The sequence below is a fragment of the Cucumis melo genome, chromosome 11 (assembly GCF_025177605.1).
Source record: "Cucumis melo cultivar AY chromosome 11, USDA_Cmelo_AY_1.0, whole genome shotgun sequence".
NCBI classification, from domain to species: domain Eukaryota; kingdom Viridiplantae; phylum Streptophyta; class Magnoliopsida; order Cucurbitales; family Cucurbitaceae; genus Cucumis; species Cucumis melo.
Genome location: NC_066867.1, coordinates 17,694,126 through 17,766,214, shown reverse-complemented (window position 1 = coordinate 17,766,214; position 72,089 = coordinate 17,694,126). Strand labels below are relative to the sequence as shown.

Genomic DNA, 72,089 nt, shown 5'->3' with positions numbered 1-72,089 from the left:
TGCTTCGAGAGGATATCGTTGATCTTTGAACATGAATGAAATGAAAACGTTTACATTGGTGGCCTATATGATGTAAGTCAATTTCATTCCTTTGCATCTACATTTATGTATCTCCTTTACGAGTTTATATATTTTGTAGGTACTTGTATTCATCTGTTATTGGTTCGAAAGAAAATATGCAGTATGTCTTCGTAGATCCGTCCCTAATCTCTTCTGGAAACACACAAGAATCTCGAATTTGAAACTTGTGTAGTAGATTGATGGTGTCAAAACCAAACCAAGTAGTTCTTGCTCCTTTTAATCCCGGGTAAGTTTAGTTAGGGTATTGGTTGCGTTGACAATAAAATAGTACTTACATTTTTGTATAATTAGGGGTCATTGGGCACTGCTTGCTATAAATGCGTATGAGGATACAGTGTTTTACCTTGACTCGCTAAAAACGACATCAAAAGCAACTACAAGATATGTAACCGACACGTAAGTTTAATCTTTTATATCATGTAGTGTTGTTAATTCTAATGCATGTACAATATTCTAAGATATGTGCAATCTTATCTTGGCAAAACAGAGCAATAGCGATATTTCACTCGCAAAAGAACATTAATAAAAGCAGGAAACAAACTTTATGGCGAACAGTAAAGGCAAGTATAAATATTTAAGTTCAATTGTATTTTGTAGATTACTAGCAATTAAGGCTAGTCCGTTATTCTAATTTATTGTTTTTATAGTATCCACTACAAGTCGGGAGCACTACGTGTGGATACTATGTCATGAAGTATATGAGAGAAATTGATAGGGGAAGCATTGTCATTTCGGATTCGATATGTTATATATCAAACTATTTCTTTTGTACGTATAATAATTTTCATGAATTCTAATTCATTTATTTTGCATGTCTACAAATTGACACACGAAAATCATATTCACAAGCCGAGTTAGATGAGGTGCGGGTTGAGTTGGTAGAGTTTTTGGGTTCGTACATATGATCTAGGACTTATTTGTCATATCTGAAAAAGGAAATTAACTTTATTTTTTGTGGCTGATTTTTTGGAATGTTCATATGGAGGGAAGGGGTTGATTGATATACTTTTGAGACTTTGTAGAGGATTACAGTTTAGGTGAATTGTTGATAGGTGAACTGTTCATATGTAGGGGGTTGCCATTATGAAAGTTTATGTGTGGGGATGATATACTTTTGGGCTAGGTTAGTTAATTAGATGATGTTTAGTTAAATTCATGGAAATCTGTTGAAATTGTTTATATATATATATATATTGGTTTTGTAAATGATATATGAATATGATGCAAAGTTTTGGAAATGATATTGAATGGATGATGTTTAGTTGTCATTTAATGTATATTTGTCGTTTATGTGTAGTTGAATTTTTGGACCAATGAGAGCATAATACAGGAAGAATAATATAAAATAAATTACAATTAAAAAAATGAAAAATTGCTTGACGGTTTTGAAATGTCATTAACAATACATTTCTTGATGGTTTGCAAATGTCATAAATAACAATATTCTTGACGGTTCTAAAATGTCATTAAAAAGCACTCTTGACGGTTCCCAAATGTCATGAAAAAGTGTACTCTTGACGATTATTAAATGTCATGAAAAATGAACTCTTGACGGTTTCTAAATATCATGAAAAATGCACTCTTGACAGTTTTTAAATATCATGAATAATGCACTCTTGACCGTTTTAAAATGTCATGAAAAATGTACTCTTGACGGTTTTAAAATATCCTGAATATTCGTATTCTTGACGGTTTTGGGGCTTCATCATCCCATGCTTGACGGTTCTAAACGGTCATAAAAACGTATTCTCTTGACAGTTCTCAACTGTCATGAAAAATTGAATACTTGACGGTTATAAAATGTCAATGATACCAATTCTTGACACTTTTTAAAACCATCAAGAAAATGGTCTTTCTTGACACTGGATTCAACGACGGTTTTGAAACCGTCAAGAATACTCATTCTTGACAGTTTAAAACCGTCAAGAATACTCATTCTTGACAGTTTAAAACCGTCAAGAGAATCAGTTTTTGTAGTAGTTCACATTCATCTCGAATCATATTCATTCTTTTTCAGTTTGTAGCCATTAGAAATTTTTGGTTTTTTATGTAATATTTTTGGGTACTGTTATTCATGTTGTTGCAGGGGGTTTGAATTTAGTTCTCCTGGTTATCGCTACTTACTAAGTGGAATAGAAGAGAAGTTATTAGGAAAGAAAAAGGTTTCATCAATGCCTGTGATGCTATCATCCCATTAGGTGCGCATAAGGTCTAGGACAACCCTCCCTACAAAACCACATTTTTGTCGGTAGTTGCTTTTCATTTTTTATGTCCATCTTCATCTGATGCCCCATATTAATATAGTCATTTTTTAAATAGGGGTTCATTACTACTTATATCTTTAACATAGCCTCGATTGCAATCACTTGTACTACAAAAAAAGAAAACACTGGGAAGATTTGTGAAAAAAATTTATCTGAGATAAATACAAAACATGTGATTTTCCTTCAATTAGAAACCTCAACAATCTTAGCTTTATTGTCACTAGAATCTCTCCGGTGCTTGTATCTACTTGCTTTTTGTATATTTCAATAACCAAAGGTAGTTTAGATTTTTTTTTTAAATGACATTAGAGATACTTGTGGTGATTTTACAAATTTTAAAGTAGTTTCAGTTTTAATATTGTGTTCTCTTTTATAATATTGATTTGGTTGTACATTTGGCTGAATGTTAAATCAAAAAAATCACAAGCACCAAATAATGTGTAAGAAATTGATAGTTCAAGTTCAACCTTCAGTCAACTTCTTGGAATTGAAGGTATTACACAAAAATTTATCTTACCATGTTTCTTAATTTCTCAATTTGAAAATTTTCAGGCCAAACACCATTATGTGAAGCTAAGAGATCGTACAGATAGCTAAGCAATCGGGTAGAAAACTAAGTGATTGTTGAAGGTTGAAGACTGTGAAGATCCATGAGTGAATGAGAAAGTAAATTTCTGCCAGTGTCCTTGGTGTGAAATTATTTATATTTTCTGATGTTACTGATGTTTTTCTTAATGGAATTCATGAGTGAACGAGAGCCATTTGAAGTAAGCTTCGAAATTAGTTATTGATCCAATTTGGTAATCCTTTTTTGTCGTGCATGTAGCAGTCTTTGATGAATAGGAAATGCTGAAGTTGGATCTTCAGCCATTGCTTTGCTCTTGAGTGATTAGTTGTTTATTTTAAACATTTTTTCTTTTTTGGTCCCTACGCACCTAGAATTTTGAATAATGTGTGAGGTGAAAGGACATTTAGTTGGGCAAATTGCAAATGAATGGTTAATTATTATTGGGTCTGCACTAGACTTGGGGTGGCCGATGGCATAGGTAGTTGGATTTGTGGTTGAGTATGGTGGTTTAGAACTAGAAAAATAGCGTAATTGTTCTTTTGTGTTCATTTATAAAAAAATTTTATCTATTCAATCACGACACCTCATTCCAATTTTATGAAGTTGAGTGCCAAGTCAACATTCCATCAAAATTGCAAGGACAATTATATAAGGCACTCGAATATGTAACTTAACTTTTTGAATAGTAATGTCTAAGTTAGTTTTCTCTTCACATCTTGGTATGAGAAGAGAAGTATTAATTGGTCAAGTGTTTTCTCCTAGTTCAAATTCAAACACAATAATTAAACTTTAAAACATTCTAATTAATTAGAATTCTCAATATTTACATTTGTTTTTTGCCGTAAATGTTTTGCTGTACTTTTTCCCCTCAACATATGATATAGTTTTGCATTCCAATGTTGAAGAAACAAGATATGCAATTTATTAAACTATTTACGATAACCTGTATAAGATCTTTTTTAGGCAGTGGGTCTTGATTCTTGATCTGTTCTTAACTTGTATATATTGTTTTATTGACGATTAACTTTGGTGTCCTTTTTCATTATAGCTCTCTGGTGTAATTTTTTCTAACTTTTAACTTGACAAGGTAAATGTGTGTTTCTAGGTGGATCTTTGTTGATCTGTATAAAATGAGGTGTGTGCTATTATAATGTAGAAAGGAAGTTGCATTACGTTAGCTAGAGGTATTTACAACACCAGATGTGTAAGATTTATGATCGTAAACATAGGGAAGGTTAGCTCTAACCATTGAAATATTTAGTGCATTGAAGTTGCTAGGAAGCCACACTTTTTTTCAAAGTTGCCTTGTTATAATTCTAAAGATTAAATGGTTTATCTTGATATTGTTTGTTGAACGATTGAAGTTCATATCGGGTTGAAAGCTAAGCGATTGTATAGATAGCCAGGCGACTGTTGAAGGTTGAAGATGGAGAAGGTGTTTAAGATTTCTTATTTAAGTCTTGTATTAGGTTTTTTTTTTCATGTACTATTATAGAATGTATATACAAACATAATATTAAGATTTCATTTTGGGTAGATAAATGTAAAAGGCAAATATTATACTTTCTAAAATAATATTAATTTTATTTATTTGTTGGCGTGAGAAAAAAATATTTATCTACACGGACCCAATGTTGGTCTACAAAAAATGGACAATAATGCAACAATTAAATAAAAATAAATTTGTAAAAATGGATCAAAAAACAAGGCTTTAATGTCGATTTTAAATTGACATTATTGGGGATCTATAATGTTGGTTAAAAATCGACATTGTTGGCCTCTTTAATTTCTATATTAAACGAACATCAAAGCCCAGCCGACATTAAAAGACTTCAATAACACTATTAAAGATGTCGGTTTTCAACTGACATAAAAAGGTCTTTAATGTCATTTTTAAATGACATTAAAGTCCAACCGACATTAAAGGCCTTTAATAAAACTAGCAAAGATGTTGGTTGTCAACCAACATTAAATGCCTTTAATGTTAATTTTAAGTTGACATTAAAGGCCAGATTTCTTCTAGTGAACATATATAGCTTCCATTGTGGAATCGGTTGTACGAGTTTGCTTTACACTTCTTTACACTACTTTTTCTTTGTTTAGAGTGAATACTAATCCTGATGTAGACTTTCTAGCATCTTTATTAGTTTGAAAATCAGAATTAGTATATCCAGTAAGGATCAGATCCTTAGTACCATACACAAGCATGTAGTCTTTTGTTCTCCTAAGATATTTTAGAATATTCTTAACGGCTGTCCAATAATCACGTTCAGAATTGGACTGATACCTACTGACCATCCATACTGAGTAGCAAATATCAAGTCTAGTACATAACATTGCATACATCAAACTCCCAATAGTGGAACATAAGAAATGTTTCTCAAATCCTCAACTTCTTGAGGTGTCTTAGGACAATGTTCTTTTGACAAATGAATTCCATATTTGTACGGAAATAGACCCTTTTTGAAATTCTGCATCCTATATCTCAACAACATTTTATCTATATAAGATGATTGAGACATGGCTAGTGTTTTGTTCTTACGGTTCCAAACTATTTGGATTCCGAGAATGTATTGTGCATCTCCCAAATCTTTCATTTGAAATTGTGTATCTAGCTATTTCTTGATATCAGTAAGATAACCTACGTCATTCCCAATGAGTAGAATACCATCTACATATAAACTAAGAATGCTACAATGGAATTGATGACCTTTTTGTAAACACAAGGTTCGTCAACATTTTGTTCAAAGCCATAAGACTTGATCATTATGCCAAATCTTATATTACAGGATCTAGATGTTTGCTTCAAACCATAAATGGATTTCTGAAGCTTACAAACCTTTTGTTCTTTTGACCATGTTCTATAAACCCTTCTAGTCGAGTCATATAGATACTCTCCTCAAGATTTCCATTGAAAAAGCCTGTTTTGACATCCATCTGCCAAATTTCATAATCTAAAAGGCGACAATGGATAAGAGTATTCTAATCGACTTAAGCATGGCAACGGGAGAGAAAGTTTCTTTATAGTCCACTCCCTCTCTTTGGATATAACCCTTTGCCACAAGTCGAGCCTTAAAAGTTTGTACTTTACCATTTGGTTTCATTTTCTTTTGTAGATCAATTTACAACCAATAGATTTTACGTTATTTGGTTGATCTACTAAAGTCCAAACAGAATTGAAGTACATAGACTCTGTTTCGAGGTCCATGGCTTTGATCCATTGGTCACAGTTTACCTCATTCATTGTTTGTTTATAAGTTAATGGATCCTCTACGCCATCATCAGGTATGACGACTTGAGTTTCACTTAAATCCAAGTAATAATCAGGCTAATGAGAAACCCTCCTACTATGTCGAGGCTCTCTCAACTCTTGAGAAAGATGTGTTTGACCAGATTTCCTAGTTTTAACAACTACTTTAGTGGATGAACTAGGTTTATCTGTAGCACTTTTGGAAATCTTATTTAATACTAGTTTACTGCAAGGTTGATGATCTCTAACGTGGTCTTCCTCTAAGAATGTGGCATTTGTTGATACAAATACTTTATTTTCTTGAGGATCGTAAAACATACCACCTCTAGATTCCTTTGGAGAACCTACCAATAGGCATAATTTTGAACAATGTTCCAATTTTTTAGGATTTTGCACCAACACGTGTGTTGGACATCGCCAAATTCTAAAGTGTATAAACTTCCTTTATGCCCTTTTCCATAGCTTATAAGTGTTTCTGAAACACTTTTAGAGAGAACATTATTTAAAATATAGACAGCTGTCTCTAAAGCATACCACCAAAACGAATCTGGAAACTGAGCAAAACTCATCATAGAGCAAACCATGTCCAAGAAGTTTCGGTTTCTTATTTCTGAAACACCATTTTTCTGAGGTGTACTGGATACAGAGAATTGTGACTAGATTCCATATTCTATCAAATAGTCTTGGAATCACATGTTCAAATACTCTCCATCTCGATCTGATCAAAATATCTTTATTGTTTTACCTAATTAATTCTCAACTTCATCCTTATATTCTTTGAATTTTTCAAGAGAATCAAACTTATGATGTACTAGGTAAATATGATCGTACCTCGAATAATCATCAGTGAAACTAATGAAATATTCGTACCATTTTTTTAGCTTTGACGTTCATTGGTCCACAGAGGTCCGAATGTACGAGCTCTAAAGGTATTTTCGGTAAAAGATCTCTTGGTCATTTTTCCTTCAAGAAAAGATTTACAAGGAGGTAAAGAGTTATCTTCTAACTGACTTAGAAGTCCACTTTTAACCAATCTCCCAATCCTATTAAGATTTATGTGACCCAGTCTCAAGTGCCATAAATAGGCATTAGAAGAAACTTTTTGTCTTTTATTATGTGTTTTGGCTGTTCTAAACATTTCAATATTTAAGAAAAAATTTGCTTGTGTTGGTTTTAACTTATATAAGTTGTTTTCAAGTATAGCAAAATACATTTATAGAAAATGAATGTTTCATTAATTTTAAAAGAACCTATAAGACACTATTTGCTCCACTTGCTTCTCCTTACCCATGGTAAGGTTCTGGAATCACTTGAGCTCATTCAGAAGGATTGTCAGATTAAACTCTATCTTGTTCAAAGACGCATTTGTTTGAAATGGTATGAAACTCTACGGAAGAGACTCTAAGATAAAGCTAACTTGATTAGCCTTATTGATGGCACCACTATTTACTTCGGCAGTGTTGAAGTGCATCATCATGTCCAGGACATGTTCTCTAACAGAGGTCCCCTCTTTCATACACTTAGTGTAAATGTATTTGATTGCCTCGTGTTTGAGGGACCATTCTTGTTGCCCAAACATTGTCCTTAATGAATCCATAATCTCTTTAGTCGTGGCTAAGGATTCATGTTTATTTGTCAAAACATTAGACATGCTGGCTATGAATATTTTGGCAACTTCTATTATTGACTCTGCTGCTTTTAATGTGAGGTTCTCTACCAGTGGCAGTGACGACCACAATGGAAAATCAATTCCTGTCTGTGAGCATTGTAAAAAACAATGGCATACCAACGAACAGTGTTGGAAGTTACATGGTGGTACCCTAGAAGGTAAGAAATGTCTACCCAATCACAAATAGAACACAAGGCGATCATATATGAGTGAGTCTGCTGGAACTTCTCAACCACCTAATTCATACGAGAACCAGATTGATCCTAGTCCCTCTACTTTAGGTGTCATTATCCAATCAGGTATACCTCAGTCCTTCGGTATTATTAGTGCTGATGGGAATAACCCCTAGATCTTGAATTTTGGAGCCATAGATCATCTGACCAAGTCCTCTGAACATTTTGTGTCTTATATTCCTTGTACTAGCAATGAAACAATTATAATTGCAGATAGCTCCTTGGCCCCATTGCTAGAAATGGGAAGATTTCTCTTTATAAAGGGCTCTCCTTACAAAATGTTTTGCATGCGCCCAGACTATCTTTTAATTTGCTTTCTATTATCAAGATTACTCATAAGCTAAACTAGCGATATTCTTACCTGATTTTGACTCTTTTCAGGACTTGAGCTCGAGGAAGATAATTGACACTGCCCGTCATAGTAGGGGATTCTACCTCCTTAATGACGATACCTCTTTGAGTAGAATTTCCAAGACTAGTCTTTTATCTTCTTATTTTACTACTTCTGAACAAGACAGTATGTTGTAGTATTTTCGTTTAGGTCATCCTAATTTCCAATATATGAAACATTTATTTCTTCATCTCTTCTCTAAAATTGATGTGTCTACCTTATCTTGTAATGTATGTATTCAGGCCAAACAACATCAGGTTTCTTTTCTATCACAGCCATACACACCAACCCACCCTTTCACTCTAGTTACTAATGATGCTTGAGGACCATTTAAGATAACAACCTCATATGGAAAACAGTTGTTCGTAACCTTTATTGCTGATAATACCCATTCTATCTAGGTCTTTCTTGTCTCTGACAAATCTAAGTTCACCTCTGTCTTCTGAGACTTCTATAACACCATAGAAATGCAGTTTAATACAAAGATTGCTATTTTTTGGAGTGACAATGGTCGAGAGTTCCAAACCACACTCTTAATGAGTTTTTGTCTTCCAAAGGCATTGTCCACCAAAGTTCTTACTCCTACACCCCCCAACAAAATGGAGTAGCTAAGCAAAAAACTGTCATCTTTTAGAAGTCGCTCGTTCTCTTTTGTTGTTTACTTCCTTTCCTTCCTACCTTTGGGACGATGTTGTTCTAACTACAACCCATTTTATTAACCAAATGCTTTCTTGTGTCTTACATCTCCAGACCCCCTTAGAGTGTTTTAAAGAGTTATATCATTTTACTCGCCTCATCTCTGATGTTCCTCTTCAGGTTTTTGGGTGCACAACCTATGTTCATAACCATGGCCCTAATCCATCTAAGTTTACTCCTTGGGCTCAAGCATGTGTTTTTTTTTTGTACCATTTGCATCAACAAGGTCATAAATGCTTTCAGTCATCTTCCCATAAATACTTTGTCTCCATGGATGTTATCTTTCTCGAAGATCGTCCTTTCTTTCCTATTAGCCATCTTTAGAGGAAGAGTGAGAATGAAGAGTCTAACTTTAACTGGGTGATATCCTTAGAGTCTACCAGTCCTACTCTTGTTACCATACTAAGCCGAGATCCTCATTACATAGTTCTACATACAAACCAAGTTCCTTGGAAAATGTACTATAGAATGAATCTTAGAAATGAAATTGGGTCTCCTGCTAATCAGCCAACTCAAGTCTAAGATTCTGAACCTTTACGAGATCAAGGTATGACTAATTCTATTGATTCACATATTGACAGTACAATGAGTGAAAGTGACAGACCCGAGATAATTATTCTTGAAAATATAGGTGAACAGGGTAATGTTGATACTGAGGTTATCTTGGATGAAAGAGTAGTAATGATGAAAATGAGGTCAATGCAAAAATTACTAAAAATGAAATTAAGGATGATCGTTCAGAAAATATCAGTAATTTTGATCCCTCTCTTAATCTACCTATTGCACTAAGGAAGGGTACAAGGTCAAACACTAAGCACTCTATTGCTAACTATGTTCTTATGAGAACTTATCTCCTCAGTTCAAAACCTTCACAGCCAGTTTTACTCTACTGTGATACCAGAAAAATATTGTCTTGAGTGGAAGAATGTTGTCATGGAAGAGATGAGGACCCTTGAAAAGAACAAGACTTATGAGATCTGCGGCCAACCTAAGGAACATAAAACTGTGGGATGCAAATAGGTGTTCTTTCTAAAATACAAGGCAGATGGTATAATTGATAGACATAAGACCAGACTAGTTGTAAAAGGGTTCACTCAAACCTATGGGACTGATTATTCTGAGATTTTTTCTCCTATTGCAAAGTTGAACACAATTAGAGTTCTGTTGTCTGTTGCAGAATAGAGATTGGCCCCTATATCAACTTGATGTTAAGAATGCATTTTTGAATGGGGATCTTAAAGAGGAAGTATATATGTGTCTGCCTCCAAGATATAAAGCTTAATTTTATAATCAGGTATGTAGGTTTTGAAAATCCTTATATGGGTTGAAACAATCACCAAAAGCATGGTTTGAAATTTTTTTCACTTTCATCAAGTCTCAAGGGTACAATCAGGGGCACTCCGATCACACTTTATTCACCAAAGTCTCCAAGGTAGGAAAATTTGCAGTATTGGTTGTCTATGTCGACGACATTGTGCTATCCGAGGATGATACTGCTCAAATCATTCAACTAAAGAAGAAGATGTGGTTTGAGTTTGAAATCAAAGATTTGGAAAATCTAAAATATTTTTGGGGCAATCTTGTAACTTGGAGGAGTAAGAAGTAAAGTGTTATGGCCAAAAACAGTGCTGAGGTCGAATACTGAGCCATGAGTTTGGGAATATTGAGGAATTTTGGCTCTAGAAAGTCCTGTCTGATCTTCATCAGGAATGTGGAACTCCATTGAAGCTCTTTTGTGATAATAAATTCGCTATTAGTATTGCTAACAACTCGGTTCAACATGTAGAACTATATGATCGACATTTCATTAAAGAAAGACTTAACAATAGGAGCATATGCACTCCGTACATCCCTTCGAGCCAACAAGTTGCTGATGTTCTCACTAAGGGGCTTCTCAGACGAAACTTTGACTTTTATGTTAGTGAGTTGGGCCTCATTGATATTTACGTCCCAACTTAAAGGGGAGTGTTAGTTTACGAAAAAATTAATTTATGAAAAGTTTATCAAAAATATTTTTTTTCCTTTTTTTTTTTCTTTTGCCCTTGTGTATTATACTTATTCTCCCTCATTGTACCTTTGTAATTCATTAGAAAATAATAACAAAATATCATGGTTTTTCTCTCAATACTCGAGTTCCCACATAAATCGATGTATGCTCTTTGTCTCTACTTTCAATAGTAACAATAAGAAAAAATCATAATCAAACACAAAAAAAATTGATAACCCAGTTTGGTGCCACAACATCTACATCTTGTAGGTCTTAGACCAATACAAAGTGATCGTATATTGCCTTATGAAATAGTTCATGAGTATAAGATTTTAGTCGTCTGCACTAGTATAAGATTTTAGTCGTCTACACTAACATCTTTTATTCGTTTACACTGACATCATCAAGATATAAAATAATCTTGTACATTATCGATTCAAGTTTTAAAATTTTAACTTCCCTTTGATTTTTCTACTCTAAACCTGTCTCATAAATACCATATAAATACCATAGCAAACTCCCCTTGAATAAGACATAATGTAACAGAGACTATCATGCTTTCCCTAACTTTTACAATCTGTTCTCTTCTTCCTTCTTAAGAACTTTTCAAGATAGAAGCAGCAAGACCTTGTGTATCATTTACTAACCAAATCTCAATCAGCAAAGAACCAATTGCACAATGCAGTGAAAATTAACATAAAAAAAATTACACCACCATAAAACAAACAAACCCATAAACAACCACACAACCAAACCGAGAAAAACCACCAGAATGCAAACAAACCAAAACCACTTATCTTCCGGTTAGTTAGAATAAATAAATACCTAACCAAATAAATAAAAGAAAGGATGCAACAGAGCATAACATATATATTTTTTTTCCATCTTAAGCCTAGACTAAAAGTAATAGTTACTTTGTATAAAGCACTTTAAATAACTTTTCGGGCATCTACAATTCGCACCACTTTCCTACATTTTTACCAAGACAAATTCTCCTTCTCTTATGTAACTTCCATTTCCAGTCACTACAAATTACAATGGACTTCTCCATAAAGTAACTCAAATGGCAGCAACAAGAGAACCATGTACAATTGTGATCTTGATGGCCAATTTCAATTATTGAAGAACTAGAAAGCAGTGACTTCTAGGAATATCTTCCCATTTGAGATCAGAAAACAGTGTTTTGCCTTGTAGCATAACTGTGAGTAGCAAGAGTAGACTTTGGCCTCGAGATTCTTGACGAAACGGTGGGCAACGTGCGCTTAAGCCAGGACTCAGATGGAGATTTCGGTAGAGGTGGAGCAAGGGCAAGTTGTGAAGAAATGGGCAGAGATTTTTTTGGTTGACAAGTGCTTTCGAGATCGATTTTGCTTTGAGTTGTGGCTGATCTTGAGCTTGTCAATGTGATAGAATCCTGGTCATGACCTTTACAATTCCCCTTTACCACTTTGCTATTTAAATGTAACTTTGAAGCTTCTGAACTTGTAAATGAGGCAAAATCCTGAAAAGAGCCATCTGAGCTTTCTTGACTTGACTTTTTATGATGAAGGCTTTCTAAAAATTCTTGATTGCCTGACCTCTCTGATTGATTACTTTGAGAATCAATTGATCTTTCATCTGCCACTTTCTCTTTTGATAATGTAGCCATTGTGTTCGCTTTTGCATCATAATAAGATGAACCTGAATCCATAGACTCCGTACTCGTAGAGCTCAACCTCTTGTTTTCACCTTCAGCATTAGAAGCCAAATGAAGAATCTCTTTACTTTCACTGCTTCTTGTTGACTTATCAGGATTCTCCATCAAGAAATCTGTCGTTCCCTTTGTATCTGCAGAGCTTGAATTTAAACTTTGAGACTTTATACTGCGAACAGAATCTACATGCAAGGTTTTCTCAACGACAAAGGAGCTCAACGAAGATGGTTCATTTGCCAATAATTCACGAAATTTGGTTCTTCCACTTCCATGTGGTTCATTGTGGACTTTGGAGCTCTTAACTCTTTCTAGGTCATTGGGAAAAGCTTTCCCTTCGAAAAGGAGATCTTTGTATTGTTTTTTGAAGTCGTTTGATGTGCTCTTTCTATTTGATTGACATCTACGCACGGTGCTTTCTTCATGTAGCTCAACCATCTGGTTCTTGTCGAGCGCTTTATTCTCATTCTGAAGATTCTATGATTATATAGGACAAACAAAACAACTGAGAAGACATGACATGATAAATATAGAATAAAATAAATAAAACGTATTCTGAAGTACCTTAATGCTGCTGCAAGAACTATCAGTCAAATTATCATTCTTAACTCTTTGAGCTGAAGCAACAGACGAGCCTTGTGTTTTCATCCCGGGAAGCGGGTGTAGAAGGCAAAAGGAGTTTCTCAAGCAAAACCGAGCAAACAAACCACAAGGTTTGGTAGATGAGTATTCAGATTCATCTACATTCATATCACCATCTACACTAATTTCGTCGTAATCATGTGTATTCAGAGGAGCAAAATACGATGGCAACATTGGTGGAAGCGAATTTACTCGGCGCTGCTGCTTTTCCATTTCAACCAATTTCTTTGCTACTCTTTGCTGCTCTCTTTGAAAACTTACCTTTCTAAGAGAAACTTGAGGTGTTTCTGAAGCCAATGCCTTGGCAGCAGGCAAGAATCGTCCCATCATTAAGTCACGAGTTTGCTGATCTTTTGAGAACGTTCCCGTTGATTTAACATCACTGTCATCAAATCCGCTCAAACCAGTTACACTGCAGTTCATAGAAAATGACTCAGATCTAGAAAGGGTATCATTTGCTTCGAGATAGGTCTCGTCTTCGTCCTCTGAATCACTTAGATCCCTCTCAATCCTCTCGCTCAAGGTCTTAAACTTAACCATGTTTTCATGGGAAGGGAAATGGGCAGAATTTGAACTTGTTGAGCCTTGGCTGTTACAATATTCTTGCTTTGAATCTGGAAGCACCCGAGGAGAGTGTTTCGGGGCAGCGGAAGTCGATTTAGAATCTATAGTTCGTGATTTTCTTCCATCTTTAGGCCTTCCTGGGGCATGTTCCCATAAAAAAGGAATATTCCCTGGATTCCTCAATGGACCAGATTTTAATTCTGACTTATAGACAGGAAGAGGCGGGCAGCGATTCTCCGCTCTCACTGTTTCGTTAGCGTTCGACGAAGTTTCCATAGACGAAACCCGCCTCACAGAAAGAAACGGCTGATTAAAATCCAATTGGTTGTTTTCCATCAGATTCTTCAGCCTCATACAAATACGACTGCATTTTATACAAAGGAATGGACAATAAATGACAAATGAAGACTAAGTAAGGAACAACATTATCAAGAGAACAGAAATGGAAAAAACTAATCAAACCAAAAAGAGAAGTGGGAATCACATAGAAAAAGAAGAAGAAATGGCTATATAGTTAGAATCTGAATTACAATATCATTTTCTAAGGAACCAAACAATTTGTTCATTAACAGTATAACATCAAGATAATTGGAATTCAACATAAGCAAAAAAGAAAAAAGGAAAAAGGAAAAAAAAACTCAATAAACCCCAAAAATTGATAGGGTGTATAATCTTGATCAAGCAAGAAACAACAGAAGATACCGATAAAACAGAGGCAGAAGAAGAAAACAAAAAACAAACCTGTGGAATAGGATTGAATCAGAAACGAGCAGAGTAGTCTGTTTGAGAAGAGTTGGGGAAAATATGAGGTGAAAAACAGAGAAGGAAAAGGAATAAAGAGAAGAGAGAAAGGGAGGAATTATGGATAAAGTAGGTTGTACGCCATGAAAGATCAGAATTATAACACAATCCCTCAATCTTGCCTTTAATGAAAAAGGAGGTAAGGCACAAAAGGCAACTTTGCTATGAATTTTCAAAATCGAACTCAACAGAATAAAACAGGGGAGTCGTTCTTTTTCGATGGAAAAAAGACTGTGATTGAGTTCGAACGTTCGTGAACTTATTTTTTTTTTCTTTTTTTTTTTTCTTTTCTGTTTTTGGGGTTTTCTTCAGAGCAGAGATAATGGAAGTATATGTCATTTGAAGAACAGCCGCCCCTTTCATGCAGAGGCAGAGCCGTCATTCTCCTTTTTTTTCTTTTCTTCTTCTTCTTCTTCTTCTTCTTCTTCTTCTTTTTTTTTTTCTTTTTCTTTTTTTCCATTTTCAATTCTTTATTTCATCTGTGGTGGTCACATTCAGCCGAAGCTTTCCTTTATTATTATTTTTCTTTTTATTTTTTCCCCTTTTCTATGAAATTAAGTAAAGAATCCCATTTAATTAGGTGAATTATGTAATGAAGCTACGACAATTTAGCTACTTAGTAAAAGTTAAAGACGTAAGAAACAACAACAATGAATTCAATTTTCATAAAGTGTGGTAGATAATTAATTTTGTGAACATTTTAACTTTAGTCTTTTAGTTCAATTAAATTATAGTTTTATATTTGTAATTATTTAGTAGTGTATAAGAAATTTAAGGGAGAAATAAAACTTCAAATTTAATTAATTATAATTCATTTTATTTTTTAAAATTTTAAAATTGATTAATTAATAGACATTTATATCAAAGAAGTATTGCAAATGACTAACACTACATAAAATATTGGAAAACTTACGTAAATGTAACAAAACACCAAACTATTTACTGAAAAACTTATAACAAAACATCAAACTATTTACGATCCATATAACAAAGTCCTTAAAGTTAGTCATTCCATCTTTATTTTGCTATTCTGTCTTCATCCTACTATTTCCTCTTCCTATTGTGATTTCGTCTTTCTTATTTTCTATTTTTTTTCTACAATTTCTTTCCATCATTTTTTTTTATTTTCCAATTCTTTATTTACGTCATTTAATCTTTTCATCGTTTTTCTTCTTTTCCTCTTCCTTTTTTTCGCTTTTCCATTGTCTTTCTACTTTTCCTCTTCTGTTTTGTTTTTGCTTCGATTTCTTTCCATCATCTTTCTTCTTTTCTTTTTTTTACATCGTCTACAAAAAATAGCAAAATCTAAAAGATCGTGTATAAAGAATCTTGAAAAAATTCATTTAGATTAGGGTAGCCAAATGTAAACTATCGTGTAAAAAAGTAAACAATCGTGTAAAAAAAATAAAAAGATCGTGTACAAAGAACCGTGAAAAAAAAAAATCATTTGGATTGGAGTAGCCAAATGTAAACGGTCATATAAAAAAAAAAGTAAACGATCGTGTAAAGAAATCTAAACGATTGTAGAACAAAAGAATTTAAACAATCGTGTACCAAATTTTGAAAAAAAAAATCATTTAGAGTTTGGTCCCTAAATCTAAACGATGGTGTAACGTAACCAAATTAAACGATCGTGTAACAAAATTAAACGATAAAATTGGAAAGATAAATAAATTGTAGTCATATTTAAATGATCGCATATAAATTATAGTCATATCTAAACGATCGCGTAGAAATTGTAGCCATATCTAAACGATCGCAAGAGCACGTTATTGACTGCGTGGTTGATGGAACATTTTTTATATTTTACATTTTGTCGTTTTTTACATTTTTGAAAAGATCCCTATTTATTATTCATAAAACTTGAAATTTTACTGTCTTTTATAGATATTTTGATTGATTATGTTATAATTAAAAATGCTCATTTATATTAAAATTGAAAATAGATATCTACCAAAAAAAATGTAACTAACCAAACATATAAATTGAATTTAGAAAGAACTTCAAAATTTCAAAAATATTTTAACACTAAGTTAAATTAGAATCAAACTCAAAATTTAAAATTTAAAATTTAATAAAATAAAAATGTCATTTTAAAATTTTGGAACAGAATAAAAGTTTGATCCATAACTCAAAAATTTTTTATTTTATTTTAAATTTATGAAAGAGTTAAGCATATTCAGATCAGAGTATTGAGATAATTAAAGTAGTTAAAAAGTTTTGGGACCATTTGATTATGTACGGGGCACTTCTTATGTTACTTGGACCATTAAAAAATTAATCTTTCATTGTTTTCTAACCATTATTATATCTATGTCACTAACAATTTTTATGACGTTGATGGACTAATAGTAATAAATAAAGACAAAATTCATTAATAGTTAAAATTCTTTATACATCTTTAAAAAAAAATGTTGGATTGTTCCAAAATATAATAAAAAAACCTAAATATTTGTAAAACCTATCAATATTTAGAATCCTATAAACATATATATATATATATATATATATATAGATTAGTAGTATATAAGAATAAGAATTAATGAGACCGATAATGATAGATTTTTATTAGTATAGAATATAAAATTTTATTGATTTATAAATATTACATTCTTTATGTTTAAAATAATTTCCAAAAAGATATTTATAAATAAATAATAATATTTATCATTTATCTAAGAGGTCTTTTCAAAATTATAAAAAACTGCAAAATATTTACAATTTATAAAACAATTCCGAAAATAGAAAAAATTTAGAGGTCCATTATACTGTTAACAATAGTTTGGTATTTTGTTATAAGTAAATTTCTTTTATATAATATCTTTACTTTTTTTTTCTTTTGTTTATTATTAAAAATACAATTAGAAATTAAGAAGTTTGAGGTCCTCCGCTCTTGGAACGAAAGTCCAGAGCGAAAGTCCAAGTCAAATACGATTAAGTTAATTCTGTGTATTTTATAATTATGATTTCAGTGGTATAATGGAAAATTGGTCTATTCATAATAAATTTATAGATATTTTGAAATAAATATCTAAAAATAAAAATTCATCAATTGTCAAATTGATAGGAAAAGAAAAGAAAATGTGATGATTGATGATGTAGTTCGTTCCTCGCTTCGATGCCAATTAAAGGTATAGGGTCAAGATTGTGTTCCACATGGACCTGACAGGTCTTCTACGTCAATACATGTCGATAGAAATTACCGATGCAGCCAAATTTCTTTTTCTTTTATTTTTCAATATGTAGGTATTTCCAAGTTTAATATTTAATTATTAATCATAAAGCAAACCCTTAATTTCTGTAAAATTAATATTAGCTCAAGGCAATGGTTCTTAAAGTAAGAGAAAAATGTACTTGTCTCAAGTAAGTAATGGATTTTAATTTACAAAATCAATTAAAATTATTAAGCCACTTGTTAAGAGTAATAAAGAAGCTTGGATTTGGGATTATTGGCAAGAATATTGTCTAAATATTTTCAAAGTCGCATGTTTAATCTCATTTTTTATTTAATCAACAAATATTCTTACCATTAATCTCTATTGCCTTGTATTATATTTTAGGAAACTTACATACATGTAACAAAATAACAAAGTATTTACTATTCGTATAGCAAAGTCCATAAAATTAGTCATTTTTTTTTTAATATTTCAGATTTGTCTTTCCATCTTTTTCTCTTGCGATTTCTTTCATATTGATTTTTTTCACCGTCTTTCTTCTTTTCTTTTCCTTTTTTTTTTCAATTAATCTTTCTTATTTTTCAATTCTTTTTTACGTCGTTAAATATTTCCATCGTCTTTCTCCTTTTCTTCTTTTTCTTTTTTTGCTGCGATTTCTTTCCCTCGTCTTTTTTTTTTCTTCTGATTTTGTGATTTCTTTCAATATCTTTTCTCCCTTTTCAATTCTTTTTTACATCGTTTAATTTTTTGTCTTTTTTCTTTTTTGATTCTTTTTTACGTCGTTTAATATTTTCATGTCTTTCTTCTCTTTTTTTTTTTTGCTGTGATTTCTTTGCATTACCTTTCTTCTTTTCCTCTTCTTTTTTTACGTCGTTTGAATTTGGATAACCAAATCTAAACGACCGTGTACAAAAAAATAGAAAATCCAAAAAAATGTGTATAGAAAATCTTGAAAAAAATCATTCAGATTGAAGTAGCCAAATGTAAACGATCGTGTAAAAAAATAAATCATCGGTAGACAAATTTAAACGATCGTATAAAAAAAATAAACTAGTAAAATAATTTTAAAAAATCATTTAGCCAAATCTAAACGATCATATAAAAAAATAAACGATCGTGTAGCAAAAGAATTTTAAAAAATTGTTTAGTCAAATCTAAACGATCGTGTTCCAAGATTTAAAAAAAAAATCGGGACCCAAATCTAAACGATTAAATCTAAACGATCGTGTAACCAAATTTACAAAATTAAATGATATAATTGAAAAATAAATTGTAGCCATATCTACACGATCGTGTACCAAACAATAGCCAAATCTAAACAATCGCAAATATATTATGCGCGTTGTTGACGGCGTAGTTGATGGGACATTTTTGGTATTATATACAGGGCCTCTAGGCTTTTTCTATTTTTGGAATTGTTCTATACATTGTAAATACTTTACCGCTTTTTTATATTTGTGAAAAGACCCCTTATATTTTTCGTTTTTACCAAAAGAGAAAAAATACTTATTGCACACTGTATTTTTTAAAAAGAAAATATATCTATTATTTCAAAATTGGCAATATTTTTCTATTTTTTAGCTAAATTTACGTAAATATAACAAAAGTACTAAATATTTACGGCCCGTATGACAAACTAAGAAAAGCCCACGAAGCCCGATTACTTTTTCATAAAGTCCATATTTTTCCTTATTTGTTTTGATTATTGCGGGATGATTTTTCAGTTTTTTCTCTTCTTCTTATTTGTGATTTATTCACTTTAATTCTTTGTGATTTATTCATTTGTTTTTTTAAATTTTTTCCTCTTTAATATTCTTCTTCATCTTGCTTATCTTCGACAGTATCAAGATCGTTGATATTCCACTATCAAGATCATTGTAGTGAGTTTGATTTTGGTAAGAATTCTAAATATCATTTTTGTTTGAATTGTTTAAAAGATTATAAAATTTTATGATAGTTTTTGTTTTGTATGTGCTAAGAATTATAAATTTTGTTTTCGTTTCAATTGTTTAGAAGATTTAAATATTACTGACAGAATTCTATATTTCATTATAAAAATTGTTAGTTTGAAGTTTTTCACGATCACTTAGCAACATCAACACAATCGCTTAGCAACATCAACACGATCGTTTACCTACATCAACATAATCGTTTATCAATATCAACATGATATGTTTACCTACATCAACACGATCGTTTATTACATTCAATACGATCACCAAGGTAAAATGATTGCTTACCTATGTCAACACGATCGTTTAATTTATATTATTACATTCAATACGATCATTTACCGTAATCAAACTATTGTTATCGTTGTCAACACGATCTTTTAATTTATATTATTTCACTGCATGATCATCTATCCTTGCATTGTGTTTATTATTAAAGTTTTTTTACATTTTATTCCTTTATTCAGTGATAGATGTATATCTTTGTCTATCTATTTATTTCTATCACTATTGAATACTTAATTGTATTTTCTTTTTACAGAATACAATGTCTATTCATATAATTGTTTTTTATGGAGGTCAATAGAATGGATGCAATGTCTATGATGATCACTCAATTGCTTGAATTTTGGTAGATGTCTGAATCAGCTTTAATTTTGTTTGGTTTAATATACGAAGAGATTCAATTGGATGGGTTGGTAGAATTATCTATTTTACTTGATTTTGGTAAAAGAAACATTCAAACTGTGGTGTCAATAAAAAAAGACAATGATGTTGCTTGGTATTTAGCTTTTTCTAAAGATGCAAATAAAGATGCAACTAGTAGACATTCATTAGTTGCTCATGTAAGTGTTAATTCTTTGGAAAAGTCTACTTCTAGTAGTGTACATGACAATGTTGAGATGTTCTTGAATATAGGTTCTTATTCTTCTGTTTTAAATGATGAATTTATAAGAGAGATTTCTTATCATGGAAATAATTTGAAGGAAAAAAAATAATTTGAAAGTAAAGAAGTGCTTTCAAAGTGTTTTTGCATAATAGTAGTGAAGAAAACCTTTTAGTTTAGAACTATAATATCGAATTTGAGGTCTCTTGAATTCAGGTGTTTGCAAGAAAGGCGCAAATGGTTATGTTAGCGCATCTCGTTATAAGAAGAGCGAGTTGTGGATGCCACGAAAATATATTTCTGACTATTGACAGTTACTTGATAGATGCTTTTAGGTTCATATGACTACTAATCATTCCATTTCAAAAGTGGTTATTGATAAGGCTAGTACAAATCTTGGAGTTAATATAAGTTATCAAAAAGTTTGGAGGGTAAAAGAACACATAGTAAAGATATTAAAAAGTGACCCAGTTGAATCGTACACGTTGATTCCAAGCTTCTTTGATAAATTGGTTGAATCTAACCCAAGTATGATCAGCTTTCTATATCAAATTTGCATTCATTTCCAGATAGATAGAGATAGACAAATATCAAACATCTTTAGAGATGGATGATATTGGTCATTTCAAGTTTTGCTTTATGGTTTTTGGTGCATCAATTGAGGGGTGGAAATATTGTAGACCTATCATTTATGTTGATGGCACATTTTTGAAGTGTAAGTTTGGTGGCATCCTATTAAAAACCTCATCACAAGATGGTAACAATCAAATCTTCCCTCTTGTATTTTCTATTATAGATTCTTAAAATGATGCATCATGGACATGGTTTTTTTAGAACATACGAGGTAGTTTTTCAAGCGAGATAATTTAGTTATTGTTAGCATCTTAAAAGTGTTTTCTAATGTTGAGTATTGTGTGTGCACAAAACATCTCTCAAGTAACTTGGAATTCCATTTTAAGGATGCACTACTAGTTAAATATTTTTTTTAGTTGTGCTTATGCCTAAACTTGATGAATTTGAGTACCACATGGGATGTATAGAGTCGGTTTGTCGAAATATCAGAAATTATCTTAGTAATGTTGGTTTTAAGAAGTAGTCTCGGGCATATTCACAAAGATGGAGGTACAAAATTATGACATCAAATTGTGCAGAAAGTGTAAACTCAATGTTTAAAGATCTCAGAGAACTACCTGTAAGGCCCTGATTGCATACCCTCTAATGCGATGAAGGCCCTGCAATAAGAGTAATGTGCGAAGAGACTTTTGTTGGTAAAATGCATTGTGTGAGAGACTTATGCAATGTAAAGACCTTTGCAGAGAGAGAGTTATGCGGCAAACAAATAGGCAAGTTGAGCTACTTCACCTAGAGATAGTGATGTGACCTAGATGTCTGTAGGTCGACAATTGATTAGACCCAGCTGTCCAATTCAACTTCAGAATAAGGGGTTGATAAAAGCACGTGGTATTTTGAGATTGAGCCACTTCTCGACGTCGGTTAGAGAAATCATTTCGACATGAAAAAACTCGTTGAAGAAATCTATAAGTAGAGGTCGGGTCATTTGAAGATGTGTTTACCTTGATTATATTAAGAAATAACTGGGGAGGCATCCAAGGATTAGAGATGCGAAACGAGCTCATTTTCGACAAGGATTCTGAGAAGTGTAAGAGAGACTTTGGCCTAGGAAGCTGGGCTAGGAGCTAGTTGACTGTGACTATAAGTGGTTTTCTTATCAATATTTTTTTAAGGAAAATAATTTCTAAAAGATATTTGAACCCTAACATTATTTCTATGGAAACCATGATGATGTGATCCTTTTATTGCCAAATTTTCGAAAATTTGTAAGCTTCCAAGAGAAAGAAAGGTTTGAAAACCATTTCCTCTGAACCTTATACGACGATTGTGTGTGGTAACATGTGACTTGTGATGTATAGTATTGATGAGGTTAGTATTATTTGGAAAATTAAAAATGCTTGTGATATATTAAACAAATAATGAGAATATCTTTGTACCCTATGCGATGTAATGCTCTATTCTTGTTGTGTGATCTAGAATAGAATGCCCTATCCATGTGCTATATGACTTTGAATAGGATGCCTTATACTTGCTGTGTGATCTGGTATGGGATGTGCCTCATTCTTACTGTGTAATCTAGTATGGGACGCCTCATACTTGCTGTGTAATCTAGTATGTGATACCTTTTGCTCGCTGTTTGATTTGGCATTTGAAGACGATTCATGCGTGAGGGAATAGATGGTCTTGTCAAATGCGTTGAGATTTATCCGCTTGACCGTAACTTGGTAAGAGAGTGGTAAACGCTTGAGCCAAGGAGAGGGTACAAAGACATAACTGAATATGAAGGATGAATCTGCAAAAAAAAAAAAAAAAAAACGTTTAGTATGCGAGAGGCATACGAGTGATATATTATACGCATTGTTGATGGTGTGGTTGGCGGGGCATTTTCCATTGTTGTTGTTGATGTTCTTCTTCTTGTTCTTGTTCTTGTTCTTGTTCTTTTTCTTGTTGTTTGAATGGGCATTTTCTGTCAAGTGCCTGCATGTTGCCGCTTTCAAAGTTCGATGAGTCATCGCTGATTGACTACTCCAAATGTCATGCTTCCATCAACCTGAATCGCACGACACAAGTCGAGCCGACTTCGTCTTCTTCATCTCCGTCAAACTATAGATTAGTTTGGAATAAAATTTGGATTTTTCTTATTGAAGGTTCAATTAGAAGAATAGATTTGTGGATGCTTCTATCAAACGTTGAATTGGTTTTAACCTCAAATTTGGGTAAGATAAATTGAAAAAAAAAATTGAATGGGTAAACTTTACTTATGAAATTGGTTTCCCTGTATGCTTAGAATTTGATTTAATTGGGAATTGAGTGTCAACTAAGGATTCGTTAGCTAGTCTTAGGTAAGAGATTCTACTACTGGACATTCGAATTAAAATTGAAGAGTGGTGCATGATATTGATGACTTTATGCATTGTTGGTAGCTAAAATGCATAGGTAGATGTATAGGAGATGTTGGCTGAAAGTGTGTGACGTATATGTATGACTAATTATATGATTATATATTATTGATTGATGTTGCATGCATGTTATGCCTATTAGTTGATTGTTTCATGCTTTTTGGATTGTTAGTGTCTGTTAGCTTTGGTTATTAGGTTGTGTACCCTATTTGTATGGTGTCCCTCCGGATCACTAGTTTTCAACTGATATGACTAATGTGTGTTCTTACGAGATCACCATAATGATATGACTGATGTGTGTTCTTACGGGATCACCAGACTTACATGAGTGATGTGTGGTACGATGGGATCACTAGACTGACTAAATTGATGTGTGTTCCTTCAGGATCACAAGATTGATGTGACTGAGGGTACCTCCTAATAGAAAATTAAATGTTCACCTAGTAGTAGAACCAGTAGTGGGTCCCTTACTGGATATTTTTATACTCGCTCTTTTTTATGTTTAAATTTTTCAGGCAAAGGTAAACGAAATGGCAAGCTGGCGAGCAACAAGAAGGGCCTATGACTTACCATATGGGGACTCTATTGTTTTGCTTTTGTGCTTTACATTTTTTACATGATCTGGTTGTTAAGAATTTTATCATGAACTTAATGATCATTTTATGTTTATTTTCTTTACAACTAGAGAGGGCCTGAACTATGTTTGTATTTTTCTTTGTATTTTACTATTTGACCAAACTTTGGTACCTGTCTTAGAATTTATGTCCTAAAACTCGTAGTTTGTAAATTACATTCAATAACCTGATTATTGAATTATTTATTAGTGAAATAGAACACTATAATCTTGAATCCAATAAACGATGGTTTCGAGGCTATCTGGTAGACTTGAACTTTATGTATAGACATAAATGTGGATCAAGTTCAAGTTCATAGTCTAAACGGTCTATAGTATATGAATAAGGTTGGGCATCTTATTCTCGTAACATATGGATGCAACCTGTTTACAGTTATTACAAACGATATGATGATAAACCATTTATGTACAGATATGAAAGTAGGGGCATCCTATGTAAAGAGTTTTCATAAGACCAAACCATTAAATAGTCACTTTTACGTTATAACATTGTAGACATTTTAAAATTGACTATTTCTTTTAATTTGCCGACTTAGGTAACTTAACCTTAATCCTAAGCTAACTATGAACTCTTGTTCACATGAGATTATCCTTAAATATGTATAAGTGAGGGTAGCTCATCAGCGCTAGCCCAATATACCTACCATTTCAAAGGTAAGGTCGGGTGGATAGGTGAGGACATAGGGTGTAAGATAGAATTCACTCATGATCTTTTTAAAGTTAGTAGATAGGTTGTTCCCTTATGCACTTAATCCAGGTCAAGAACAAGGGGCCCCACCCTCTCATTGGCTCGAGAGAGATTCAGTTTATAGGTTGGACCTTAAACCAGTTTTTCATTAGAGGATCAGTTGTACTTAAGAAACATGAAGTAATATCTAGGGCAAAATGGTAAATTGATCCAATTGAGATTACGAACAACCTGTGAAGGGTTAACTTACTAATCATGGTTATATCAGGTGGACATAAATATATCTCTATTGATGGGAGTGCAAGTACAGGACTTTGGTGGAAGATCCGTTAGTTAACGAATGTTAATTAGCTTGGTCTAAAAGAGTTTAGCCATTTAATCTCGATTCGTTGGATCCCATGATCTATAGGTCTACTAGGTCTCTCTACTAGCTCATTATGGTATTAAAATATCGAACAAGATGATCGAAAGTTTGAAATAGTTCGAATTATTTTCATTAAAAATATTTTATATTATTAATGAGTTTTTGAGAAACAAATGATAGTTAAATAAGATTTAAATATCGAAAAATTCAAATAGATATTCGAATTAATTCAATTGGATTGATAGAGATTTGATTTAATAATATTATTACTAAATATTAATTATTTAGATTGATTAATTTTAAATAATAAAATAATTAGAATTTTGAATTTTTTTTAGAAAATCAATTTTGAAAATCAAATATTTTAAAATTTTAAATTCAAATTCAAATTCAAATTAAATGTGTTTTCTTCGAAGGTGATTTTTTACCTCTTCCACCGATTTATTGCAAATAGTGTGTCAATTCTACGTGAATTGCTTTTGCATAAAATTTTGTATATATACTTTCTTAATTGAGTAATTGCATGAGGTGAACAACAAAATTTTGAAGAAAAATATGAAAAGTTCATTTTTTATTTTTCTCTCAAAATCACATAAAAATTGATCATCAATTTAAACCCAAAAACGCGTTCTAAAGCCAAAAAATAGTAGAGAAGACTCTTTTGGTCGTCTATGGCTTGGAATCAATGAAAACGATCAAGAACCGAATGAGTTTAACCAATTAATTTCATATCGTTGTAGTTTCTGATCTGTAGATCCACTAGGTCCCCTACTAGCGTGTAAAAGGTAATGGGATTTAATTGTATTGGTTGTAATTTGAAATATTCAAATTTACATTGGGAATTAATATAATGTATGGTGATACATTATAATATAAAGTTTATATTTTAATTAAACTTTATTATATAAATTTAATTTTGGATATGGTTTAAAATTAATTTATGAAATAATAAAATATTTAAACGAGTTCAAATATTAATTTAATGTGAATTAGATTGATATGAAAACTATAGATTAAAATTTAATGGGTATATGATATACATTAAAACTTTAGGTAATGAGAGAAATTTATATTTGAATATGATTTAAATTTGGATTAAATTAAATATAACATATTTAATTGAGCAATTAATTAATTGGAGAATTAATTAATAGTTTAGTTTTAATTTGATTTAATTAAAATAAAACTATAGGTTATGTGAGAGATATTCATTTAAATATGATTTAAATGAAATATTAACTAAATATGATTTAAATGAAATATTAATTAAATATGATTTAATTAATTATTTAATTTAATTTAATAAATAAATTATTTAATATTAATATTAATTTAATTATTTATTAAATTAATAGGAAACGTGGGTGGTTTTCCCACTTTTCCATTTCCTCTCAACTTCCCTCTTCTAAAATGGGAGATACTGGTACGTCAGAAGATAGAGCGTTCTAAAGGAAAACTCCAGTAATTCTTTTCAGAAGAAAAATTCTCTTCCAATTTTGGTTCCTACAAACCATGATCTCTGGCTCAGAGAATAGAAAGGTCTCCAAGTGTTGGTGCCCCAATACTAGTGATTGGCAGATACATAGTCGTCAACGAATGTGAGTATTCTGTATTTTCTTTGTATTTTTTTTGTTTTTTTTTTTGAAGCATGCTTAGCCTTATAATCGAAATTAGTTTATGTATAATTTTACCAATGTATTTGGTATTTTTAAGTTCCCAATTAAATTGAGTTTACGATTCTATTAATTTCTGCTCTATTTGGGTTCTTATCTTTTCACGAGGAAGATTCACTAGAAGACAAGAATTGTAGTTGGAGTTGATGTGACTTGACAAAGGTTGCAATCGGGCTAACATGATCAGAAGAATAGAAGTTTTCCGTCCAAAGTAGCCTATAAAATGACTTCATCTCTACCAAGTGAAAAAAATCCGGCCTAAATGGGCCAAACACTAAACAACTCCATTGGAGCCAATGGAAATTACTAGTTCTACCCTCTGCAAAAATTCTTCTCCAATTTGTCTTGTAAGTGAGAGCTTCAAGAGAGATTAGAGAGATTCCACCGTTTTCCTTCCCTTAACTTGTAATATTATTCATTCTCTTTACTTTCCATTTTTATATTTCATTGTAATGTATAGAGTTTCATATTGTACAGTGGCCTAAGGTTTACATTCTTTAATATATTACATGTTTATACCTTTTCAATCCATCATTCATTTACTGTTCATCTATCATAGTATTATAAGTAGTTTAGGCTTGTGATAAGTTCTTGATAAGAAGTTTAACTTATAAAGTTTATCGCATTAGTTGAGCTATAATCACTGCTTGGCTAGCGTCTCATGCCAACTACTTGAGAGAGTAAGTAACAAGGATATAGCTAATGCGCACAAGAAAGATTTTGGAGACAAACTTCACCTCGGCGATTAAACCTCCATCATTTGTAAGCATAATGCACACTAGATAAATCTCACGAGAATTAGAGACATAGTGAGCATCTCGCATGCAACGACCATAACTCGCCTCTTAGAGAGGTTTGGGATATGAATTTAACTCCTATATCCTAACCGTGCAAACTCATACATTGAGACTTTAAATAGAACGAACAATGAATCCCTAAATTAAATATAAATCCTAATAAGCAAGTTTTTGGCATCGTTGCCGAGGAATTGATTTTTCAAAATTATAGATTAAGTTTTACTTTGATTCTGGATAAAACACTCAATTTTGGTGAATCACGCGTTTAGTCGAAGATCACGTGCAGAGGTATGTGGTACCAGAGCAATCTAAGGATGTATAGACTCACCACAGAGATTGAATGCGTCTTTTAGTAATGCCAAGAGGAACCTTAGTTGATGCAATTAAAAGCAAATGAAGCTAAGCACCTCAAACACACGGAGCCAAAATTGTGTAATCCCCTTTTGAGGAGGATTTATCTTAAGACGAAGAATTTAAAGGTCTACATGATATGTTCAGTAAGATACCTTGCCTTAGCTGACTACGCGATGAAAGGACTAAAAAGGATCATTTGAACATTACAATGAGCGATTTTGAGTAGAGTCTTATTGTGGTAAACAATTGTGTACCAAAGATTCATGCAACAAATGATCAAAGACATTCAAGAAGAGACAACATGTTTAGGATGGCTATGTAGAGAATTATGTGATGAGATCACAGTTACCTTTGTCCAAGAACCTGAGCACATGGATGCTTTCGTAACGTATAACTCTCCTTATTTTCATTACAAAACGTATCCAAAAATTTTGTGTATATGATTTTTGTTTACAGTCCTTTTGTAATTATTTCTTTTGTTATTTAGATAGAACTTCTGATAAGTTAGGAAGTGCGAGTTTTATCGCATCAAAATTAGATGATAAAAGTATAGTTCAATGCGATAAGATTACTTAGCAAGATGGGGTTTAAGGAAATTAGATTTGTAAAATGTTTAGGGTTTTGGGAACATCAAACATCAAATTCAAATTTTAAATTAAAAGCAATGATTACACAGTCGCATCAAGAACCCAAACGTCTCTGTCAAAATGCCATGTTGTCATTAAAACGCATGACGATAACCATCGTGATAACTCAACCTTAACCACGGTTAAGCTCGTCTTTAACCCTAATTTCAATTTTTTCATCGCACGAGTTATTTGAAACTTCGAAGCTCTCCATGTCTTTTCCTGTCATCCCTTCCAACAAATCACTTAACTCTTCCTTTCCTCGCCTTTTACATTTCATTTCGTTTCTCCCTTTTTCTTCATCATAATGTCTGGAAAGCAAGCTCTAGCCGGGGCTCTTAAGAAATATCAGTCACTCACACTTAAACCAAGCAAATCCGGTGAAGAAGCCGAAGAGATTCGTTATGGCGATCCTGTGTCATAACAAGGCAAGCATAATCCCATGTTCTAGTCGTGATTTGACGCGTGAGAGTGAGGAAGAAAAGCAACGAGCATTAACGCCGTTGATAATCAATAGAATTAAGTTACAACTATTTGATGATAAAATTGACACTTCGCTCGCATTGGTCTTCGAAGAGACAGTGAGAAAATAAAAGAAAACAAAAGAAAAAGAAGAGAAAGTAATGGCAGAGAAAGAACTAAGAGAAAGAAAAGAAAAAAAAGGAAAAGGCGAGAAGGAAAATAATGCAACGGGAAGAAAAGGGAAAAGAAGAGAAGAAAAAGGAAGAATAAAGAAGAGAAAAGAGAAAGAAGAAAAAAAGCAAAAAGGGGAAGCAAGGTTAGAAAAGGAGGACTTAGAAAGACAACGCAAGAAAGACAAAGAAACCTCCTCCTCACCAATTGCAATAGAGTTTGAGAAGGTTGCCATGAAAGCCCAAGAAAAGAGCGAGAAAGTCAAATTTGGGCTGTTAAAAATAAAGGTCAAGGCATAAGGACTTAAGGCCTTGGTAGAAGAGAAAAAATAAAAGTTGAGGGAGTGGGAAGAGCTCCTCAACAAGGTGGAAAAAGTAGCCCTCTCCGCAGAGAAGAGCAAGGTGAAGAAAAAGACAACTGAAGAATATTGTAAGGTATTTAAAAGAGAAATGGAAGAGGAAGAAGAGGTGGTAGAACCTTTAAAGAAAACAAAGGTGACAATAAAAAGAAAAGTTTTGAAAGACTAAGATGCCACAACACAAGAAAAGAAAAAGGAGAAAAAGGTTCAGCATAAAGAAGAGAGCCAAGACAGTGAGAGAAAAGAAACCCCTACCGTAGAAGACATAAGAAAACAGTTCATGGTAAAGAAGGGCCTCTACCCTTTCAAGGGTTCGTTGCATGAGTTTCTCGTGTCACCTATCTAAGCACTTGGTTGGAGAACTTTCTTCGAAGGGGTGACTGCGATCATGTCAGGCGTAATGAACTTGTTTTATAGGGGTGCATCAGTATTAAGAAGCACTGTGCCAAAATAAAAGAGAAGAAAGTAAGCTTGGACCAAACACAATCAACACATTGTACGAGTTAAAAGAGAACACAATTGGACATGTAATCTTTAAGGAACCATCTGATCGTGACAAGTATGACTCATTGGAAAGGATTACCTGACCTGGAATCAAGTAGGGCATAACGCCAATCGGGAAGTACCAGCTCTTCCCACACAACTTGAACACAATGGCCAGTGTGTGGTTGGTGTTCATCAAGAAGAAAGTCATACCAACATGCCACGACAATACCATCTCTTTGGATAGAATCGTGCTTCTCTATTGTATTATGGAGGAGATCCCGATGGATGAAGGCAAAATTATTTACGAGCATATTACTTGGGTTAAGCATGCTCAAGGAGCGAAGCCCTTCCTACACTTAATGGAATAGCTTTGAATCAAGGAACGTCTAGAATTAGAGAAGTCCCCTCAAATTGTGGTAAAGGATGGAATGTGTAACATGTCAACCCTTCTCTGCATAATTGATGTTCAGAAAAACAAGGTGACTACCAAATAGAATAGAATATTCAAGTATTACATCACAAGTCCACACCGACCAACGGTCTCCCATAGGTATGTATAGTTTCTTTCTTTATGTATAGTTTCTTTCTTTCTTTTTTTAGTTTTCACCTCCATATCTTTAATTTTTATTCAAATTTTTTTCTTAGTTTCACTTCCCAATTTGTTTACATTTTAGTTTTTAGTTTTTCTCTTTTTCACATTTTATATTTGTATGCATATTTAAAACTCGAAAGTTTTAATTTTTAAGTTCTTAACTTTAAAGTTCCCAAACTTTAAGTCAAGGTTTCAGTTTTCAAATTTCAAGATTTAATTTTTTTTTCATATTTCACTACTAGAAAATTGGGAACTAACCACAAAAATGTTTCATAAAGAGTTTCCACGACACATATTTCGCTTCTTTGAAGCCCTTGTCAAGATAGGTCATTTAATGAAACTTTGAAAAAGTGTCATTAAATTTTCATATACAACACTAATATATTGTCAATAATACACTATATTAACGCTCTAAATGTGTCATTGTTTTCTATAATTCAACACAATAAAAATGACATTATTCATCTGCTAATTTGTTTGTTTAGGTCACTTTTTTGTTATTGATGACATTTATTTCATGTCATGTGTTACCTTTTCGTCTACAATGTATTCTTACAACACTGTTCATGTGTAGTAAATACTTATATCGACACTTTTTTAGCGTCGTTATTTTTAGATCACAACACATGTTTTCTTGTCATATAATTACTTGTTTTGACATTTTTTTGTTGTAAAAAAAACTAAAATCAAGATTCAACGAGATACATTTACCATCACCCATATATGTTTAGAAATATCTTTATATTGATAATAAAAAATTCAAATTAAATTGTCTTTTGTTTAAGGTTTTACAAGAATCCAATGCATAAACTGTAATACAATAGAATACATGATCTCATGGTCCACGGATTCTTTGAATACCTATAAATTTGTCGAAAATTTACATTAGTTAACATTCATTAAGTATATGCCAAGCAGATTTCATCTTTCTTAATAAGCACACAAATGAACTTTTGAAAGATAGCCAAGGTAAAATAGTGTTAGGATCCAACTTAACATGCACATAACGACATTCGAGCAACATGCAAATGATAACATAGTTGCTCTTAATCTGATAACATATAACTTTACACATCCTATGAGTTGAAATCCTTACCAATGCACGTTGAAAGATGATCTAGGTAATGAGGTTCCTATCCATACTTGCACCCAAAATCTAAAAAGTCTTACATCAAAGTAAGTAAAAGAAACAAAGGCCACCAAAATATCTTAAAAGTACAATAAAGCAAAAAACTTTAGTGTGATGAGACAATAAACGTTAATAACAAAAGGATCATAAACCAAGCTTATAAAAAAATTAAACCATAAACTATCTTAGAAGTCTATAAACTGCTTCATTTTGTAACAATACAAAACGATCTAGTAAGGCATATAAAAGAATACTCACATAAAATCATCACCCCAACCACTTAAAGGAGGTCCTGATCCAAAAAGATAATACTAAGTTTATAATTACAAAACACTCTATTAACATATACCCATAAAGAAATAATTAAATCTAATCAAATGCCAAAAGTTTTTTTTGTGATTCTATCTTTTGCAAAATGCTTGAACCTCTTCACTTGGTAAAGAAAACAAATGAAATTAGTTACAACTATATATATTTTTTTTTTGTTAGAAAAGGAAGTTATTATGTTTCAATAAAATAACTAAATAACATATCTAAATCTTGTAGCTTAAAAGAAGAAACATAGAATAAATACATGGAGAACAAGAAAGAAGAAACTAATCTGTTCATTCTTGTCTTGAATCATCTTCTTACTAAATAAAATCTCTCTATCTTCTTACAAGAGTGGATGTAAGCAATTTGTTGAACCACTATAATCTTCACCTATCTACACTTCTTTTCTCTTCATCTTCCATTGAAACCTTATTTCCTCTTCTCTCTCGGAGAGCATGCAAAGTGAAATAGAAAAGTAAAGTGAAAAGAAATGACTAATGGAAAGCATATAAATGCAATAGAAAAAATATCGAAAAATACTCTAATTGCATCTGAACTCTTTAGAATTTAACATGCTTATAATTACCCTAATTAAACTAAATTAGGATTAAAGAAAACTTATCTTTGAAGATTTCTCGATTCCTCAATAATCTCCACACAAACTCGAACCGGGACCATCGGGATCAATTTTAGTGTTGACCCGCTATTCTCTAGACTAAGAACTAGGTTGTGGGACCCGATCAGTGAAGAAAATAAAGAGAGAGAGAGATTGAAAATTGGAGGTAAATTATTTAGGGTTTGAGATTTTAGGAGAGAAATTACATTGGTATATTTTGTAAAAAAATAAAAATAACCAAAATTTCAAAAGTCTTCAAAAATTAGAAAAATGACCTAATTGCATGCAACTATTGTATGTAATTAGTTCTTCCAAATGCAACACCTCACTTTCCACTTACAATTAGTGGAATTCGACACCATTCCAATTTTCTTGGTGGGCTTGGTGTCCTCACCATGAGCTTCCACTAAGAGTTAGTGGGATTATCCAATAAAATATTGGATTTTTCCACTAACTTTAATCATAGGGTAAAATGGTCATTTGACAATTCTTCAAAGTCAAAAGTCAACATTTTGCATGAATTCACATTCATTTTTCTGAAATTCAAATCACATTTGAAGATAAAGCCGGTCAAAGTTCGACTTTTCAAAGTCAAAAGTCAACATTTTGACTTTTTACAACTTTAACCATTTCCATCAATTCTGAGCTTCTAAATATGAATTGGTATTCATATTTTTCACATTTAAATCACATTTAAATATAAAGCTCTATCTCAAACTTATAACCAATAGTTATATCACATATATTCGTCGATTTCTCTCTCTTTACTTAATTCGAACAATTCGAATTGTTCCAACATATTATTCTAAGTTAATTTCATATGAGCTAGAAGAGGAACCTAATAGATCTATAGATCATGGTCTCTAACGATCTGAGGTTAACTAGCAAAATCCTTTTAGACAAAGCTAATCAACATTCATTAACTAACGAGTCATTCCACTAAAGTTCTGCAGTTGCATTCCTGTCACTATAGATATATTTCTGTCCAACTGATATAACCATAATCAGTAAGTTAATCCGTCACAAGTTGTTCGTAATCTCGGTAGAGTCAAAATATCGTTTCACCGCTCAGATTACATACCTTGTCCCTTAAGTCCTATTGATCCACTATTGAACAATTGATTTTAAGTTCAACCTATAAATTGAATCCCACTCGGGACAATGAGGGCGCAGAGCCCCTTGTTCAAGACTTAGATTCTTTAAAGGAACAACCTATCTACTAACCCTAAAACAGGTAGGACTGAATTCCGTCTTGCATTCGATGTCCCTAGCCATCCACCCAGTCTTACCACTAAAATTGGAGGCTTATTGTGCCAACGCCGTTGAGCTGCCCTCACCTCTACAAATCTAAGGATAATTTAATCCACATTTATGTCTCTACATAAAGCTCAAGTCTACACTAGATAGTCTCAGAACCTTAGTTTATTGGATTCAAGATTATAGTATACTATTTTCACTAATATGTCATCAATAACTACTTTATTGAATATAATGTAATTTAAACTACAAACTACAAGTTTTAAAACATAAATTCCAACAATGATAGCTCGCAGGAAAATATGAAAAGGTAAGAGAAAGGAAGAAAAAAAATAAAAAGGTCATTTCTGCATTTATTGATTTACCTTTTTACACATATCCCAAGATTACTATTTTCAAAATACAAAGAAACTACTTTTTCTTGAGAACTGGTATCAAAGCCATCAAAAGGAAAGAAAAAAAAATGACTACTACGAAGTACGAAATTGAGAAATTTGATAGGAATGGAGACTTTACCTTATGGACAAAAAAACACTACAATCTTGGGTTCACAAAAGGCCTTAGAAGCTTTAGAATACCCCAAAAAACTCCATGAAACTTTGGCCAAATCAGAAAGAGAAACAATGGAAGAGGTTAGGGTACACTCGTTATGAATATTACTTATGATGTACTAAGACAAGTAATTGAAAAAACCACTGCTTTTGCTACTTGGGAGAAATTGAAGGCACTACATGAAAAGAAAGATCTACCAAACAAGATGTTCATAAGGGTGAAATTATTTGCATTTAGAAATAACCGAAACAAGAATCTTGATAAAAATTTAGATAAGTTTAAGAAACTTACCCATGCTCTTAATCAATGAGAAGTTGGGTGCAAAAAGTGAAGTTGTCATTCTTACTAATTTGATTCATGACACTTACAAAGAAGTGAAGACAACTCTGAAGTATGGTAGAGAGACAATCATTGTGAATTCTATCATTACAGCTCTAAAAGTAAGGAACTTGAATTGAAAATAGAAAACAAGACCTCAAATCGAGCAAAATCTTTATTCTCAAAGGGGAAAAATCTTTTATAAAAAACAGCAGCAAAAATCAAAGATCAAGTAGAGATAAATCAGTGTTGAAATGTTTCTTATGACACAAAGGACATTTTAAAAGAAAGTGTCCTGAAAGGGGAAAGAACTTCAGAAGAAATGAAACAAAAGATATAAACATTACAGTAGAGAAGACTTCTATCAAAATAAAAATTATCAAAGAGAAGATCAAAGAAGAGGAAAAGAACATAGAAGAGACCATGGCCCTGTTGGTGATGAAGCCTTTGAATACACTGAAGTGTTAACAGCCACCAATAAAAATAGCCATGAAAATTGAAACTGAGGAGGAAGACTGGGTTTTTGACTTAGGATGTACCTATCATATGACCTCTAAGAAAACTAGTTTTTTGACTATAAATTACAAGAGGAAGACTCAATTTACATGGGAAATAACCAAGAATGTGAGATTATTGGTGTAGGCTCAATGTTGTTGAAACTATCAGACAATAGGGAGGTTCTTCTTAAAGGGGTAAGACATGTTCCAAAACTAAAGAGAAATCTTATCTCTTTAGGTATGCTTGATGACCTAAGTTGTTTCATTTATATTAAAAGATGGTTCATGAACGTGGTAAGACAAGGCAAAATAATTCTTACTTCAAGAAAGTGGAAGTATTATCTATAGTGAAAAATATGAACAAACCTAAGTATTCTAATTTCAGAAACTGAGAAAGTAAATGAACTAGAACTATGGCATCAAAGACTTTCACATGTCAGTGAAAGAGAACTCATTGAACTACAAAAACAAGGGTTTATTCAAGATAGAGGAGTAAAAAAAACTTGGCTTCTGTGAACACTCCATCTTTGGCAAGTCTAAGAAGCTAAAATTCTCTAAAGGAGAACATCATTCAAAAGCCACCCTTGACTATGTACATGGTGGTCTTTGAGGGATAGCTAGAACTCTTTCTTGGGGAGGATCAAGGTACTTTTTATCTCAAATAGATGATTTTTCAAAAAAAAAAAAAAAGTATAGACTTACCTCTAAAATCTAAAGATAAAACTTTTGAATTTTTAAAAATTGGATAAAGTTAAAGTAGAAACTAAAACTAAAAAGAAGATCAAATACCTAATAATTGATAATGGTCTAGAATTCATTAGTAATGACTTTTACTTTCTAAGTGATGAGTTTTGTATATCAAGGCACAGAGCAGTTACTTACACTCCTCAACAGAATGAAGTTACTGAGAGGAAGAATAGAACATTGATGGAGAGAGTGAGATGCATAATTTCATAAGCAAAAATCTTTAAAAAATTTAGGCTGAAGCTTTAGCTATTGCCACCTATACAGTGAATAGAAGCCCATGTGTTTCTATAGACATGAAGACTCCTGAAAAAAGATGGACTGGAGCTACCCTATGCTCTCTAATCTAAAACCTTTTAGATGCACTGCATATGTCCACATCAAACAAAGCAAGATTAAACCTAGAACCCTTAAGTGTATGTTTATTGGCTACCCTAATGGTGTCAAAGGTTACAAGCTTTAGGATTTTCCTAACGAAAAAATTCTAATAAGTAGAGATGTTTTCGTAGAGAATGAAATCTACATGGAGTCTATTAAAGTAACACCTTCTACTGAATAGAATTTGAGTGAACCATATACCAGTCATCAAGCAAAGATTCATTCAAATTTTAAAGACTCAAAACCTAGCAGCAGTAATTAACTTCCAACAGAAGCTCTACCTAGCTTCCATCCTCACGAAGAAGAAGAAGAAAATGCAGAAGATTTTGACAAATTACACTTTAACAAGAGATAGAGAGAGAGAAGAACCATTACGCCTCCTTCTAGATTTGCAAGAGCTGACAGCATAGATAACTCCTCTATAGACACTACTGAATATGAGCCTGATAGTTATAAAGATGCTGTAAAAGACAGCAAGCAGTGGAAGGAAGCCATGAATGATGAACTTGATTCACTTTACCAAAATGATACTTGGGAATAGTAGAAAAGCCATATAGAAAAAGTATCATTCCTTATAAATGGTTCTTCAAGAAGAAGATGATTGGTGATTTGAATGAAAAAGTAAAATTTAAGGCAAGACTAGTAGCTAAAAGCTTCAAGCAAAAGGAGGGTGTAGACTATAATGAGATTTTTTTTCCCCTATTGTGAAGCACACTTCTATAAGAATCTTAGTGGCTATTGTAGCATTTGAAAATCTTAAGCTGGAGTAGCTAGATGTTGCTACTACCTTCCTGCATGGAAGTAGAGGAGTAAATCTTCAGGAGCAGCCTAAGAGTTTTGAAGTAAAAGGAAAAAAGGAGCTGGTGTGTAAGCTAAATAGGTCTTTATATGGCCTAAAACAATCTCCAAGGTATTGGTACAAATGTTTTGATGACTACATCAGCAAGATAGCCATTACTAGAAGTCTATATGACCCATGTGTCTACTACAAGAAGTTCACTGGACGTGATTACATCTATCTTTTACTCTATGCTAACGAAATGCTACTAGTAGGGAGAGATCCATTCAAGTTAAAGGAAATTAAAGTTCAACTCTAAGTGTTGAATTTCACATGAAAGACCCAGGGGCAACTAAGAAGATCCTAGGAATTAAAATCTTGAGTGATAGAAATAACAATGAGTCATCTTTAACTTATAAGACCTACACCAACAAGGTACTACCTACACCAACAAAAACCTTATCGAAATCTAAATTTGAACTATGTCTAAGTTTACTCAATGTGGTGGATTTAAATAAGGATGGGTAAATACCTTGTTGACAATCTTCAAGCAAAACATAGTTCAACAGGGAGATTCGTTGTGATCCTATCTTCTGCAAAAAGCTTCAACCCCTGCACTTGGTAAATAAACCAAATGAAATTGGCTACAACTATTTTTCGTTAGAAAAGGAAGTTATTTTGTTTCAACAAAATAACATATTTAAATCTTGTAGCTTAAAGGAAGAAACAAAGAATAAATACATGGAGAACACAAAAGAAGAAACTAATCTGTTTATTTTTGTATTGTATCATCTACTTAAAGAATATTTAAATAAAAGGTCTTCGTCTTCTTTCAAGAGTGGATGTAAGCAATTTGTTGAACCACTATAATCTTCACTTCTCTACCATTCTTTTCTATTCACCTTCCATTGAAACCCTATTTTCTCTTTTTTCTCGGTGAACATGCAAAGTGAAAAGAAATGATAGCTTACAAGGAAAGATGAAAAGGTGAGAGAAAGGAAGAAAGAAAAGTAAAAAGGTAATTTCTACATTTAATGATTTACTTTTTACACGTGTCCCGAGATTACTATTTTCAAAATACAAATAAACTACTTTTTCTTGAGAGTCCTCCCCCAAACTCTCCACCCCAGAAAAATTCTATCGACAAGCCAAACGCCCTACATTCAAAAAGGAAGAAAAAAAGAATAAGAAGAAACCCCTCCCCTCCCCGATAGTGAAAGAGAGGATTCAAGAGCGCTGCATCGAACACCGAACATCACCCTCTATTATGAGCTAATACACCTCCAAAAGTCTTCCTCTTCTTAACGAGCTCTTAGATATTCACTCTCTTAACCACAACTTTCCATGCAATGAATTTTACTTTTCTGGAAATTTTAACGTTCCAAATAAAGGAAAACACAAGAGCTTCCGGGAAAGAATTGTTGGAAAAGCCCTTAGAGGGCTTCAAATCCCAAGATCTAAAATCCCTTCTCCCCAAAATAATAAATTGGTCATAAATAATGGAGACAAGAATGACCACCTTACTACCCTCTCGATCAACAAAGAGACAACAAACATATGAGAAATAAAGGAAAACCGAACAAAATAAGGCAGAGTATAAACCATCAAATGCAACCTACCATCTAGAAGATGATAAAGATGAGGGAACTCTCTCCCACCCAAAAATCCTCCTGAAAAATAAGTAGTCAACTCATTCAAGATAGAGCATTTAAAATTGGGGATAACAAATACCTAAAGCAATAACAAGAACCCTTGAACGTCCTAGTACCCTTCCACTTGAGACCCGTCCACGAGGATGAGGTAAATACGTACTCACAATATCAGCCAATTCTCATAAGGAAACGTATCAATTTCTTAAACATATTTCAATATGATTCCTAAAACATACACATGTCAAAACATAATATGACATAACTTTTCAGTGACTACTATAACTGTAGGATAGTCAACACTACAACACGTAATCTAATTAAACTCACGAAAAGCAAAATTTCAATTTGTGTGTTTGACAAATATTACCTTTCTCCAAAAGAGTCAAGGGCCTATGTTTCAGCATTCTCGATCATAGTCGAAGATTGTCACCTTAAAGAACCTACAGACAATAAGGATTATAAGACAAACTTACGTAGACGACGTTTAGGCCTATCTCATCCAGAATTATATACTTACAACACAACTTAAAAACTAATCCAATTGTAATCCAGAAACTCAAGAAGTTTAAAGCGACAATTGTTGAATTTAAAAAACACAAAGCAGATTAAATATTACTGGTGGCCTCACATTTGTTACCTTCAACTTTGAATGAAACGAAAGGTAATGGGGGTGGGAGAAAACATGAAGATTTCTTGCGATGTAATTTTTTTATAACTCCAATTTTAAACTAAACTCCCCACCATATTGAAAGTTACCTCTACCTTTCCACTATCCTCTTAAAACTCCAAATTTAAAGAGTTCAAGACAATGTGTAAGATAGATAAACAAACCTAAACATTATATAAACGGTTCAACACTTAGAAAGACCTAGCATAAACATGTTTCAAGAGTTGCAAACTGAATTCAACACTTAGAAAAAGATTAAAATGATCCAAGTGAAGCTTGAAAACCAAAAACTAACAAACAATCTTAAACCTCAACACAAAAATTTAACATATTAACATTATTTTTGTGACACTTTGACAACTTCAAACTTATCAATCTAAAATATGTTTAACAAAAAATACCTCAAGGTTCTTCCAACCTCATTAAAAACATAGACGAGTCCAATACTTTATCAAATTTCTAGTATATATTATGCATCTCAATTGATCAGAACAAAATAAGATGAACAATAAGTCCTGAGTAATACCTTTTCAATGTTGCATTTTAATTATAAAAAAAAAAAAAAAATAACAAGTATTGCCACTAACAACATTAAGAAAAAACATGTCAGTCAATGGATGTTACAATAAAATTTAGTACATCTACTAGATTACCTAATTTAAAGGAAAAATTCAATCAATCAAAGTTACACATAAATTTAAACACTAATTAAAACAAAGAAGCAACTTAAACATCTAAACAAATTATAAAACTAACAACTAAACTCAACAAAAATTATTTAAGAGAACATACCTCCAAGTTCCACTAGTCCTAGCCAAAAAAAAGAGAAAAACCCCATCTGCTTCAACCGATTATTAGGGCAAAATATGTAACTCAATATATCACATATAACTCAACTTAAATTTTACATCCTTAACAAAGAAAGTGTTGGCAATAACGTATCAAAAGAGAGAGAGAGTTTTTCGCTACTATACAGGAGATATGGGTTGGAATTTTGATCGGATCTTCATAATTACTGTCGTCATTATTATCTCTACCACTTTGATTAGACATCTCAATGTACTCATCCTTACTGACTTTTGGCTCCACTGTAAGCAAAAACAAACTTAATTACACATACTAAACCAAACTGCAAGGAAATAATGTGATAAATTGAATTACATATTTGTTGGAGTATCCAAAGTTGTTCACTTCAGTTTCAATTTCCAATGGTTCCTTCTTAATGATCTTTGTCACGTCCCCTATTTGAATACAGCATTCACAATAAGCTAAAGTTACAACATTTTTCGGATTCAGGAGGGCAATATACAGACACGTGTAATTTGGCAATTATACACCATAAAGAGCAACCATAATATAGAACAAACCATACAAACATTTTCTAACTTCTGAGGAATTTGGAGCATACTTCTGTTTCACACTACGGCAATGTTCAGTGGAAGAAGTACGTTTCTCATTAGACCCTTGATCCTGTCTTGTAATTGCTGAAATATTTAATCACGTAGTTAGTCATAAAAGTGGTCTCAAATGTAACTCACAAAGAAATGTATCATTGCCATAGAATTTAGAATGAGCCTTTTAATACCACCAGAAAAGTTTGAGATCCCCATATTTACACTTATCATTCCTACTCGCTTCACTTAAATAGCCCACTGCAGGATGATATGGTAGCAGTACATTACATGGCTACAACCGAAATTCATACCTCATGTTTGGAGTATATAGACATGCAAACAGCTCAAGTTAGAATAACTCTCTTTTAAGGTTGAAGGTAAAAGAATGTCTGTGTGCTCTCAGCCACTCAGGTATGTAGACAATCGACTTGTATTTACAGGCTAAAGATAGAAGGGATAATGTGTACTTTTCAGTTTTTTACATATTACATATTACATATTATAGTTAAGGGGAGGTGGTGCAGGGTAGGGAGTGCTTGGATTTGATAAAACAATTAAAATGGTTTAGAAAGAAAAAAATTTCTTGAGACAGACTGTCATGAAAATTATCAGAGAGGATAGAGAACTTATTGTTGGGGTTGATGCCCTAAATCTCGTGGTCTTGTAGTTTGTAATTGTATATATAATACAAACTTTTTATTTATCTAATAAAATAAAGTGTTTTATTTTATTTGATATTTAGTTGCATTAACTCACAAAACTAATAAACTAACATCCAAGGTTATCTTCTGTAACCTAAACATGTATGTAGAGACATACAAGTGGATCATGTTTAAGTGATAACCTAAATGGTCTGTAGTAAATGGATAAGGCTGGATACCTTATCCTGGTGACACTACGAATACGACCTGCTTTGTAGTTGTTACAATTGTTCTAAAGTGCTACAAATGATTTGATCCTAATCATTTATGTCGAGACATTAGAGCGGGGGTATTCTATACAAAGAGTTTGTATAAGACCGGACCATGAAATGAATAGTCTCTCTTATTAACACCGTTACTAGTTGAGACTACATTTCACCAGGATGACTATAGGTGACTTGACCTGAATCTTGAGTGAGTTGTGAACTCCTGCCTATGTAGGCGATCCTTTGATTTGTATGGGTGAGAGTGGCCTATGTAGCCGACTCAATATGCCTACCATTTTAGGGATTCGTTTGATTGGGGAGCTGGGAACGCAGCTACACAAGAAGGAATTCACTCCTTCTCTATAGATAGAGTAAGTAGAGAATTTGCTCTCTTAAGGGTTGATTTCAGGGCTTGAACAATGTGGCGCCACACCCTCTCTTGGTCTGAGAGAAGTTCAGTTATAGTAGGACTATAATTATTGTTCATTAGAGGAATCAATGGTACTTAAGGAGTTAGATGTAACTACAGGGGCAAAACGGTAATTTTTGGCCTAGCTGTACTTACGAGCAATTTGTAAAGGGTCATTGCACTGTTGATTGGTTATATCTAATGGACACAAAAATATATCTACAGTTAGAAGAGTGCAACTATTAGTCTTTAGTGGAATGACTAATAGTTAATGAATAGAGAATAAATTTAATTAAAGAGTTTATTTAATTAATCTCATTTCATTAGAGCTTCAATCTGTAGGTCCATAAGGTCCCCTTGTTAGCTCAATAAGGATAAATGAGAATCAAATTTATTTTGGTTTAATTTGAATTGTTCAAATTGATTAAAGGGAATAAATTGTATATGATACAATTAATATAATGTATTTGATACATTATAATGTAAAGTTTTTTATGAGAGAAGTTAATATTTGAATATGATTCAAATAATAATAATAATATGAATGAGATTCATAAATAAACTATAGGTTAAAATTGAATTCGATTCATATTAGAACTATAGATTATATGAGAGATCTAAATCATTGGTTATATTATATATGATATAATATAAAGTTTATATTATATGAGATATAATATATTTGTAATTAAATTTATATTAATTTTTTATTATATGAGATATAATATATATTAATTAAATTCGTATTGAGTTTATTTAATTTAATTAATACATATATATATATATATATATATATATATATATATATATATATATATTTAAATAGAATAGAATAACTCCTTGGGAAGGATGGGGAAGTTATTTGATAACTTCCCCTCCATTGTTGAGATTTGTTTTAAAAGAAAAAAAAAAGAAAGGGTTTTTTTTTTCTTTTTAGAACAGCACAACACAATCTTACGATCTCTCTCTGTATCCCAACAAAACAAAATTCTCTCAAAAGCTTCTTCCCTCACCAAAATTACAGAAGCCCACAACTCTCTGTGATTCTTTACTTGGAGAATAACGAGGAAGATTTTGTGGTGTCACGAAGCTTGGAAGAAGAATTGGTTCTACAAAGGTCAGTTTATTTTCACCTTTTCCATGAGAAGCATGTTTATTATTTTTCTTTGAATTTATTGGTTTCATAAATTGAATTTCACTCGCACGGGCGTTCATAAGCTTTCGCTTTAGGAATTCCATTCCTTCACTTATGACATTAAAACTTTTCAATTTTTGTTCTTCCATGCCATGGTTATGAAGTAACCTACGATGCAATGGGATTTGGAGTAAGTTTTAAGAAACTTTTCCATTTTTATCGGTTGTCCCCGAAAGGACAGTGCTAAGAAAATGTTTGTGAATGAAAAATATGTGTAACATGTACCAGAAAAGAACCAAGCAACTAAGACTTCGTTCCAAGAACACTAATTTAATTAAAAGATTTTGTCAGTTCTCAGGTATATTTAATTAACGAGTTCATTTCCTTCCTCCTACCCAAGCCCCTAGTACAAAATAAATAATATGTCGATTAAAAAATAAGTTATTGTCTGTAACTACAGCTCTCGAATGGTGAAACAATTGCGATAAAGAAATTGATATAGACAAGATTAATCAAATTAAAAAATTAAGACATTCAAACTAATACGTAATAATTGTTGTAATCAGAATCAGGAACAATCGAGAAACAAAAAAATGAACCCCACAAGCCAATATTCAATCCAATCCTCAAAAGGCAAAAATAAAACAACAAATTGATGATCTAAACATCGAATGAACTGCACAATTTGTAAACCCTAGATTTAATGACTTTAAGAATTTACGAGAACACGGTGAAAGAAGAAGACAGATTGATTTAGTAGAAAAGTGAAAAGGAAATTTTATGAAAAATGTGGTCGTGAGCCAAGTGACATTGTTTGGGTGCCATGATAGATAAGGTTGTAAAACAAAGTTCAAAATGGGACTAAGTACGAGGCTAGGTGAGGTGGCCATAGTAGGCGGCCAAAGGCAAAGTTAAGAACCTCTAACGAAGTAGCTAGGTTGCCAAGCCATGAGTTGTGTTGATTTAGAGACATGAAAACCTTTAAGAAGTTGTCATAGGCGGCCAAATGAACCTAGGCGAGAAGGGGCAAGGTTTTGAGAGGTTGTTAAGGCTAAATGTTGATGATGAGAAGGCTTAGGCATTGAGCTATGCAGTCATTGTACACAAGAAAGGGCCTTGCGACCAAGTGAAGGAGGTTAGCTTGGCATGATTTGTTTGAACGCTCTTGGCGTGGAAGTTAAGTTTGGGCAAGAAGATGAAGCTTGTAGACATTCAGGGCAGGTCGATGCAGTGGATTCCAAGTGCCCACAGCATGCAAGGGTTCAAATTGCAGCAAGTAAGAGGTGGCAAAAAGTTGGCATGCGAGGTACTCCATATAAGGGTTAGTTCAGACAAGGAGAGCTTCCAAACTACTCGTACGTTTTCCCTCAAATCAATTGCAAAAGCTCTCAAATTGAGTCTAAATTCTATAATAAAACTATCGAACAAAAGGGAAGCAAGGAGGATTGAGTTTGGACTAAAGAAAGAGAGAAATGGCATTTCTCAGGTGAACTAGAGCAGTGTTCACTTTTCAGAGGCTACAGGACACATCTCTTGGATTTTTAAGCTGCAATTTTGAGGTAAAAAAGTAGGAAGTTTTCTCATTTCAACTATGGATTTTGAGATATTGACCTCCAAAGTTGGACTTAGGTTATGGACAAGAAAGGAAATTATGGGAAAAGTTGAACTTGGTCGAGTGTCAAGATGGGCATGGCGAGCCGAGCGTGCATTTTAAGTTAAAAGAAGTTAGTTTGGTTTATAGAGTGCACAAGACATAAGACAACAAATGGCCAGGCGACATGAAGCGCGTGCTTAGGCCATTCGGCATGTCTTGCATGCATGCACTGCGCGAAACGCTTGGCCATGATGCACGTAGCGTGTCAGGCATCCCCTGTCGCCCATGCTCTACGCACCAACATGCCAAAATGGATAACTTTGAGCTTTTTGTGTTATTTTTGCCTACTTATAGTAAAGTTTTGATATTTTATATGGATAAGAGATTAATTTAAACTTAAATATGAATTTTCAGGACAAGAAGAGGTCGAAGGATTTTCAAGCCAAGGGTTGAATCACAAGTTTGTAAGTAACTCACATTAAATGTTTTACCTAAACCTGTTTTATTAATTATATTTAAAGAATGCTTTGAGAATATACGTTGAACTTAGTGGTTTATAAGAGATTTGCAAAGCATGTGTTTAAAGTGTTTGAAAGCAAAAAGCATGATTTAGAAAAGCATGGATTTAAGCTTGGTTTCCAAAGTTTATGTTATGTTAAAAGTGTGTTTATGACTAGGAGATTTGAAGAAAGTTCTTAAGCAAGCATATGTTTCAAGCTAAGTTTTCAAGCATGTTTTGATGAATCTATGTCTATATGTTATATGTACTTTTTATGGTCTTATGTACACATATTGATTTTTTCGTTACTAATGTGAAGGTTGACGAGCCTATGTTCCTTATACATTAGTGAAGGTGCAATTCGTTGTGCCTATGTGAAGAAGGATACAATTAGAACCATATCTATGTTAAGAGAAATTCGTTTATTAACAAAGAGGTGTTCCGACACCTTGGTAATCTTTTGACAATGAGGTGTTGTAACACCTAGGCCGTCTTATTGACGATGAGGTGTTACCATCACCTGGGTTTCATGTTAAGAACAAGTTATAGATTTATGACCAAGAAAAATTTATGAAATGTTGTCAAATGTATAAATTTTATGTCACACTCCGTCCCAAAATCACTTCGCACGACCGTGTGGGGACATGACCACCTAGACACTTAACGTGTATCTCCTTGCAAGATAGCACGCTGAAGGCCTAGTAAGCGGATTTAATACTTCAATCAAACTTAACATCGCTTGAATCTTATACTTTCCTTAACACTAGCTCAAATTTACAACCTTAAGTTATTAAATGACAAGAATCACAATGCAATATAACAAAAAAGACCTCTTTATTAACTTAACCACTTGCGTTCCAAATACAATACATAATACAAGCTTTCTTAAAAATAAGGAACTATAGCGTAAAGTTTCCAAAGCCTAGCACAACTTCACACTTAAAACGTCTAGCTTGCTCTCGCCTTATCCTTCTTTACTTGACCTCAACGTCTTGATACCTAAAGAAGAGAAACTTAAAACGTAAGTCAAATACTTAATTAGTGATATTTTGGAAAACCTTTTGGGAAATACAATTCAATCAACAAATTTATTTTCATCTAAACTGTTTAGAGATTAACATGTCTAAAACTACCCTAATCAAACTCAAATTAGGGTTGAAGAAAATACATACCTTCGAAGCTTCCCATTCCTCAAAATCTCCTCACGAACACGATCTCGAGACCACCACTAAAGTTGACCTGCTATTCTCCTAACTTAGAACTGTGTTGTGGGACTCGTTATTTGAAGGAAAAAATGAGAGAGTGATGGAAATTAGAGGTGAAATTTGGTTAAGATTTTTAGAGAAAAAATTTGGTAAACCTTTTGTAAAAAACCAAAATACGAAATTGGCCAAAAGTCTTCAAAACATTAAAAAACCTTTAAGTAAGCTAATTACATGAAAAAAATGCATGTAATTAGTTTCTTAAATCTCAGCACCTAATAATCCACTAATCATTAGTGAAACTTAGTGAGCTAGGTGTTTATATCTTATGTAGCCACCTATCCCACTAAGTGTTAGTGGGATTATCCAACAAAATGTTAGACTTTTCCACTAACTTAGTCCAAGAGCAATATGAGCATTTGATCATTCAAGTCAACGTCAAGCTTTTTGACTTTTTCAAGTTAAAAGTCAATGTTTTGGCTTTTTACCATTTTGTCCATCTTGACTAATTCCAACCTCCCGAACATGAATCTGCATTCATTTTTCAAAATTAAAATCTCATTTGAATATGAAGTCGGTCAAAGTTTGACTTCTCAAAGTCAAAAGTCAACATTTTAGCTTTTTACAACTTTGACCATTTCATCAATTTCGAGCTTCTAAATATAAATCTGTATTCATATTCTTAAAATATTTAAATCACATTTTATAAACATAAAGCTCTATCTTAAACTGATAGTCGAGGGCTATATCTCATATATTCACTGGTTTCTCTCTCTTTACCTAATTCGAACAATTTGAATTATTCTAACAAATTATTCTAAGTTAGTTCCAAGTGAGCTCATAGGGGAACCTAATGGACCTATAGATCATTGGCTCCAACAATTCAAGATTAACTGGCTAAACCCTTTTAGATCAAGCTAATCAACATTCGTTAACTAACGGATCATTCCACTAAAGTCTCGTAGTTGCACTCCCCTCACTATAGATATATTTTTGTCCATCTGATATAACCATGATCAGTAAGTTAATCCTTCACAGGTTGTTCGTCAGCTCGGCTGGGTCAAAATATTGTTTTACCCTGAGACTACATCTTGTTCTTTAAGTCTGACCGATCCACTATTGAACAATTGGTTTAAGGTCCAACTTATAAACTCAATCCCTCTTAGGCCAATGAGAGGGTGAAGCCCCTTGTTCAAGACTTTGATTCAATATTTAAGAGAACAACCTATCTTCTAACCCTAAAGCATTTCGTCTTGCATCCTATGTCCCTAATCATCCATCTGATCTTACTCCTAAATGGGAAACTTATTGGGCCAGCGTCGTTGAGCTACCTTCACCTATGCAAATCTAACGATAATTTCGTGCGAACAGAAGTTCATAGTGAGTTCAGCATTAGGATTAAGTTACCTAGGTCATAAATAATCAAAATAGTCAGTTTTATACGGCCAATTGTGTTATAACTTAAAAGTGACTATTTCATAGTTCCAATCTTATGTAAATTTTTTACATAGGATACCTTCACTTCCATGTTTCTACATAAGGGATTCAGGATCACATCATTTGTACTAACTACAAAGCGGACCGCATCCATAGTATTCCCAGAATAAGGCGTCCAACCTTATTCATACACTATAGACTCTTTAGGTTATATACTCAAACTTGATCCATGTTTATGTTTCTACATAAAATTCAACTCTACACTAGATAGCTTCAGGCCCTTAGTTTATTAGATTGAAGATTATAGTATTCTATTTGTACTAATAAGTCCTCAATAACCACTTTATTTAATAGAATATAACTTAAACTACAAACTACGAGTTTTAGGACATAAATTCCAACAATAATAATATAAAAGCTCAAAAAGAATGCTTTCAAACACTATTCTTTCTTTTGAAAAATCACTCACAGAACTTAGTTTACTTCCTTCTTTAAACGCCTAACTCCAAGCTTCCTTCTTCTCGCCTAGCAACTCCTTTTGAAGCTTAACACTTAGTAAATTCAGAAGATCAACACTTTCTTCACATCCTTCAATCCTATTTATAATCATCCTTAATCGAATTAGTCATCCTTGAGCTTTTCTTATCTCGTCAGCTCCTCCTTTGAACTTTACACGTGTCAGTTTATTTAGCCTCTCAAACCATGCTTAATCTAAACTCAACACGTAGCCAATTATTTAATCAAGATTAGACATTAACTCGAAATACTAAACTTTTTTCGTTTGACTTCATCTCACGTTACAGAACTTGGACGAGTACCTTTCTTATCACGACGCCTAGCTTCAACACCAACTTGAAAATGCCTAAATCTTCAGAATGCTTTCTTCCAAACCTTTTATTCCATACTCAAGTCTCACAGTTCAAGTATCATGTTTATGAAAAGATTTACAACTGCATGAATATGTCTAATAAGCCAAAGATTTATGCATAACTGGTTTAAAAAAGCTTAAAGGTAATGTGATTATTATCAAAAACTAATTAGTAATTATAAAAAAATATAATGTCATCAAATAAGAATTGGTATCATTTGCAATTTAAAGTATATATATATTAAATTATATAACAACTAGATGGTAAATCAGTATCATTAACAATGAACATCAAATAGCAATATGACAGTAATCATAGAACAATCAAATACCAATCAACATCATTAATACTTAGTGGTGCTAATCAGATGACAATCTGGTAAGAATCAGACGTTAATCAAATGCAGTTCTACATTTTCAACTATGAGGGCATTTTGGTCATCCAGCAGTTTCAATTGGATGGGCTTATTAATTTGTCATTTCTGCAAATTTTAAATTCTTGGGTCATGGGCTTAATTTTCATTTTATATTCTATCAGGAGTGCAAGTACTTCTATTTAATCTAGCAATTAATTAATTGGAAAATTTATTAATAATTTAATTTATGGAACGTTTTCAAATATAGTTAAATAAACTAAAATATTTATAAAATATAGCAAAATTTTGGTATCTATCAATCATAGAAGTTGATAAACTTCTATCATGGTCTATCAATGTTACTGATAGAAGCATACCAGTGTCTATTAATGTCTATTATTTATAGAATTTGAAATTTTGCTATATTTTATAAATAATTTATCAAATTTGTCATTTTTACAATTCCCCTTAATTTAATTCTATTTAATTAAATTTTATGTACTTAAATTAATTAAATTAAATTAAATATACTTTAAATGTGAGAGATATTCATTTAAATTATTTAAATGAAATATTAATTAAACATAATTTCATTAATTATTAATTTAATTAATTAACTATTAATTTAATTAATAATTTATTTATTTATTTATTTATTTATTTTTATTTTATTTTATTTTATTTAAATTAATAACTCCCTTACATTAGAGTTATTTAAGAAATGTGGGATGCTTTTTCACGTATCTTGAGATCTCTCTCTAACTTTCTCTTCTTCAAGATGAAGATGGGAAATTGGTAACGCATCACTCTCTGTGTGATTTTGGAAGAACAGAGTTATATGTAATCTCTTGAAAGAAAAAAGAAAAAGAAAAAGAAAAAGAAAAGCGGTCTCTTCCTTCCCAATTCCAATTCTAGTTCTCACAAGTTATCCACCTCACTTTCTCAAAGAATAGGAAGGTTCTCAAATTCGACGTACGTTTTAAGTTTTTTCTTCCTAGGTTGTCAAGCGTTAAGGCCAAGTAAGGAATGGGGTCAGATCTAGAAGCCAAGTAAAGGAGGGAAAGGTGTTAGGGTTGATGCCCTAAATCTCGTGGTCTTATAGTTTATAATTGTATATATTATACAAACATTTTTTATCTAATAAAATAGAGTGTTTTATTTTATTTGACCTTTAGTTGCATTAACCAACAAAACCAATAAACTAACCTCCAAGGTTATCTTCTGTAACCTAAACATGTATGTGGCGACATTCAGGTGGATCATGTTTAAATGATAACCTAAATGGTCTGTAATAGATGGATAAGGTTGGATACCTTATCTTGGTGACACTACAAATACGACTTTCTTTGTTGTTGTTACAATTGTTCTAAAGTGCTACAAATAATTTGATCTTAATCATTCATGTCAAGACATTAGAGCTAGGGTATCCTATACAAAGAGTTTGTATAAGACCGAACTATGAAATGAATAGTCTCTCTTCTTAACACTGTTACTAGTTTAGACTACAATTCACTAAAATGACCATAGGTGACTTGACCTGAATCCTGAGTGAGTTGTAAACTTCTGCCTATAAATGCAGTCCTTTAATTTGTATGGATGAGAGAGACCTATGTCGCCGATTCAATATACCAACCATATTGAGGATTCATCTGATTCGGGAGCTGGAAACACGGCTACACAAGAAGGAATTCACTCCTCTATAGATAGAGTAAGTAGAGAATTTGCTCTCTTAAGGGATGATTCTAAGGCTTGAACAATATGGCGTCACACCGTCTCTTGGCCCGGGAGGAGTTCAGTTATAGTGGGAGTATAACTTGTTGTTCATTAGAGGAATCAATAGTAATTATGGAGTTAGATGTAACTACAGAGGCAAAATGGTAGATTTGGACCTAACTGTACTTACGAGCAATTTGTGAAGGGTCATTGTACTGTTGATTGGTTATATCTAATGGACACAAAAATATATCTACTGTAAAAAGAGTGCAATTATTAGTATTTAGTTGAATGACTAATAGTTAATGTATAGAGATTAATTTAATTAAAGAGTTTAATTAATTAATCCCATATCATTGAAGCTTCAATCTGTAGGTCTATAAGGTCCCCTTATTAGCTCAATAAGAATAAATGAGAATCAAATCTATTTTGATTTAATTTGAATTGTTCAAATTAATTAAAGAGAATAAATTGTATATGATACAATTAATATAATGTATTTGATACATTATAATATAAAGTTTTTATGAGAGAAGTTAATATTTGAATATGATTTAAATAATAATAATATGAATAAGATTCATAAATAAACTATTGGTTAAAATTAATATGGATTCAATTTATATTAGAACTGTAGATCATATGAGAGATCTAAACCATTGGTTATATTATATATGAATATGAGATAATATGAGATATAACATGGATTAAATTTAGGGAAACTTTCATAAATGTAACAAAACACCAAACTATTTATGACTCGTGTAACAAAGCTCATGAAATTAGCCATTTTTTAAATATTCCAGGTTTGCCCTTCCGCCTTTCTTCTTTTCCTCGTTGAAATTCTTTCATCGTCTTCCACCTCACTGCGATTCATCTTCTTTCTTCTTTTCCTTTTCTTTTTTCTGCTGCAATTTCTTTCCATCGTCTTTTTTCTTTTCTGGTTCTTTTTTTACGTCATTTAAATTTGGATAACCAAATCTAAACGATCATGTACAAAAAATAGCAAAATCTAAAAGATCATGTATAAAGAATCTTGAAAAAAAATCATTTAGATTGGAGTAGCCAAATGTAAACGATCGTGTAAAAAAACTAAATCATTGGTAAGACAAATCTAAATGATCGTGTACTAAAAGAATTAAAAAGAACCGTTTAGCCAAAACTAAACGATCATGTAAACAAACCTAAACGATCGTGTAGAAAAGAATAAACGATAGTGTGGCAAAAGAATTAAAAAAATTGTTTAACCAAACCTAAACGATCGTGTAACCAAATTTTGAAAAAACAATCATTTAACCAAACCTAGACGATCGTGTAACCAAATTTTGAAAAAACAATCATTTAGATTTGGGTCCAAATCTAAATGATCAAATATAAACGATTGTGTAACAAAATTAAACGATATAATTGAAAAAAATAAATTGTAGCCATATCTAAACGATCGTGTACCCAACAATAGCCAAATCTAAATGATCGTGTAGAAAATTATATTACGCGCGTGTTGTTGACGTCGTGGTTGACAGGCCATTTTTGTTATTTTACACGGTGGACCTCTAGGCTTTTTCCGTTTTTGGAATTGTTCTATACAGTGTAATTATTTTGCCGCTTTGTTATATTTTTTAAAAGACCCCTTAAATTTATATTAATTTTGTTTTATTAATACATTTTTAATCAATAAAATAACTCCGAATGGAGTTATTCTATGTGCAGAGAGAATGAGAGAGTTATTGATAACCTCCCCCATCTCTCTTAAAATGGTTGAGATATACATAATTGATCTGAATCTCTCTGCTCTCTATAATTTTTAATTGATCTCTCTATTTCAAAAAGAAAAAGAAATCTCTTTTAAAACTTTTCCTTTACCTAATCACAGAAGCTCATAACTCTCTGTTGATTCTCACCTTGAGAATAACGAGGACATGGTGTTTTTGGGAGATCTAAGAAGTTCAAGACTTCGTGACATTTTTGGGAGATTCAAGAAGTTCTTAGGAGGTCCTACAAAAGTTCATTTTTTTTTTCCTTTTTCTCCTTAGAAGCATGTTTAGGCTTTAGTTTTGTTTTTCTCTGAATTTTTGTTTTACAAATTGAATTCCATTTGCACTGCATTCATATGCTTCTACTTTGGGAATTCTATTCCTTCAAAAGGAGGGTTGTTATGCAAACTTGTGCGTCGTCCAAGTTGTATCATCCTACCTTGCGTTTATGGAGTCTGTAGGAAAGAACTTCACTCCTTAATGTCAAGGGCTCCCACTTAGATCGAAGGAAGGTCATCCGACACATTAAGGTTGGAGAGGCCAAAGACAATGAGTGTGAAGGTACTGAGCCAGGGAAAGGAAGCCCTGAAGGTTGTCCCTGAAATAGCCTCTGAGCAACCAAGGAGAAGGATGAAAATGAGGTCTTTACACCTCTAAATACCCCGTCAAAAGGAGCAGCATTGGACATTGAAGGAAGAAAAATGGATCAGAACTCAGTTTTAATTTTTGTGCCTAACAAGAAAAGGAATGTAATTGTTAGGTAGAACTTTTAGTAAAGTGTCAAGTTAATAAAAAGAGAAGTTATGTCTATTCCACTGCTTATTATTTGTACTTACCACTTAGTAATGAATTTTTTTGTTGCTAAGTAATAGAGTAAGTCCACAAGTGGAAACGTTTTCTGTTGCGTTGAGTTAAGTTTCTAAGTTTTGAGGTGAAGGCCTTCAATTAAACAAGTTGGGGTAAGTTGTGTCGCTTACTAGAAGTTCATCACGTCATCTCACGGTGAGATACGCTGCAAGTGTCTAGGCGGCACATCCCCATCCAGTTGCGGGAAGTGGCATTTGGGGCTTACCTGGCTTCATCTCGCGTTGAACTTCCCTTGTTATTCTTGACTGCATTTTCCTTCATTTCACGTCACCTAGCTTCAACGCCAACTAGAACTCAAAACGCCTACTTTAAAATGCTTCCGTCTAGAAATCCTTTTAATAAAAAAACTCTTTCTTCAAAATAACCCTTCTAATTTGAACACGGGTCATACATAATTAATTAATGGTTGATTAATTAAATAATAAATTAGAGGTGTTTATAAATATATGGTATTTATATTCATTATGATTTAATAATTAATTAATTAAATTGTAGGTGGCTTGGGAAAGGGATCACTCATTCCCTATATATACATTCTTATAACTCCTTAGAGTGAACTATCATTTTCATGATTAAGAAAAAAAAACTAGCCTCCGATTAATTATCTTTATTTTTTCCTTTCCTTTCCAAAAAGAATTTCCCTCACAAAAGTGTTGGAGACCACACATGACACATGTAAATCTTTGGATCTTAGAGAATAACAAGGAAGCTTTTGTTGGTGATGTACCTTGGCAGAGTGGCCTTCTTGTAGATTAAGAAGGGTTAAAGAGCAAGCAAAAGAATTTGAAATTATGTGAAGATGCGAAAAATCTTCAACAGTAAGTTTCTTCTTTTCTCCCTCTTTATAAAAGCATGCTAATAGGGTATATTTGTTCATCCTGTTTTAATTTTCTGAATTTTGTGGTTTTCACAGTTGAATTTCAATTGCACACGTTTACACACTTCCGTAAGGAATTCAATTCCTTCATACACACCATGTTAGCCAACTCAACGAACCCACCATTTTGTAACATTGGGTGCCCATAGGAAAGTGAGTTGAGCTATAGAGCATGAAGCTAATAATCTTGGAGTTAGAAAGTATGAAGCTAATATGATAGGGAGATGATATATGAAGTATGAAGCTAATATTTTATAATTAGAAAGTATGTGTTGGAGTGTAAAGTTGTAAGATGAAGTTCATCGATAAACATATAGAGTAGAGAAAGAGGAGAAAATATAGGGGGCGTTTGGGGTCAGGGTTGGTACAGTGGGCTTAGGTTAACCCAACCCTAACCCTTGTTTGGGCCCAGTATTAAGGAAATCAGGGTTTCCTTAACACGGTTTCATTCTCCCCTCAAACGGCTGAAACCCTCCCCTGCCTTGTGTCTTCAACCCGTGTTCAGGCTTTCCCCTCAACCCGTGTTCGTGCGAAACTCTTTTCCCCTTCGTTCTGTGTTCTCCATCATCAAATCCCCTTAAATCTCCCTCCTTGTTGCTCGAGGTTCCATTGTTGGGGCTGGGTGTTTCGCTTGCCATTTCGTCATTCCGGATCTAATAAAACAGAAACTTTCACTGTTGTCTGCCAATGGTTGTCGATCGAGCTTGATAGGGAGGTATTGGACTCTTTTGAATCCAATTTTTTAGCCGATGATGAGTTTAACAATTTATACAAACTGATTTTGTTACACTTTTTGTTTTTCATATATGTATGTAGCCCGATTTGTCGATTATGTTCTGATCTAAATTGCCTATGTTGTACTTCCCGTTTTTCGTTTTTGTTTCTAATTTTTTTAATAAACAGATGTGTTTGGTAACGTTCTTGTTTCTTGTTCCCAAAATAATTAGGAAACGTTTCTGGTTTAATAAGAAATTTATGGAAACGATAAAAAAGAGTTTCTCCTCGTTCCGTTCCTATTCTCTCATTCCGTTTCTCCTCTTCGTTCTCGAGCTTTTTTTTCCAACAATTCTTCTTCTCTCTTTATTCTCCGTTTATTCTCCAGCTCTCTTTGTGCTCTGTTTCTTCTTCGTTCTCAGACTAAAGGTATGGCTCTCAATCCCTCTTTCTCTTGCCGATTTTACTGATGGATTTTTCTTTCAGATCTTTTTTTTTTTTTTTTTTTTTTGCTGAGAATGACTAGAGGCGTTTCTTGTGTTTCTATGTGTTTTTTTTATGGCTCTCAATCCCTCTTTATTCTGCAACGAGTTTGAAGAAATAAAGACGAATTTGGCAGTTTTTTCTCATAATTCTTAGATGTATATGCGGAGAATGCAAAGAGAAAGAATGACATCCTTGAGAAAAAATCTTTTGGTTGTACATCTAGTGAAGTTGATGAGAGCCAAACATCAAGCAAAAAAGATGATCTCCATGAAGAGTTGATGGAAAATGTTTAGACATTTTAAATACATTTTAAAGACATTATGTTATCTACTTTTTAATATTAGACTTGAACATGGATTTTGTATGTTTGTATTATGGTTTGAGAAAGTTACATAAATTTTCTTTTATTCCATCTTCATCTGTTTCTTTTCTTCTTCTTTTTTTCAAACTGTTACTTGGTTCATCGTCTATTATTTAGATTGGAGTAGCCAAATGTAAACGATAGTGTAAAAAAAGTCAAGGATCGTGTAAAAAAAATTATCATGTAGACAAATCTAAACGATCGTGTACCAAAAGAGTTAAAAAAATAAATCTAAACGATCGTGTACCATATCTTTAGTTAAATCTAAATGATTGTGTACCAAATTTTGAAAAAAAATCGTTTCGCCAAATATAAACGATCATGTACCAAATTTTAAGTCAAATCTAAACGATCATGTACCATATTTTGAAAAAAAAAATCGTTCAGCCAAATTTAAATGATCGTATACCAAATTTTGAGCCAAATCTAAACGATCGTGTACCAAATTTTGAGCCAAATCTAAACAATCGTGTACCAAATTTTGAGTCAAATCTAAACGATCATGTACCATATTTTGAAAAAAATCGTTCAGCCAAATCTAAATGATCGTGTACCAAATTTTGAGCCAAATCTAAATGATCGTGTACCAAATTTTGAGCCAAATCTAAACAATCGTGTACCAAATTTTGAGTCAAATCTAAACGATCATGTACCATATTTTGAAAAAAAAATCGTTTAGCCAAATCTAAACGATTGTGTACCATATTTTGAGCCAAATCTAAACGATCGTGTGTCATATTTTGAGCCAAATCTAAACAATCGTGTACCATATTTTGAAAAAAAAATCGTTTAGCTAAATCTAAACGATCGTGTACCAAATTTTGAACCAAATCTAAACGATCGTGTACCAAATTTTGAGCCAAATATAAACGATCGTGTACCAAATTTTGAGGCAAATATAAACGATCGTGTACCAAATTTTGAGCCAAATCTAAACGATCGTGTACCAAATTTTGAGTCAAATCTAAACGATTGTGTACCAAATTTTAAGTCAAATCTAAACGACCGTGTACCATATTTTGAGTCAAATCTAAACGATCGTGTATCATATTTTGAAAAAAGTCGTTTTATAACATTTGAAGGATAGATACAATTTTTTGTATATGTTTTTTTTTTATTTGTGCAGTAAGACTTCTTTGTATTAAATGATATAAAATACTTTTTTATAATTTTCATTTTTATGTTTGCAGGACATAAATTTTTATTAAATGTTTAATTGTATTGTCTCTTCCATCTGTTCAGATTGTATGTTTTTTATATAGCTTCCAGTACATACTAGTAGTAGATTTTATGTAGCTTCTAATACCTTGAATCACAGAGTTTGACTGCTTGGACTTTTGTTATGCTTCTAGTCAGTTGTACCAGAGATTCCCTATATTTTTGTCATTGATTTTATTAATGGATACCTGCTGTGTACTACTTCACATAATATTTTTTTATTTCCCTTCATTAAAGACCATCTAACTTTCCCCATCTTCCCCTATATATACACTATGTTTCCTCGTTTCATTTATCACTTTCACTTCTCTATCACTGCATTCTTCTCTCTGTTTATATCTTCTCCTTCGTAAGTGCCTTTTTTGTTCTCATTCTCTTTTTAATCTGCCTTGTTTTTCTAAGTAATTCATTCCTCTGTTCTATTCATGTGCTTCTGCAATTAACTTTTGTCCTCCTTTCTCACTTACGAACTATTTTGTATGTTTTTATATTCATCTATTGTATTGATGTTTACGTTATATTTAACATGACATTTATCGCATAGTAAATAGGGATATTTAACAAATTAGTAAGTATAGGGTTTTAGTAAGTTCATAATAAGCTTTAATTAGGGATTTCTGACAATGTATATGGATATTATACTAATTCACTTAGTACATATTTTATAGGAAAGTTTACATACTTTGTAAAGGATCAACAAACACTTCTTGCCGTCTTAACTGTGTTCACGCTGGTCCAACGTCAGATGTTACTAACGTTGGAGCTACTAATGAATGACAGTAGGCGTATCACACATACACCGTCCGATACACACTATAGAATAAGGCAGCTTGCGTACTTTCGCATGATACACGAGTCAAATCTTGTGTGTTGCCAAAGCACGCGTATGGACAGGTAAACATTCACAATTCTATTTCATTTACTTCCGATTGTTTCTGGTCTTTCGTCGATCGAGATTGTTGATGTGTGAGGAAATGGTAGCAATGTTCTTGCACGTCCTTGCCCACGATGTGAAGAATCGCGTCATTCAAAGGGAATTTGTACGGTCCAGTGAGACAGTATCTCGACATTTTAACCTCATACTGTTGGCTGTCGTTCGAATATACGAGGAGTTTATAAAAAGACTTATTTCGATAACAAACAACTGCAATGATCAACGTTGGAAGTGTTTCGAGGTGGGCATGGTACAAGTTTAATGTATTTAAGCTTTAGGTGCGTGGCACTTATTTCGGCCTGTTTATTTCAATCTATAGAATTGCTTTGGCGCGTTAGATGAGACGTACATAAAGGTGAACGTCCCCGCAGTAGATCGACCTACATTTAGAACCTGTAAGGGGAAAATTGCCACAAATGTACTAGACGTCTGCGACACGAAAGGGGATTTCGTTTATGTCCTTGCCGGTTGGGAAGGATCCGTGGTAGACTCGCGGATTCTACGTGATGCCCTTGCATGAGAAAATGGACTACGAGTGCCAAAGGGTATTGTTTATTTATAATCAAACAACGCCCACTTCTACTTACATATTCAAAGTGCATAAACAAATAGTTTTAATAACATGATATTATTATCTCTGCGGTGCAAGTTATCCAAACGCTGAGGAATTTCTCAGCCCATACAGAGGCCAACGGTACCACTTGCAAGAGTGGCATGGTGCTGGAAATGCACCAACAAATGCAAAGGAGTACTTCCACATGAAGCACTCTTCGGCAAGAAATATCATTGAGTGCACCTTCGGTGTTCTTAAGGGTCGTTAGGTCATTCTTCGTGGAAAGTCGTACTATCCTTTGTAAGTCCAATGTCGCACCATACTAGCATGTTGCTTGCTTCACAATTTGATAAACAGAGAAATGACATATTGTGACGAGGGGGACTCCACGTACACGATGACCACCGCTACAGAAGACATTCACTACATTGAAACGACAAAAGAGTGGTCTTAGTGGTGTGACGAACTAGCTGAATCGATGTTCACAGATTGGCAGTTGCGTAACGCTTAGATAAGAAAATTTTACATTAGAAGTCATCAGTTGTATACGTATTTTATTAACCTGTAGAATGTACTGTTGCATATGAAATGTACGCGTACCATTTGTTTGTGACTGTTAAATGTGAAATTCTGATATTACTAACGTACTCCATATATTTCTTGTAATTTGCCATTCTCAGTATGTCAACCTCAACCCGTGCCCCGAGACATGTCTGGACGAAGGAGGAGGAGGGCACTCTTGTGGAGTGCTTAATGGAGTTGGTGTCAATGGGGGATGGAAATTCGATAATGGTACGTTCCGGCCAGGTTACCTGGCCCAGTTGGTACGCATGATGGCGGAGAAACTACCTGGATGTCGTGTTCGTACAACGACTGTAATTGACTGTAGAATAAAGATACTGAAGCGGACATTCCAGGCCATCGCCGAAATGCGGGGGCCAGCGTGTAGTGGCTTTGGGTGGAACGATGAGGAGAAATGCATAATTGCGGAGAAAGAATTATTTGATAATTGGATTAGGGTAAGGAAAATAATATAAACGTCACACGACGTTCGTAATGTACATTTACTTCACAATTTTTCTATCAGTACTCATAAGTGATCCTTTTTTTCCCCGCAGTTGCATCCTACAGTGAAGGGACTCCTGAACAAATCATTTTCGTATTACGACGAGCTTACATATGTGTTCGGTCGTGATAAGGCGACGAGTCTGAGACATTCATCGATGTGGAGTCTAACGAGCCTGTCGGGTATGAAGGATTTAACATGACGGATGGAAACAAGGAGTTCCCACCCGTGTACAGCCAGGGGATTGACATGTCACAGGACGATGTATGTGCATCACGACCTTCTCACGCTTCAAAGGGTAGGACCGGATCGAGTGGATCCAAGAGGAACAAGAAAAGTCAGCAAGAGGTGGATGTTGAAGGCATACATCTGGTGCTCGACCAAATAAACAAGCAACTCATGATGATTACGGAGTAGCCTGCACGCGTCCTTGCCAATGACAACCATGTGCGCACGGAATTCTTCGGCATATTGTGTGAGATGTCAAAACTAACGAGTTTGGATAGGGCGTTATTGCAAAGGCATCTTCTGTCTCATATGGACGACCTTCGAGGTTTCGTACTCATGCATGAGGATGAGAGGGAGGGATTTTGTAGAGTCCTCCTATGAGACATGACGAGATAGTTTATGTTTGTACTGACCTGGGCTACTTCTTTTTTGCTTACTTTTTTTTATGTATGATATTCACTGTTTATGCTTTTGCTATTGTAGACAACTATTTCCTTATGTACTTGAGTTGTTTATGCATATGTATTTTTTTTTTTTTGTCCCTTCTACATCCTCCGTTCATAATGTTTATTTAAAATTAAGGAAAATAGTAACAATTTCACACATGCGTTATATCACGTAATTATATATGTTCAAAATAGGGGGACATCGCTATCGCCAATTACAAATAGGAAATAATTAATTTGTATTTCTAAAAAATGAATTTTAATAAATTTTTCACAATATGTTCAGAAATTAATTTCAAATTGGACAACTTTCTTTACTAATTTAATAGCATTACACATAGAATAAATTATTTGCAATAAGACGGGTTCGACGCTTTCATAAGAATTTTTTTTTATCATATTTACAATCTCATTTAAAAAATATTATACTACATAAAAAAATTATTAACCCAACCCATATAACACTTTCCCCAAATAAATTTTATCATAAATCATTTAATCCTACCAACCTAACCCTTTTCCCAAACATATCATAACACTAACCCTTCCACAAATCAACCCTTCCCCCAAACGCACCCATAAAGTTCTTTGATGAATGTGGAAATTTAAATAGTAAACACTATTGAACTCGAGTAATTTAACACCAAATTATGGAATTGGTGAGCTACACACCCTCGAGTGGTTAAGATTCTCCCATAATCTCAAAAAACAATCTTAAAATGGTTTGCACATTTAAGTAAAAGAATTGAATTTTAAGTCAAATAAAAAAACAAAAATAAATTTAAAATTATTTTTTTTTAGTTTCCAAAACTTTGTTTAGGTTTTTAAAATACTGTTAAAAAGTATATAAGAAAGAGAAAAAAAATAGAGATGCAACTTGTAAGGGATGTGTGTAGACTTAACTTTTAAATATAAAATAAAAATTAAAAATTAAGGTCTCGTATGGTAATCATTTGGTTTTTTAATATTTCTTGCATGTCTAGTAAAACAAGTTCAAAAATTAAGTCCATGGTACAGACTCAATAAAAAAAGTCCAACTTACTTGATATACCTAATATACACTTAATACACCTGATAAGCATTGATACACCACGGATACACAGTCGATACACTCAATACACTACCAATATACACATGAAATACTACTGATATCCACTTTGATGCACTTGATACATTTTTTATATACATTTGATACCCTTCTAATAAGCACTTGATGTATTTTATATACACTTAATACACGCTTGATACATATGATATACATTTGATATACGCTTAGTACACATTTGATACACACTTAAATACCAAATATTTGTATTATGGTAAAAGATTTTGAATTTTTCTTTTTTTGAAATGATTGGGAAAAGAAAAATATATGTTTATTGTAAAAATATAAACCACAAACACATACTATTATAACTTAAACTAAAATAATTTATACCCCTTAAACACAAACTATTATAATTCACCTATAGTAACCCTAGGAATATAATAACTCACTACATGCTTCTAACGTCCCCATATAAAGTGTTCCACGTTTTGTATATCAAGTGTATCAACTATATATCAAGTGTATGAGGTGTATCATGCATAAGGTGTATCTAGCGTATATCAGGTGTATTGGATGTATCACTTGGGTTGAATTTTTTTTCTTGTCACATCAAAAGTGTATGATAAGCTTACAAATTCCTAAACTCAAATTGTTACCCACTATAATTTTTCTTTTTATAAATTAAAATCATTATTTTCTAAATTTCTTACGGCTCCCATATTTCTTGCATGAAAAAAAAAGTTGAATTATTAGCCAAATTCTCAAAATAAAAAAATAAAACTCTTAAAACTATTCGTTATTTGTTAACCATTTCATAATTTATTTTTTGTTCTAAAAAGTGGATTCGATTTCCTCTCGTAATCTAACGATAGATGCATCATTGTTAGATAGAAAAGTTCAAAAAATAAAAACCAAGTCTTCAAAAACTTTTTAAAAAATTTTTACATTTTAGTTTAGTTTTAAAAACACATTTCTATGGTTACTAAACGGTTCCTATGTTCTTTGGTTACCAAAATGTAGCCACCAAAATTTGAAAACTAAAAATTTAAATATGAGAATTGTAGGCTTAATTTTGAGAAACATAAAATAAAAAATAGGTGGTTACCAAAACGAACCAACATTCTTTATTTTTCAAAATTAACTTATTTAAATATATTTTTCAAAATTAGCTTATTATAGTATGCATGAACAAGAAGTAGATAGTTAAGTAAAAAATTTAAAAATGAAAGGAATATTTATAAGTTTAGGGGTGTTTGCCCCTCAGATTTGAGGATAGCCCACACTATCCTAAATCAGCCGCCAACTCAGCTGCCAACTCTCATTCACATTTAGTAATCCTTCTCTCATTCACATTTTAGGGGTGTTTGCCCCTCAGATTTAGTAATCCTTCTCTCATTCACATCTTCCCAAATCAGCCGCCAACTCCTTCTCCACTCCTCTTCGTCATTGTTCTTCACTTTGAGTTCCTCACTTCGTCTTTCCCTTCTCCCAATCCTTTCTCTCTAATTTCTTCTTCCCTCATGTTTGTACTTTCTCTCTTTCCCAAACGTTAATCCCTCATCTCCGTCCTGTATCGTTGGCTTTGATTCCCTCCTTCGTAACCCTCCTTGATATCGTTGAAGGTTTGATTTTTCGAACCCTACTCCTTCTCATAAACCCAGATCTAAACCCTTCTCCTTCTTCGTCCTTGGTTTCGTTGAAGCCTCGATTTCCCTTGCCTCTGAAACCCTTATTCCCCTTTGCATGTTCGAAGACAGTTTGGTTGAACATGCAAGGATCTATCCTTGCCACTCCAACTTCCCTTGCCACTCACACCTCCCCCTTACCACTCGTATTTCTACCCAAAAGGAATGTTAACTTTTGAAATTTCTATCTTTGGTGTTCATACCATGTGGGATCCGGAGAATGGTAGGGGTTCGGCTTCGGTCTGAGCAAGGTTCGGGGGAAGCGAGCATGGTAGGGATGTGAAGTCCATCACTTCTAGGTTTGTATCCCAAATCATTGTCGATGATGAGGTCAATTTTCTGAAGGTCAATTTTCTGAAATTTGTTTTTCTCTTTTGTTATATTTTCTATGTTCTGTTGCTTCTGTGATGCCGATAATGAGTTTGTTTTTCTGAAAAAATTTATGAAATTTGTTTTTATCTTTTGTTATATTTCTTGTGTTCTATTGCTTCTGTGATGCTGATGATGAGTTTGTTTTTCTGAAATTTGCTTTTCTCTTCTTTTATATTTTCTGTGATGTTGATGATGAGTTCATTTCATTTTGAATTCTATCCTTTACTTCAATTCTTAGATTAGTACGGGAAAATGTGTTCAACTTTAGCTTTAGGTTTGAATTCATACATGATTTGTGCTACAAAAATTGTTATGGTGTAGAATTCATATATTGTATGTAATCCCTATTTATATTTGTATGATCTTTCAATTATGTCCAAGGATCTGTGATTTGGCATACAAAAATTTTTCAACTTGTTTGACCTTTCCTCTACAGTATGCTATGTCATTTCCTGTTTACTTTCTGTCACACTCCTTTGACTATCATATCCCTTCTTTCTTGGGATTTTTGGGTTCTCTACTCTGCATAATATTTTGCTTTAGGTTTAGGGTTATTCTTTCGTAGGTCAATGTCAACATCATAAATTAAGTTCACCCATATATTATATATACTCTCATTCCATTTGTAGTAAAATGCAAATTCATCCTCATCCCACCTTCGAACATACATCCTTCCTTGGTATTTTTTTATATTGTTCGTTCACATGTATGTTCTTTGTAATTCGTATTGTAATTGATTTTCATTTCTGTAACGACCCAACTTTTCGGGCTAAGCTAAGGTCACTACGTAGTACTAAGACTCGACAGTAAAACACACAAACTCATAAAAGATCGGTTACGATTCATTAAAAACGTTTAAAATATCATAAAAGCAAATTTCGGGCCCTATTTTAAATTACGTTCCCAAGAGTTCCAAAATATAGTGCTCAAATCATCAAAAAACCACCAATCAAATGTTCTAACCATGACTCGATCTGATAATGAAAATAACAAGTAACAAAAATACATCAGGGGAAGCATAAAGAAAACCAGACGCATCCATATGGCCTTCATGCATCCTTCTTGCCCTTCGCCGGTCTGCCCCTCGCCATACCCTTACCTAAATAGTTAAAGAGAGAAAGGGTGAGTATAAAGTATACCCAGTAAGGGACCCACTACTGGGCCCGTTAGGGTGATAACAGTTAGCTTCCTATTAAGGGGTACCCTACGTAAACAGTCTAGTGGTTCCGTAGAGCGCACACATCAATCAGTCTAGTGATCCCGTTGGATGCACATATCAGTCTAGTGATCCCGAAGGATGCACATATCAGTCTCGTGATCCCAAAGGATACACATAGTAGTCTCGTGATCCCGAAGGATACACATATCAGTCTCGTGATCCCGAAGGATGCACATATCAGTCTAGTGATCCCGAAAGATGCACATATCAGTCTATTGATCCCGAAGGATACCGTGCCTATAAAGTACGTTGCCCCATAGATAAAGCTAACTGTTACCCCTCAATCCATACTAAACCGTCTACAACAGTCACATCACAATAACATTCGCGTTTCAGTTTATAAGCTAACCAATCTGACAGTTTAACTTTAATCAACAGTGTCCTAGGTCGCTATATGTATGTCTAACCCAAACTTCATCGTGACATTCCCTAAATTCAGTCTAATAGTCAAATCACCACTTTGTAAATCCCCCTGAAGGTACTTCGTCTCAAATCAAACCCTAGCACATCTACATGTAATCTATTTTATGCATAACGTCCATATTAGGCATAACGGTCGTATTCAGTTTACAGCACCGCTCAACTGCATATACACAATCTACCCAAGAGATTTCCAAACCCTTGGTACCTCCACAACATAATTCATAACCAGTAACTTGATAACAGACTTCAACTTTATATAACATTAAGATTTTCATAATCCATCGGCATTACTATTCCAATTGACAGCACAGCCCATCAACATAACCACAATACATAAAACATCAGGCCATCAGTACCCATCAACAGAACAACTCATTACATATATAATAGTACATAGGCCATCAGTACCCATAAACAGAACAACTCATTACATATATAATAATACATAGGCTACAACTAACGGTCACGTTACCTTTAATCAGTCAAGAGCATATAAGTGATATGTACTAGTCAAACATGCGTCAATCAATTCAATACAGTTACTATTGTATAATTCCCATGTGGGTTACTACGTTTCCAGTCTCGATTCGAGGTACAGTAGTAAGAAATCCCTTACCTGAAACTTGTCTATCCTCCTTGCTCGAGTCAACGTCCAATGAATCCACCTAAACGAAATCACAAGAATTTAAACGATGACACTAGTAAAAGTCACTTTTTAAATCGTTCTAAACAACATCTGTCAACTTACCCGAGTAAAAGAGAGCTATCTCCAAATAAGCCTGCCGTGAAACCCGAGTACTTGAGCGTCAACTCTCTAATACCTTCAAGGAACGAAAGGTAGGACCATGTCTTATTCCAATATCTAATCTCAAATCGTCTATAACAACATTAGGAAACTCACTAAATGATCCTTACCGAAGACTCATCATGACCCGAAGTGGAAAGAAAATGGCTTAGGTGGCTCGGCTCGACTCGGCTCAACTCTCGGCTCGCGACTCAGCTCAGCTTGACTCTCAGCTCGCGGCTTGCGGCTCAGCTCGGCTTGACTCGGCTCGTAGCTCATCTCAGTCCTCGACTCGGCTCGGCTCGCGGCTCGGCTCAATCCTCCGCTCGCGGCTCGGCTCGGCTCAGCTCGCAGCTCGGCGCGACTCGGATACGACTTCGCTCTAGGCTTGCGGCTTGGTTTGCAGGTCAGATTGAAAGAGGATGACTCGGGTCGGGTCAGCTTGAAGTCGGGGCAACCACGAGCGACGGGTCTTCGGGTGCTCGACGGCAGTGGCGTTTCGCAGCTTGGAGAAGTTCAACGATTGGTTTTGCTCTCCTAAGCTTCGTCGAACTCCACAGTGCCTTACAACGGCGGCCACTGTGACGCAACGCCGATCAGAACACACAAAGGTGGGCGGCATTCGTTTTTACTAGAAGGTGGAGACGGCCGGCCTCGTGAGACAGAGAGGAGGCTCGAAAGAGAGGCGGCTACGAACAGCTGTACGTCGACGTTGCGAGGTTGACGACGACAGAGACGGAGAGCTTGGTTCGTGTCGCGGCGAGGGGATGCAACAATTAGAAGGGAGGGATTGGGGGTGGCGACGCTATCAGCTTCATGAAGAGAAGAAGAAGAAGAAGACGAGGGGGGCGGCGCGCGGGAGTGGCTGTCTTTTTAGGGTTTTTTTAAAATATATATATATATATATATATATATATATTTAATATAATTTATATTAAATATATATATATATAATAATAATAATAATATAAATCAAATAATAATAATAAAAAAATAATTAATAATAATAATAATATAATTTATATTATATTATTATTATATTAATTTATACTATATTATATAAAAATTCATACCCTTCAATTTCTTTTTCTTTCCTCTTCTAAACCAACCAAAAATTAACACCAAAAAATTTTAAATTCTCGAAAATTAACATAAAAACGATAAGATTTACCTCGAAATTTGGGGCGTTACATTTTTCCCTCCTTAAGGAACTTTCGTCCTCGAAAGTTTTATTCCTCGAACAATTCTGGATAACGAGCCCTCATGTCATCTTCTCTTTCCCATGTAGCTTCTTCAACCCTGTGATTCCGCCATAAGACCTTAACCAAAAAAATCTCTCTATTCCTCAACATCTTCACCTCCCTAGCCAACACCTCAACGGGTTGTCCTGTATAGCTTAAGTTTTCATCAATCTCTAGTGGCTCGTAATCCACTACATGGGATGGATCTGGCACGTACTTCCTCAATATAAAAACATGGAACACATCATGAACTGCCGAGAGTGATGGTGGCAACGCTAAGCGATACGCTACAGGGCCAATTCGCTCTAGAATCTCAAACGGCCCAACAAAACAGGGACTCAGCTTTCCTCTCCTTTCAAATCGTAAGACACCTTTCATAGGTGCTACTTTCAAGAACACTTTGTCCCCCACATCAAACTCAAGATCCTTCCGTCTCACATTAGCATAACTCTTCAGCCTACTCTGTGCGGTCTGCATACGTGATCTAATTTTCTGTATCGCTTCGTTAGTAGACTGAACTAACTCAGGACCCATCAATCTCTGCTCATCCACCTCACCCCAGCACACAGGGGATCTACAACATTTGCCGTACAAGGACTCAAATGGTGTCTCGCCAATGGTAGCCTGAAAACTGTTATTATAAGCAAATTCCATCAAATGCAAGTGGGAGTCCCAACTACCTGGAAATTCTAATGCACAAGCTCGCAACATATCCTCTAAAACTTGGTTCAGATGCTCACTCTGACCATCAATCTATGGGTGAAAAGTCGTACTAAAGCCTAACCTCGTGCCCATAGCAGCCTGCAAACCCTTTCAGAATTTGGAAGTGAAACGGGCATCTCTATCAGAAACAATCGACACTGACACTCCATGTAGTCTCACTATCTCAGACATGTACAACTGTGCCCACTTACTAGCAGTATAAGTAGATTTCCTCGGAATGAAGTGTGCTGATTTGGTAAGCTTGTCAACCATAACCTAAATCACTGTAATACCCCTCAGAGTTCTAGGCAGTCCTGTAATGAAATCCATGGACACGTTTTCCCACTTCCATTCTGGTACGCTCAAGGGTTATAATAAACATGCTGGTTTCTGTCGTGGTGCTTTAACCTACTGACACACCAAGCATTTACTAACAAATTCTGCCACCTCTTTCTTCATATTACGCCACCAGTAAACCCGTTGCAGGTCCTGATACATCTTCGTAATACCCGGGTGCATGGAAAATGGGAAACTGTGACCCTCATATAATAATTCTGTTTTAACCGCACTATCTGATGGCACACAGAGGCGCCTCTCAAACAAAAGTCCACCATCAGAGGATATGCAGAACTCAACAGCTTGCCCTGATTCTGCTAGGCAACGCTTCTCAACCAAGTAAGGATCGTTACTCTGAGCATCAATGATCTTCTGCCTCAAAGTCGGCTGCACCGTCAACTGGGCTAACTGCAAAGTGATTGCCCCTACTGACACTGCAATCCCAGCCCTCTCAAAATCTCGATGCAATGGGGCCTGTCGGGTAATAAATGATGCTGAATGTGATACTTTCCTACTAAGAGCATCATCTACCACATTCGCCTTGCCTGGATGATACAATATCTCACAATCGTAATCCTTCACTAATTCAAGCCATCTTCGTTGCTCATGTTCAATTCCTTCTAAGTGAAGAAGTATTTCAAGCTTTTATGATCCGTGAAGATCTGTATCTTTTCACCATACAAGTAATGCCTCCATATCTTTAATGCAAAAACTAATGCTGCCAACTCTAAATCATGTGTAGGGTAGTTTTACTCATGACTCTTCAACTGACGAGAAGCATAAGCGACTACCTTACCTTGCTGCATCAATACACAACCCAAACCTTTCTTAGAAGCATCCCTGTAAATCACAAAACTCCCTGAACCATCAGGTACAGTAAGAAACGGTGCAGTAACTAGCTTCTGTTTAAGGTTCTGAAAACTGTCCTCACAGACCTTGCTCCAAACAAAAGGAGCTCTCTTCCTGGTCAACTGAGTAAAAGGAGTAGCTATACGGGAAAATTTCTCCACAAACCGTCGATAATAACCTGCTAAACCCAGAAAGCTACAAACCTCACTGACCGTGGAAGGTCGGGGCCAACCGGTGACTGCCTCTATCTTAGCTGGATCCACAGAAACTCCAGCCTTATAAACCACATGGCCTAGAAAGGATACCTGCTTCAACCAAAACTCACATTTCGAGAACTTCGCATACAATTTATTATCTCGAAGGGTTTGTAGAACCATACGTAAATGCTCCTCATGCTTGGCCTCTGTCTTGGAATATATCAAAATATCATCAATAAACACGATCATAAAAGTGTCTAGGAACTCCCTAAACACTCTGTTCATCAAATCCATAAACACTGTCAGAGCATTCGGCAAACCAAAAGACATCACAATAAACTCATAGTGTCCATATCTGGAACGAAAGGCTGTCTTCGGTACATCCCTATCCTTAATCCTCAGCTGATGATATCCCGACCGAAAGTCGATCTTAGAGAACACTGTAGCTCTCTGTAACTGGTCAAACAGATCGTCAATCCTGGGCAAGGGATATTTGTTCTTAACAGTTACCTTATTCAACTCCCTATAGTCAATACATAGGCGCATCGATCCATCCTTCTTCTTAACAAATAAAACTGGTGCACCCCAAGGTGACACACTCGGTCGAGTGAAGCCTTTATCAAGCAACTTCTGTAACTGCACTTTCAGCTCTTTCAATTCTGCTGGGGCCATTCTGTATGGAGCTCTGGATATAGGAACCGTACCCAACTCCAGCTCTATGGCAAACTCAATCTCTCTGTGAGGAGGTAACCCTGGAAATTCTTCAGAAAAGACATCCGGATAGTCCCTCACCACTGGTTCTGACGACGGGGACACATCAACCTCTCTAGTATCCACCACACTTGCTAAGATACTCCAAGTACCCTGACTAAGCAGTTTGCTGGCCCTCATGGCTGAGATTACCTTAGGTAACGACCTTGATCCTTCTCCATTAAACTTAAAACTGGCCATCGAGGGAGGGTTAAATGCTACCTCCTTACAGGAACAATCTATGCTAGCATGGTTAGCAGCTAGCCAATCCATACCCAGAATTACATCAAAGTCGAGCATGTCAAGGACTAACAACGTTACTTCAATCACATGACCTGCTATATCAATCTGACATGCTTTCACCTTTTCTTTCGACAACATATTCTCCCCAGAAGGAGTAGATACTGATAAAACATGGTGTAGGGGCTCTACCTCTAAGCGGGCATGCAACACAAATGCAGAAGAGATAAAGTAATGTGACGAACCCGAATCAAACAAAACTAAGGCATAATGCCCCAACACTGGAAACGTACCTGTCACCACCGTGCCTACTCTTTCAGCCTCAGTCTTATTTGTAGCAAAGACCTTACCCTGATGTGGAGTATCTGCTCCCTGATTCTGTGCATTCCCGGTAAGTCTCATCGGCATCTGTCAGCTGTATGCCCCTCTTGTCTACACTTGAAGCAAGTCCTGGTCCCAAATAAACAACGACCCAAATGGTGCTTCCCACAAGTGGTACACAAAGGCTTCCCTCTCGCAGCTTCCCCTGCCTCAAAAGGTTTATGCTAGAAGCGGCGAAACTCACCACCTGATCTAAAGTTCCGCTGTGGCACTGAAATAGGCTGCTGCTCAGCCTTCCTTTTCTGTCTTGAGGTCGAACCTCTACCTGCAACCTTGGACGAGTTAGCCCTCTCCTGTAAACTTAGATCCACTGCCAGGCGCAATGCATCAGTGTGAGTGGGGGTCGAAAGGCCCGAACCAGGCTCTGGATGTCTAGCCTGAGGCCTCTAACAAACTTATCAGCTTTGGCTGCCTCGATTGCTATCATCTCGAGAGCGAAGCGGGATAACATGTCAAACTCTGCTTCATACTGCTCCACTGTCCTGTCGTCCTGCTTCAGGTTCAGAAACTCCTGCCGCTTGGCATCTCGCAAACTGGCAGAGAAGAATTTCTCATAGAAACTCTCCTTGAACTGTTCCCAAGTGATCTGACCCACGTTACCCCCTAACATCCTCTCTGCCGTCTCCCATCAGGCAGTACCTCTGTCTGTCAACATGAAAACGGCGCACTGAACTTTCTGATCCTCAGGGCACTTCATATACAAAAATATGGTTTCCAAAGAAGATAACCACATCTGAGCCTTGGTGGGGTCCTCCCAAGACCCATCGAATGTCGTGGGGTTGTACTTTCTAAAATCTCTCAAATGCTTGGCCTTTGTCGACAACTGATCCGGCACGACCTGGGGTACAACTGGAGCTGGAGCAGGAGCTGGCGGGGGCAAGCTGCTGCTGCTCCCGCATCTGCATAATCAAATTCCT

General features: G+C 34.0%; 1 protein-coding gene and 1 long non-coding RNA gene across 3 annotated transcripts; both read right to left on the bottom strand.

Moving 5' to 3' along the window:
* Positions 1-11,977: 11,977 nt before the first annotated feature.
* LOC103490493 (uncharacterized) lies at positions 11,978-15,328 on the bottom strand. The gene is made up of 3 exons (XM_008450021.2): positions 14,777-15,328; positions 13,394-14,399; positions 11,978-13,306 (listed from the first exon to the last, which is right to left on the bottom strand). Exons 2-3 carry the CDS (start codon positions 14,387-14,389, stop codon positions 12,308-12,310), a joined length of 1,995 nt encoding a protein of 664 aa, XP_008448243.2. The 5' UTR covers positions 14,390-14,399; positions 14,777-15,328; the 3' UTR covers positions 11,978-12,307.
* A 16,540-nt stretch (positions 15,329-31,868) lies between these two features.
* LOC107990933 (uncharacterized) lies at positions 31,869-39,437 on the bottom strand. 2 transcript variants are annotated; one of them, XR_007815446.1, is made up of 3 exons: positions 39,340-39,437; positions 38,141-38,220; positions 31,869-34,938 (listed from the first exon to the last, which is right to left on the bottom strand). It is a non-coding gene; the product is annotated as an uncharacterized LOC107990933 (long non-coding RNA). The 2 variants fall into 2 exon arrangements; XR_001762779.2 differs by lacking the exon at positions 39,340-39,437 and adding an exon at positions 39,228-39,321.
* Between the last annotated feature and the right edge of the window lie 32,652 nt (positions 39,438-72,089).

Excerpts from the sequence above, each read along its gene's own strand:
- LOC103490493 (XM_008450021.2), bottom strand. The coding sequence starts at position 14,389 with ATGAGGCTGAAGAATCTGATGGAAAACAACCAATTGGATTTTAATCAG. Across the intron at positions 13,307-13,393 it reads GTTCTTGCAGCAGCATTAAG|AATCTTCAGAATGAGAATAA; the intron begins GTACTTCAGAAT and ends ATATAATCATAG.